The sequence below is a fragment of the Schistocerca serialis genome, chromosome 4 (genome assembly GCF_023864345.2).
Source record: "Schistocerca serialis cubense isolate TAMUIC-IGC-003099 chromosome 4, iqSchSeri2.2, whole genome shotgun sequence".
Taxonomy (NCBI): Eukaryota; Metazoa; Arthropoda; class Insecta; order Orthoptera; family Acrididae; genus Schistocerca; species Schistocerca serialis.
Window position 1 is genome coordinate 685,078,615 of NC_064641.1, and position 60,948 is coordinate 685,139,562.

The 60,948-nt window shown below is 43.1% G+C and overlaps 1 non-coding gene across 1 annotated transcript; it reads right to left on the reverse strand.

The window, feature by feature from the left end:
- Positions 1-41,328: 41,328 nt before the first annotated feature.
- On the reverse strand, positions 41,329-41,400 carry Trnat-agu (transfer RNA threonine (anticodon AGU)). The gene has a single exon. It is a non-coding gene; the product is annotated as a tRNA-Thr (tRNA).
- Between the last annotated feature and the right edge of the window lie 19,548 nt (positions 41,401-60,948).

A 60,948-nucleotide genomic window follows, 5' to 3' on the forward strand; every position in this document is an offset into this window, starting at 1 on the left:
GGCGATTGTAGTTTCGTCTTGTCATAACACTTTGACTTTTATTTTTTATTTTTGGTTCATTACACAATCTTCAATATGTTAAATCCATATTTACACACTATTCTTTGCATAATGTACTCGTTGTATTTTAATGGCCAGTAGTGTAACTAAAAACCAATATACAGGGTGAGTCACTTAACGTTACCGCTGGATATATTTCGTAAACCACATCAAATACTGACGAACCGATTCCACAGACCGAACGGGAGAGGGGCTAGTGTAATTGCTTAATACAAACCATACAAAAATGCACGGAAGTATGTTTTCTAACACAAACCTACGTTTTTTTTAAATGGAACCACGTTAGTTTTGTTAGCACATCTGAACATATAAACAAATACATAATCAGTTGCCCTTGGTACGATTTGTTATAATTAAAAATAAAGTAATATCATAACAGCTATTGAAATCTTCACGGCGTTTAAGACCTAATTCCACGTTACACGGATCTGCAGTGGCTTTATCTGCCGACACGGTAGCTCAGCGTGTTCGGTCAGAGGGTTAGTTGCCCTCTGTAATAAAAGAACTGAGTAATGGATCAACGATGAAATCGAGCGGGTATCATGGGACATCAGCCCCGAACAAATGCAACAAATAATACCGAACAAAATGAGATTGAAAAAATAAAAATAAAAATCATCGAAGTGCGGGGTTCTCCGATCGAATCTGGCTGCTGCGTCGGTCCGCATCTTATAATTTTGTTCTCCTTCGCTTTTTAAAAAGAATCTGTGACTTATTAAATTAAGGAAAGTATGTTCTGTCATATTTTGTGTTAGGAACATATAAAAGCGCTCTCTTACGGTAGTGAGATGTAATTGGCAATAATGTACAAATTAAGCATGAAACGCGCAAGCGCCAGTAAATGTTCGAAATACGTTATCATCTGTTAAACAAAATAAATACCAAAATTTGTCAAATGGTTCAAATGGCTCAGAGCACTATGGGACTTAAGTTCTGAGGTCATCAGTCCTCCTAGAACTTAGAACTACTTAAACGTAACCAACCTAAGAACATCACAAACATCTATGCCCGAGGCAGGATTCGAACCTGCGATCGTAGCGGTCGCGCGGTTCCAGGCTGTAGCGGCTAGAACCGCTCTGCAACCCCGGCCGGCAAAAAAACAAAGAAAAATAAATAAATAAATAAACACCGCTCAAAATAAAAGCATAGAAGATAAAGATAACATTTGATAAAGAATTAAAACGTAACTTTAAGCTCGGCCGTCAATAAAGTGTGAAAGAAAATTTACTAACTAGTTATTTTAGGACATTCTTTTCCAAAGAGGAACACCTTATAAGTATGCAGACATACTGTCTTCTGGTATTGGTGGCGCGGGATTAGCCGAGCGCTCTAAGGCGCTGCAGTCATGGACTGTGTGACTGGTCCCGGCGGAGGTTCGAGTCCTCCCTCGGGCATGGATGTTTGTGTTTGTCCTTAGGATAATTTAGGTTAAGCAGTGTGTAAGCTTAGGGACTGATGACCTTAGCAGTTAAGTAACATAAGATTTCACACACATTTGAAAATTTTTTTGGTACTGTTGCAGGAATATCCTTACAACAGTTTTTTTTTTCAGTTACTTTCAAACGCGCAAAGGAAGAAGTTCACTTTTCTGGCAATGAATTGTTATTTTTCCCACAAATTAGAACATGTTTCACACAACCACTACACCTTTACATCTGGGGAAGTTTGTTGTTAAGTTCTTTTCGTAATACATAATTATATTACGTAGATAACGAGTATTAAGTTGGCAAGTTCACTTTCAAGAAAATAAAAGGCAAGAATAGATTACAAAATTGCGATGATTGTTCAACCTGGAGATATTAGTTGCTGCTTTGATTCGTGAGCAAGAATGGCTACCACAGTCACAACGATACCCTGTGTTTACAATCTTTTTACTGTTTCAAAAGCTATCGGTCCTGGTAATACTGTATTTAATATTCTGGTGTGCAGAGCATTTAAAATTTTGTATGTGTAACTAATCAAAATTACGTTATGTATAGGGTTATCGTCCTCAAATGAATAAGTATATTAGTTGAAACGAAGTCAGTAAAGAGATAAAATCGAATAAGATGAAGGAAGATGTGACTTATCTACTGGTATGCAGCCGATAGATCCGTCCCAGCTTTTTAATACAGTTGAGCCTTAAACAATGACTGTGTACTTGCACACAATTTCTGAAAATAACGGAACTTTGTTACCCACACATTAGTTCAATGCTTAGAAATAATTAGGTATTGAAAACAGATGCCAGTCACATTATTTCAGATCTATATACTGCTATTACGAAAACGTCCCCTAGGTGGTGGTATGTATCAACACAATGATGATCCAACTTCGGAGTGAAATCATGAGACCAGGCTCACAGTGGTGACACCTCTCCGTAAACGCGACATGGATGTCCCTCGCTCAGACTTGATACGACCACGAAAGTCGATAGACTTCCCCGACGGTCGAGACAGCGCATGTACACGTCATAGCGACGCCACGAACAAGTGTTACCGAGGTGAATGTGGCATTCCCTGTCTTCATCACTCTGCGCACGATGTCTGGACGTCAATGCTATCCGTCGAGACACCACTTTGCCTAGCGGAGACAGTGTCGTTAAATTCTTGCTAACTGTGCCGGCTTCAGTAAGTATCTTGCGGAGGCCACAGGAGGACAATCACTTGCGCATTAGGCCCGGTTTGTAATTTGACGATAACGCAGCTGGCGCCGGTCCAGCGGGCAAATAGGACGCTTCTGGAAATTTTAAGCAGCTGTTTGAACTGTAGATAAAATCCTGTAGAGGACAAGGAGTGCTATCTCACACATTAGCCCTGCTCCTGAATTTCACCATCGCCTCCCTGGCGCCAATGCCTTGGGGTTATCAACCCGAGCTTTTGACACAGGAACTAGCGCACTCGTTGCTTGGACGACGTCTTAAAACTTAGCCGGAATGGGAAAACTGGCGCGCGGTCTCAGGCGTCTTGTAACGGTCCTCGCGGCTCCCCCCGTTGGAGGTTCTCCTTCGAGCATGGGTGTGTCTGTCGTCCTTAGCGTAAGTTAGTTTAAGTTAGATTAAATAATGTGTAAGCGTAGGGACCGATGACCTCAGCAGTTTGGTCCCTTAAGAACTTACCACAAATTTTTTTACGGGCTTGGCCAATTCCAGCAGAACAATGCGACACTCCACACGTCCAGAATTGCTACGGACTGGCTCTAGGAACACACTTCTGAATTTAAACACTTCCGCTGACCACCAAACTCCCCAGACCTGAACATTATTAAACATATCTGGGACGCCTTGCAACGTGCTGTTGAGAAGAAATGTCCACATCCTCGTACTCTTACAGATTTATGGACAGCACTGCAGGATTCGTGGTGTCAGTTCCCTCCAGCACTACTTCAGACATTAGTCAAGTCCACGCCACGTAGTGCACGCGGGGCGCTACACGGTATTAGGCAGGTGCACCTGTCTCTTCGGCTCTTCAGTGTTGGCTGCTCGTAGCGAGCGAGAGAATATGAAAACCTCGCGCGTGGTGTTTGAAGACCAGATATAGCGTCGTGGGTTGCGTAAAATAACATCATTAGGGGCAGCTGAACCATCCTGTATGTAATACACAACATCCGTATTTCACAATCACACATAGTGATCCACTAGACGTACCAAGAAGGAGAGACTTCTTGGCATGTGGAACATGGTACACATCAACATGCGGAAGCTGCTACTGTAATGTATTTTAAAAGAAGACCTTTTGGAATGAACGCCTTTCATGTTTTGCACGATTCCTCCACGCTCGGCGTAAGTCACTTGTTTTGATCACCGACATTCAGTCACACTCTTTCTGCTAGAACGAGGTATTGTTGCCAAATGGAGAAAGTGCAGGACTCTCGTAGTGAGACCTAAGGGCTTTGTCCAGCCTCGACCAATGACTACTCCAGGCGGCAGAACTTCTTTTTGTCCGCAGCTCGTGGACGTGCGGTAGCGTTCTCGCTTCCCGCGCCCGGGTTCCCGGGTTCGATTCCGGCGGGGTCAGGGATTTTCTCTGCCTCGTGATGACTGGGTGTTGTGTGATGTCCTTAGGTTAGTTAGGTTTAAGTAGTTCTAAGTTCTAGGGGACTGATGACCATAGATGTTAAGTCCCATAGTGCTCAGAGCCATTTGAACCATTTTTTTGAACTTCTTTTTGTTTCCGCCACGGTTCGCAAGAGAGAAGTTTCTTCCTACTTGTCTCTGTAAGTTCATCTTTATACAGATGGTTTTGGTATCTTGGCTGTTCAGTACAAAGTGGCGAAACAAAACACCTTCAGCATTCAAAATTTCAGGCAGTTATTTTACTTGAGCAATCAGTTTCAGCGCTACATTTAACAACACCTGCAGGCACCCTGACCGACATGTAGGAAGAGTCCCACCTCTGGTCTAGTCTGAATAGGAGCCAGAAAATCAGTGACTGGCATCTGCAGATTTCTTCTTAACACAGCAATCCCTTAAGCCATCACATGCTGACTACTTGTTCTTCGTCCAGGGCAGTACGCTGTACACTCAGTCTTACAGTGATTTTGCTGGTTTCAATAAGGAGATATTTGATCAGAAAACATTGGTATTTTGCTAAGATCCTAACCTGAGACACGCATTACAACCGCTTTCAGTTAATTGGGATTGTCTTAAAAAGTCAGGTCTAGCGTTTTCGCGAGGTTTTCTTGTGCATTTTCATATGCAGGATATTGTGACTTTGTTCACATCCTGCTTGATTCAGAATTCTCCGGACATCTCTAAACTGAAGCGACCTACAAGTAACACGCTCATTCCCAAGCTTTCAGGGTATCTCTAATGTTAGTTCTTTCGTGAATCTGTGATTTAAATTCGAGGGAGTATTAGATGTTCCTGCTCGATGTCTATTCATCGCCACCTTCGTGAAACTGTACGCTGTGGTGACCAAAGTCAGGGGATAGAGATATGCACGTATACAGATGGCGGTACTGTCGCGTACACAGGCTATAAAAGAGCAGTTCTTGGGTGGAACTGTCATTTGCACTCAGGTGATTCACGTAAAAAGGTTTCCGATGTGATTATGCCCGCTCGGCGGGAATTAACAGACTCTGAACGCTGAATTGTCACTGGAGCTAGACGCAAGTACGGTCTATTTCGGAAATCATTATGGAATTCTACATTCCGAGCTCTACACTGCCAAAAGTGTGCCGAGCATACCACATTTCAGGTATGATCTTTCACCAGTGATAACGCAGACCGAAAGCAGCAGAATTTGCGTAGAGTTGTCGGCGCTAACAGACAAGCACCACTGCGTGAAATGACCTCAGAAATCAGTGTGGGACGAACGACGAACGTGTCCGTTAGGCTTCAGTGGGCTAAGGCAGCAGACGACCGACACGGCTGCCTTTGCTAACAGCACATCGCCTGCAGCACCTCTCATCGTGCCGGCCGAAGTGGCCGCGCGGTTTTGGCGCTGCAGTCTGGAACCGCGAGACCGCTACGGTCGCAGGTTCGAATCCTGTCTCGGGCATGGATGTGTGTGACGTCCTTAGGTTAGTTAGGTTTAACTAGTTCTAAGTTCTAGGGGACTAATGACCTCAGCAGTTGAGTCCCATAGTGCTCAGAGCCATTTTAACCATTTTTGAACCTCTCATCGTCTGGTGACCTTACTGGTTGGACCACAGACAACTGGAAACAGATGGGTCCCAATTTCAGTTGGTAAGAGTTGATGGCAGGTTTCCAGTGTGGCGCAGACCCCACGAAGCCATGGACCAAAGTTGTCAATAAGGCACTATGCAAGCAGTTGGTGGCTCCATAATGGTGTCGGCTTTGTTTACAAGGAATGGAATGTGTCCTCTTTCCCAACTGAGCCGATCACTGACTGGAAATCGTTGTGATCGGCTTCCTGTAGATTATTTGCAGCCGTTCATTTTGCCATGAATTTGGGCCTGTCACCGGGCCACAATAGTTCGCGACTTGTTTGAAGAACGGTCTGGACATTTAGAGGGAATGATTTGGTCATCCAAGTCGCCCGACGTGAATCCCATGTAACATTTATGGGACATAATCGAAAGGTAGGTTCGTGCACAAAGTCCTGCACCACCAACATTTTCGCAATTTTGGACGGCTATAGAGGCAGCAAGGCTCAATATTTCTGCTGGGGACTTCCAACGACTTGTTGAGTCCTTGCCACCATGAGTTGCTCCTACGCTGGGCAAAAGGAGATCTGGCAAGATATTGGGAGATATCCCATGACTTTTGTCATCTGAGGTGTATAGCTTATAAAATGTATGTTACATCTGTTTCTCTTATATTTCAAGGATTCACTAGCTTTCACCTTTTCCTGATACTACCAATTTCAGCTGCGTGTTTTCGCAGTCATATGGAAATTTTCATGCACTTCCGTTGGGTGCTAGGCCTGTTCCTTATGTTGAAATTTACGAGGGTCACTCCAAAAGAAATGCACACTATTTTTGTAAAAATACAGTTTTCATTCTGCATGTGTGAAAGTTTTACAGTGTGTAGATACATTCTTCCCGCTTGTTTTCAAACTTAGTTCAACCTGTTCCGGTGAGTGGCGCCGTCACAGCATTTCTTCAAGATGGCTACTACACTTGACGTTCGTCAGAAGCGACGTGCTGTCATAGAATTCCTGTGCTGTGAAAACGAGACAGTGGGGAACATCCACAAGAGGTTGAAAAAATATGGAGATGCTGCTGTCGATCGCAGTACAGTTAGTCGGTGGGCAAGCAGGTTACGTGATGAAAGCGGGCACGGCAATATTGAGCCAAGCGACTAGCGCGAGGTTTGGTGTTCTCGTAAAGATAAGTTATTTTAGATTATAAAACACATAGATTAGTACTGATTACGTGGTAAATAAGTGTATTAGTGTGCCGTTTAAGTGTACCATTAAAGGTTTCATTTCTCATTACGTAATATAGCAGAAAACGCGAAAAGACCGTACAGTCGTATTTTCTGTTTACGTTCTGCTGCAGCAAATCTATAGAATTTCGTTTAGTTGTTCCTTGCTCTCTCCAGCAATTTAACTTAGCGTACCTCTTCATTATTTAACTAGCATTTCCGGAAAGTAGCGTAAAGTTTAACTTGTTGTTTCAGAAACTTTGCACTTTTGTTTTTGTTTACACACAGTTGCGTATAGGCCAAATTTGTGTAACCATATTTTCGTGTTTATCTGTAATTTAACTGACTTATTCTTAATAAATTATTACGTTTATCATGAGTGAAAAGTGCTTGACTTGCCGTAGAATTGTTAGGTCGGGGCTTTGGTGTGATGGGTGCTGTAGTTTTTTCCATGTGGGTGACTGTAGTGGCGTGGGAATAGGGGAAGTAAATGAGACTCATCAGTGGTTTTGTAGGATTTGTAGTAGAGATAGGAAGATACTGGAACAGGAGGGGAAAATTGCTGCCCTTCAGGCTGAGTTAGACAAGGCCAGGGGAGATCTTGACAGGTTAAGGAGGGAGAAGGGTAAAGAGAGGTGGGAAGTGGCAACAGGCAACAGGAGGAACAGGCCTAGAACTTTGTCTGACAGCTTTATGGTGAATGTGGAAAATAGATTTGACCTGTTGCTTCAGTTAGAAGCTGGTGAGCCTCAAGCAGTTACAGGTGTAGACAGGGCACAACAAACTTTCAGCAGCAAATTGAAAAGTAAGAATGTAGGGAAATCAGTAAAGAGAAAGAAAGTGTTGTTGTTAGGTAGTTCCCATGGAAGAGGTGTTGGCCAACTCTTGCAGGATGAACTAGGATCAGAATACCAGGTCACCAATTTTTTTAAACCTAGTGCTGGTCTGGAGCAGGTGACAGAGGATTTAGGATCACTTTGCAAAGATTTCACTAAGGAAGACACCGTGGTTATAGTGGGTGGGGCAGGTAACAGTATTGACAGAGATCCTGGGTACAGCATAGAGTGTGACCTGGCGAAGATTGCATCAGCATCGAGGCATACCAGTGTTGAGTTTGTATCTGTTCTTGGGCGCCATGACCGACCTCATTTGAACTCTTCTGTCAAGAGAGTTAATTTGGAGCTGGAACGGCTGCTCATGTCGGGTGCGGGGTCACACATTGGTGTGGTTCATGTTGATTCTGTCAGTAGGTGGGATTATACTAGGCATGGCCTTCACCTCAACAGGAAGGGGAAGGGTAAATTGGCTGGGGAAATAGCAGGAAAGTTAAAGGGGGGAGGCACTGTCATGAGTGGTAAAATACCAGTGGTTATAGGATTCAGAAAAGACCCTTTTTTAGGGTAGGGAGGACAGAAAGAAAACAAATTTTAAGAGAGGTTAGAACTGAGACAAACCTTCAGTTTGAGAAAGAAATCAAAAAACATAATTCCAGCTTATTACATCAACATAAACAGCCATTGGTTAAGAATTTTCAACTGTCAGCAGATATTTTAACTCCATCCAATTGTAAGTCAGTCAATGTGAAATGTCAGCTATCTTTATTGCATCAAAATATTCGAGGACTGAGAAATAAAATTAATGAATTAACTATCTGCATAGATGAATTAGAGTCTTCAAACCCAGCTGACATAATCTGCCTCTCTGAACATCATGTGACCACTGGTATAGAACTTTTAAGTGTTACAGGGTTTAGGTTAGCATCTCACTATTGTAGATCAGAAATGGAGAAAGGAGGAGTTGCCACATTCATCAGGAACTGTCATAAATTTAAGAACATAGACATTCATAAATTTTGCCTAGAACAGCATATGGAAGCATGTGCAACAGAATTAGATTTTCACAAAAAATCTTTCATAATATTAAGTGTATATCGAGCACCTGCAGGTAACTGTAATCTGTTTGTAAACCACCTTGAAGCTGTACTGGCCCATTTAACAACCAAAAACAAAGAAATAGTGGTTGCTGGTGATTTCAATGTAGATTTCCTTAAAGACTCTCCCAATAAGAACCTATTTGAGTTAGTAACACTATCATTCAACTTAATTCCCACAGTAAAGTTCCCCACTAGGATAACCACTTGCTCACAAACAGCCATTGATAATATCTTTATAGAAAAGTCAAATGAACAAAATTATATTACAAAACCAATAGTCAATGGCCTCTCAGACCATGACATGCAGTTCCTTCTGTTAAATGTTAATACTGAACAGGATATAAAATCTGTTAAATCTGAGCTCAAGAGGGTAATCAGTAAGCCAAAAATTGATTATTTTAGGACACTCCTCAGAGACATTCACTGGACTGATGTTTACAGTGCTCATGGCATGAATGAAAAATATAACATTTTTGCTAATAAAGTGCTTACCTTATTTGAACACTGCTTTCCCCCAAAACTTACCAAGGTTAGAGCAAAGTCTACAAAGAAGCCATGGATTACTCGAGGAATAGGGGTATCTTGTAAAACAAAAAGAAAACTGTATCTGTCAATCCGAAACACTTCCAATGTTGATGCTATAGCACATTATAAGAAATACTGCAAAATATTAAAGACTGTAATACGGATGTCAAAGCAAATATATTACAAGGAAAAGATAGTCATATCAGATAACAAAATAAAGACAATATGGGATATAGTGAAGGAGGAGACCGGTAGAACCAGACATGAAGAGGAACAAATAGCATTAAGAGTAAATGATGCATTGGTGACAGATGTGTATAGTGTTGCAGAACTTTTTAACAAACATTTTATAACTGTTACTGAAAAGATGGGGTTGTCAGGTTCGGTAGATGCTGCTATGGATTACCTTAGACCAGACATTTCAAGTAACTTCCATAATATGAATTTGACCCTCACTACCCCAACAGAAATAATGTCCATCATAAAATCTTTAAAATCAAAAACATCTAGTGGGTATGATGAAATATCAACAAAGTTAATTAAAGAATGTGATTCTGAGCTAAGTAACATATTAAGCTATCTGTGTAACCAGTCGTTTATCAGTGGAATATTTCCCGAATGGCTGAAATATGCTGAAGTTAAGCCACTGTTTAAGAAGGGAGATAAAGAAATAGCATCAAATTTCCGTCCAATTTCACTGTTGCCAGCATTCTCAAAAATTTTCGAAAAAGTAATGTACAGTCGTCTTTATAACCATCTTATCTCAAATAACATACTGTCAAAGTCACAGTTTGGATTTCTAAAAGGTTCTGATATTGAGAAGGCTATCTACACTTACAGTGAAAATGTACTTAATTCATTAGACAAAAAATTGCAGGCAACTGGTATATTTTGTGATCTGTCAAAGGCATTTGACTGTGTAAATCACAATATCCTTTTAAGTAAACTAGAATATTATAGTGTAACAGGAAATGCTGCAAAATGGTTCAAATCTTATATCTCTGGCAGGAAACAAAGGGTGTTATTAGGAAAGAGACATGTATCAAGCTATCAGGCATCATCCAACTGGGAACTAATTACATGTGGGGTCCCACAAGGTTCCATTTTGTGGCCCTTACTTTTTCTTGTGTATATCAATGACCTTTCATCAGTAACATTACCAGATGCCAAGTTTGTTTTGTTTGCTGATGATACAAACATTGCAATAAATAGCAAATCAAGTGTAGTCTTAGAAAGATCAGCCAATAAAATATTTGTAGACATTAATCACTGGTTCCTAGCCAATTCTTTGTCACTAAACTTTGAAAAAACACACTACATGCAGTTCAGAACTTGTAAGGGGTGTCCCAAGAGTATATGTCTAACATATGATGACAAGAAGATAGAAGAAGTGGACGGTGTTAAATTCTTGGGATTACAGCTTGATAATAAATTCAACTGGGAGGAGCACACCACAGAACTGCTGAAGCGTCTTAACAAATCTCTGTTTGCAATGCGAATTTTGTCAGACATAGGGGATATAAAAATGAAAAAGCTGGCATACTATGCTTACTTTCATTCCATAATGTCATATGGGATTATTTTCTGGGGTAATTCATCAAGCCAAGGTAAAGTTTTCCGTGCACAAAAACGTGCAGTAAGAATTATATGTGGTGTGAACTCAAGAACATCCTGCAGAAGCCTGTTTAGGGAACTAGGGATACTAACTACAGCTTCCCAATATATTTATTCCTTAATGAAATTTGTCATTAAAAATATATCACTTTTTCAAACCAACAGCTCAATTCATGGAATCAATACTAGAAATAAGAATAATCTTCACAAGGATTTAAAGTCACTTAGTCTTGTACAAAAAGGTGTGCATTATTCAGGAACACACATTTTCAATAACTTGCCAGCAGCCATAAAAAGCTTAACAACCAATGAAATTCAGTTTAAGAGAAGCCTAAAGGATTTATTGGTGGCCAACTCCTTCTACTCCATTGATGAATTTCTGAGGAAAACCAACTGATTTGTATATAAGTACAACATAACTTCTGCACAATTTCAGTGCAGTAATGTGTTCACTGAAAATTTGTGTGTGTGTGTGTGTGTGTGTGTGTGTGTGTGTGTGTGTGTAAGTATAATCTAACTTCTGCACCATTTCAGTGCAGTAATGTGTTCATTGTAAATAAGTATTACAGTAGTTGTATTACATGTTTCTTACCTTATAAATAAATATAAAACTTTTTTATTTTAAATTCAGTGCAATAGTATTTGTAAAATGACTCTTAGTGTTCATTAAAAAATGACGATCATTCCACTTGGGACCTGTGGAATGGTACATTAGCTTATTTGTTTTAGTTTAAATATTTGTCATGTATTGTTGTTTTTCTGACATGTTCCACATCCTGGAGGACCTCCTCACTACGGATCAATTGGAATGAAAGTAAATCTAATCTAATCTAATCTAATGTCCTCGCAGCGGCAGGCCTCGTACTGCACACATTCCAGACAATGTGCAGAGAGTTAACGAATTGGTGACTGCTGACGGACGCATCACAGTGAACGAATTGTCACGCTACGTTGGGATAGGTGAAGGAAGTGTTTGCAGAATACTGAAAGTGTTGGCGTTAATAAAGGTGTGTACCAGGTGGGTTCCCAGTATGTTGACAGTGGCTCACAAAGAAACAAGAAAAACGGTATGCAGCAAACTTTTGGAACAGTACGAGAATGGTGGACATAATTTCTTGGAAGTATTGTGACAGGTGATGAAGCATGGCTCCATCATTTTTCACCAGAGACGAAGAGGCAATCAATGGAGTTGCATCATCCAAATTCACCCAATAAAAAAATAATTCAAAACCACACCTTCTGCAGGATAAATTATGGCTACGGTGTTTTTCGATTCCGAAGAACTCTTGCTTGTGGACATCATGGTGGAACCACCATAAATTATGATTCATATGTAACGACACTGAAGAAACTTCAAGCTCGATTGAGTCGTGCTCGACCACATGGGCAAAAGCAGGATGTTTTGCTGTTGCACGACAATGCACAGCCACATTTCAGTTAAAAAACCATGGAAGCGATCACAGAACTCAGATGGACAACACTAAAACACCCGCCTTACAGTCCTGACCTGGCTCCAAGTGACTATCATCTCTCTGGGAAACTGAAAGACTCTCTTCGTGGAACAAGGTTGGAAGACGATGACTCCCTTGTGCACGCTGCCAAACAGGTTGGACCAGAATTTTACCGTGCGGGTATACAGGCACTGGTTCCAAGATGGCGTAAGGCAGTTGAGAGGGATGGAAATTATGTGCAGAAATGAAAATATTGTTCCTAAAGGATGTATCTACACACTGTAAAACTTTCAAACATGTAGAATAAAAGATAGATTTTAAAAGAAGTAGTGTGCATTTCTTTTGGAGTGACCCTCGTATATTCAGGGTTACACTGCACATGCGTTCGCCGTTGAACTTGTATTTATTTCAGCAGACAAGGCAAGTCGAATTTGATGCAGTTACTCGGTGATCTTTGGGCACTGGGCGTACATGATCATTCACCACACAGGCTAAATGTTAAACGTTTTTATGCAAAGCAAGTAACATGCGGCGAAGACGTTTGTCCTACCAGAAATCGTACCAATGACAATTGAAGGTTGTGTCGACTCTGTTTAATAGTTTCGTGTACATGTTCAGTACTCACTTGTTACATCAGAGCTATCTTACCCACCCTCGCTGCGATTAGCCTGAGTTGGTCTCCTCCTATCGTTAGTAAAACGGTCATATTGCTTTACCCTTGAGTCATGTTCACTTCTAAAGGTAAATTTTAGAGCATAAAGTGTGTTCATCAGTTCGCATGAATATTTGAATAATTTGTTAAATGGGTAGATGTCCATCAGAACGAATTCTCTGGTGTGAAAAAAAAGGTTATTTAATACTATATTCCAAAAGTTTTCTCTGAATTTTCCGTTCCAGAACATAGTACTACCATTCTTAATGAGGATGGTTGATCTGATGCATCTTATATTGAGCAGAATTATTGTATTTCCAGAACTCCGGAATTGTGCCCTATTAACAAATTTTGAAAAAATAAAAAACTCGTAAATTAACTTTATTGGCTTTTTAATGCTTCTACATTCACTTTTTAATTATGTTTGAGAAGAAAATTAAAAATATATGTACGAAATTCATATTAGTTCTATAATTCTGTATTTTCTTCCACCAAACCGTCCTCCAGAATGTCCACATAAAATTCACTGCAGCTATCTTTCACACAGAGAATGATTTTGCGAAGGTCCTCCATCTTTTACTTTCTTATGGGCACTTTACCAGAAGGATAGCATACATTTCTAGGTAGTTCAACGTGCTGGCTTAGGCCAGCATTGAAAATATGTTTGATCAGACCGTTGACGAACGGAAATCCAACAATATAGCCAGGGTAGTTGGGATCATAAATGAAGTGACGCAGTGAATGTATACTAAAATGAATTCTCTGTTTGAGTGACGTTTCTAGCGAGACGGCTGTCCGCTTGGAGACTTATTTAACTTAAGGTACAAAAATACTAAATAATAGGAAATAAGCTGCCCCTTTAAGATTAATGTAAGTAGTAATGTTTTGATTCAAGCGTCTTCGCGTCGGCGGACCTCGGTACATAAAATGAAAACACAACACATCAAAAAATGATACAGTATGAAATTTAAATACAGGAAGGAAGGGAAAAAGATTGGATGATTAGAAAATGATTCATATGGCCCTGAGCACTATGAGACTTAACATCTGAGGTCATCAGTTTCCTAGACTTAGAACTACTTAAACCTAATTAACCTAAGGACACACACATCCATGCCCGAGGCAGGATTCGAACCTGCGACCGTAGAAGCAGCGCGGTTCCGGACTAAAGCACCTAGAACCGCTCAGCCACAACGGCCGGCCGGAATACGGAGCAGAAACACGGATTAGGGAAGGATGGGGGAAGGAAAACGACTTCCCGACATCAAATCAAGGTGGCCGGCCGCGGGTTTGTAGTCCACCCGACTGTGAGTCTAGTATGCTAACCACCGTGCCATGTCGATCGGTGATCTATATACAAGTAAATTGCCCATATAATATAATTAAACATCAATACAACAGTATCAAATCGCTGAGTTAGGTTTCAATTTACTCCGAGAAGTTCACAGTATAGACACAACCGTCGACGTCTCCTGCTCCCACGCGACCGCCCGCAAATGGTCACGTCCCGCGCGCCGCATAACGCGCGACACGCGCTGGCGGTTTAATGAAGCTTGAATTAGTACGCTGTCATCAGATCACTGCAGGACATAAGTGTCACAAGATAGATTAATGATTGAAACTAAGATTTACGCAACTACGTAAAAATGCAATATATAATACACTACTGGACATTAAAATTGCTACACCAAGAAGAAATGCAGATGAAAAACGGGTATTCATTGGACAAATATATTATACTAGAATTGACATGTGATTACATTTTCACGCAATTTGGGTGCATAGATCCTGAGAAATCGGTACCCAGAACAACCACCTCTAGCCGTAATAACGGCCTTGATACGCCTGGGCATTGAGTCAAACAGAGCTTGGATGGCGAGTACAGGCACAGCTGCCCGTGCAGCTTCAACACGATACCACAGTTGATTAAGAGTAGTGATTGGCGTATTGTGACGAGCCAGTTGCTTGGCCACCATTGACCAGACGTTTTCAATTGGTGAGACATCTGGAGAATGTGCTGGCAAGGGCAGCAGTCGAACATTTTCTGTATCCAGAAAGGCCCGTACAGGACCTGCAACATGCATTCGTGCATTATCCTGCTGAAATGTAGGGTTTCGCAAGGATCGAATGAAGGGCAGAGTCATGGGTCGTAACACATCTGAAATGTAACGTCCACCGTTTAAAGTGTCGCCAGTGCGAACAAGAGGTGACCGAGACGTGTAACCAATGGCACCCCATACCATCACGCCGGGTGATAGGCCAGTATGACGATGACGAATACATGCTTCCAATGTGCGTTCACCGCGATGTCGCCAAACACGGATGCGACCATCATGATGCTGTAAACAGAACCTGGATTCATCCGAAAAAACGCCATTCGTGCACCCAGGTTCGTCGTTGAGTCCACCATCGCAGGCGCTCCTGTCTGTGATGCAGCGTCAACGGTAACCGCAGCCATGGTCTCCGAGCTGATAATCCATGCTGCTGCAAACGTCGTCGAACTGTTCGTGCAGATGGTTGTTGTCTTGCAAACGTCCCCATCTGTTGACTCAGGGATCGAGACGTGGCTGCACGATCCGTTACAGCCATGCGGATAAGATACCTGTCATCTCGACAGCTAGTGATACGACGCCGTTGGGATCCAGCACGGCGTTCCGTATTACCCCCCTTAACCCACCGATTCCGTATTCTGCTAGCAGTCATTGGATCTCGACCAACGAGAGCAGCAATGTCGCGATACGATAAACCGCAATCGCGATAGGCTACAATCCGACCTCTATCAAAGTCGGAAACGTGATAGTAAGCATTTCTCCTCCTTCCACGAGGCATCACAACGACGTTTCACCAGGCAACGCCGATCAACTCCTGTTTGTGTATGAGAAATCGGTAGGAAACTTTCCTCATGTCAGCACGTTGTAAGTGTCGCCACCGGCGCCAACCTTGTGTGAATGCTCTGATAAGCTAATCATTTGCGTATCACAGCATCTTCTTCCTGTCGGTTAAATTTCGCGTCTGTAGCACGTCATTTTCGTGGTGTAGCAATTTTAAGGGCCGGTAGTGTAGATAAGTAGATATTAACAATGTCAGCCCGTTTAAGGCCGAATTCTTTTCCATATTTTACACAGTAAGTAATCATTACTTCACTAGTTAGCTTGAGGTATGGATGCGGGACGCGCAGGACTGGAAGAGATGAAGCCAGACAGAAGAGGTTCATATCCATTAACAATGAATGTATGGTGCTCGGGAAAGGATAGCTGCTGTTAACTTTTTTCTTTTAAGCTGTTCCCCGACGCGTCGACGCTTGCATCAAAATACTATCACTTACAGTAAACTTAAAGGGGCAATACCTTTTTTTACTTTTTACTGCGTTGTTAGTCTTTTTTAAATTTTTAATTAAGTTTTAACAAAAGGCTATTCGTTTGTAATTTGTCAAGAAACGACTGCGGCTTGTAAGTTCAGTAAAACAACTTAAGAAAATGTGTATGACCATAGGGGTAATGTCAGAGAGATATACCACCTATGTACCGTGTCGGACGCCACGCCTACTGCACTGAAAATAGTACTCCTGATAGGTGAACTTGATCCAGCGCCTGCTATCGCTCTTCACGGTACATCTTTGGATTGGTGTGCTGGAGACAGCTTACGCCAGCACATCTTAAATCACACTTTAGAAGTTATGAATGAATTAACAAATTGTTGTTCCTACAAACACACATTGGTGTGTAGACCATTCCAAGACATTTCTGAATACACTGCATTCAGAAACGTTAGTCCCATCGTTGCCTTTTGTTTTTTGTCATCAGTTTTCTGACTGGTTTTTATCAGGCCTGCCACGAATTCTTCTCTTATGCCAACTGCTACATCTCAGCATAGCACTTGTACACATCGCACTCAGTTATTCATTGGATGTAATCCAAAGCCCTCTCCTACAGTTTTTACCCTCTGCAACCATGCCTACAAGTACCATGTGATGCACTCCTTGATGTCCTAACACATCGACTATATCTTGTTCCTTCTTGTCAGTGTTTTCCAGATGTTACTCTCCTCGTTGATTCTGTGGAGAACCTCCTTATTTCTTATGAGTCCACCTAACTTTCAACGTACTTCCACAGTATTTTAACTCAAACACTTTGTTCTCTTTTCTGGTTTTTATGCAATCCATGATTCACTTTCATCGAGTACTGTGCTCCAAACGTGAGCTGCTTGCTGCTGATTACTTTTGTCTTTCTTCGTCTTACACCAAATGCGAGGTGTGCGTGTACTCATTAGAAGATTCATTCCCCTCAACAGTGTCTAAAATTCTCCCTCAGTTTCATTGAGGACAGCAACGTCATAAGCGAATCTCGTCAATGGTATTCTTTCACCCTGAGTTATAATTCAACTCCTGAACCTATCGATTTTCATCACGGCTTCTTCGCTGTTTAGACTGAACGACAGAGGCCTAAGACTGCATTCCCGTTTTACTGCGTTTTTAATCCTAGCTCTTCTTTCTTGGTCTTCCATTTTTATTTATCCATCATTGTTATTGTACATATTGTATATTACCTGTATTTCCCTATAGCTTCCTCCTATTTTACTTAGAATTTCGGACATATTACACCACATTGAATTGACGAACCCCTTTTTCTAGATTGAGAAATACTATGAATTTGTCTTGGATTTTCCTTAAGTTCTGCTTCCATCATCAAGCGCAACAACTGCCTCTCTGGCGCGTTTATCTTTCCTAAGGCCAGCCTGATTGTTGGTTGGTTAGTAGATCCTCCGTGTCTTTTACGTTCTTTTGTACACTATTCTTGTCATGGACTTGGACTCTACCACCGTTGTAATATACCTTTAGGCGGCACTAAGGAAATTTTATTTTCTGTAGCTCTAATAACCGACATTAGTGTACTACGTCAAATCTATCACATACACACAACGAATACATTCACTGGCTTTTGTCTCATGGTCTGGACAATTATTCTTAAACATAAAACGTTTTCTGAGCGACAAGTTTTGCAGCCAACAAATGTTCCTTCAGAGGCATCATTTTTGTAAACACCGTATTACTGTGCCAATATTTTTTCTATCAACACCCGAACATTTTTCTGAATACACCTGCCATAGAATGATATGAAATTCATGAAAAAACCCTCTTAATATAATAAGACTAAGCCAAAAACACAACTCAAGTGCTAAATAATTGTGCATCGATGTGCATAATTAACAATGTTTACGTCTTTGGCTGTCATAAACTGAAAACTAAAAGAAACGGATATAGTATTTACCGTGTTGTTTCCAACGTGTCGATGGGACGGTAGATACGGGAATGAAATCCTTGAATGATCGTTTTAATTTGTCACATATACCAGAGTAACCACTGTTAGCAAGTACCACAGATGTAGTCAGCTATAAAACATTTAAAAAAGGAAAGAAAAGTAAGTATCCAGGAAGGAGAGTTCAATTTTATAACAAAAAGGAAAGAAAAGTAAGTATCCAGGAAGGAGAGTTCAATTTTATAACAAAGTAAGACACGTAAGAATGTACTAGTCGATAAACAGGGCCATAAAACTATTCAGCTGAACCATGAGCGACAACATCAAGCAAGAGCTTGACGTGCGTCCTGTAAGTCACACTGGAAGATCTTTACACTACTTTTCAGCGTTTTATTTTAGTATCTTTCGTCAGTCACATTATTCTTGTTGTCATCTGACATTGCTGTCATGCTCACGTCTTCCTATGGATCACTCTTTCTTTTACTAGTTTAAACACTTTGTTTGATACATTAGCTGTTCTTTTATTATGATTACATGACAGGTGAGTTTATAGCTCTGTTTACCGACCAGTATGTTCTGTGTGATAATTTACGAGACTAGATTCACTATAAACTCCGTCCTTTGCTTTGCTGCCTCCTAGTAACATGTGCTTTTAGCTTCTCATTGAACATGCTTTACCTGTTGGCATTGGTTTATATATGTCCACGTACCTTGGATGCAGCGATATACACTACTGGCCATTAAAATTGCTACACCACGAAGATGACGTGCTACAGACGCGAAATTTAACCGACAGGAAGAAGATGCTGTGATATGCAAATGATTAGATTTTCAGAGTATTCACACAAGGTTGGCGCCGGTGGCGACACCTACAACGTACTGACATTAGAAAAGTTTCCAACCGATTTCTCATACACAAACAGCAGGTGACCGGCGTTGCCTGGTGAAACGTTGTTGTGATGCCTCGTGGAAGGAGGAGAAATGCGTACCATCACGTTTCCCACTTTGATAAAGGTCGGATTGTAGCCTACCGCGACTGAGGTTTATCGTATCGCGAAATTGCTGCTCTCGTTGGTCGAGATCCAATGATTGTTAGCAGAATATGGAATCGATGCTGGAACCCACGGGCCTCGTATCACTAGCAGTCGAGATGACAGGCATCTTATCCGCATGGCTGTAACGGATCGTGCAGCCACGCCTCGATCTCTGAGTCAACAGATGGGGACGTTTGCAAGACAACAACCATCTGCACGAACAGTTCGACGACGTTTGCAGCAGCATGGACTATCAGCTCGGAGACCATGGCCGCGGTTACCCTTGACGCTGCATCACAGAGAGGAGCGCCTGCGATGGTGTACTCAAAGACTGTTGTGTACATAGTTCCACGTAGTCAGCGCGTACACAAGTTTTCCAGTAGAGCGCGCCCCGCTAAGCACAACAGCGCAGGCGCAGCGCTCGTCGTCTCCGCACTACGAGATGGCGCTGCCATAGAGACAGACCAAATTCTGCTTCCGCTGATCTGCGTATTAATATGTAACGCAGCCAATGAGATTGCTGCTAACGTAGAACCTTGTCTTCTCGCGGATCACACTTGTGCAGTGATACCTGAACGCGCGAGGTATTGTAACGAGTGTAAAGACCTCCGATTAGTCAGTCTGCATTTGTCTGCACCAGTGTGTACCAGTCTGTACCAGTCTGCATCAGTCTACACAGAAAATGTTCGACTGCTGCTCCGGCCAGTATTTTCTCCAGATCTTTCACCAATTGACAACGTCTGGTCAATGGTGGCCGAGCAACTGGCTCGTCACAATACGCCAGTCACTACTCTTGATTAACTGTGGTATCGTGTTGAAGCTGCATGGGCAGCTGTTCCTGTACACGCCATCGAAGCTGTGTTCGACTCAATGCATAGGCGTATCAAGGCCGTTATTACGGCCAGAGGTGGTTCTTCTGGGCACTGATTTCTCAGGATCTATGCACCCAAATTGCGTGAAAATGTAACCACATGTCAGTTCTAGTATAACATATTTGTCCAGTGAATACCCGTTTATGATCTGCAATTCTTCTTGGTGTAGCAATTTTAATGGCCAGTACTGTAGTTTCATTTGTCTTGCATGGTTGTGCACAAACGTCTAACGAATTACTAATACAGAAAGTTTCCATAAATATGTTTCGACATATGTTGTAAAATTCCTTCGAACGAGAGTTGCTATTGTTTATTTTTAGTGTTTCGATATCAAGATGATTATTATCGAAACCGATCATGAAGTGGATTTTTTATGATCAAAACCATTTAATAAACGTGTTATCTATTACAGGTTAGTAATGGCTCGTATCAAATTTTATAGAATAAAAAAGAAAGTGAGCTAGAAAATGGGAGGGTTGGAGAAAAAGTGGGAGGGATAAGAAGGGACAGAGGAAGAGTCGAGGGCATGTGATTCGTATGCGCCTTGATATGAAATCTAAAGCGTGCTATAATCTCTTTTCCATTGTACTCGTAGCTAAGCAATCGCCTCATTCACGTCCTGCCAGGGACTACACGGCGTTGCGCGTGAGATCACTCCGTTGTTTACCACCGATAACTCCAGGATGGTGTTCCAGAGACAAGTGCTGTCAGTCATCTGGGGCAGAGGTGCTATCAGGTAAATACACTCCTGGAAATGAAAAAAAGAACACATTGACACCGGTGTGTCAGACCTACCATACTTGCTCCGGACACTGCGAGAGGGCTGTACAAGCAATGATCACACGCACGGCACAGCGGACACACCAGGAACCGCGGTGTTGGCCGTCGAATGGCGCTAGCTGCGCAGCATTTGTGCACCGCCGCCGTCAGTGTCAGCCAGTTTGCCGTGGCATACGGAGCTCCATCGCAGTCTTTAACACTGGTAGCATGCCGCGACAGCGTGGACGTGAACCGTATGTGCAGTTGACGGACTTTGAGCGAGGGCGTATAGTGGGCATGCGGGAGGCCGGGTGGACGTACCGCCGAATTGCTCAACACGTGGGGCGTGAGGTCTCCACAGTACATCGATGTTGTCGCCAGTGGTCGGCGGAAGGTGCACGTGCCCGTCGACCTGGGACCGGACCGCAGCGACGCACGGATGCACGCCAAGACCGTAGGATCCTACGCAGTGCCGTAGGGGACTGCACCGCCACTTCCCAGCAAATTAGGGACACTGTTGCTCCTGGGGTATCGGCGAGGACCATTCGCAACCGTCTCCATGAAGCTGGGCTACGGTCCCGCACACCGTTAGGCCGTCTTCCGCTCACGCCCCAACATCGTGCAGCCCGCCTCCAGTGGTGTCGCGACAGGCGTGAATGGAGGGACGAATGGAGACGTGTCGTCTTCAGCGATGAGAGTCGCTTCTGCCTTGGTGCCAATGATGGTCGTATGCGTGTTTGGCGCCGTGCAGGTGAGCGCCACAATCAGGACTGCATACGACAGAGGCACACAGGACCAACACCCGGCATCATGGTGTGGGGAGCGATCTCCTACACTGGCCGTACACCACTGGTGATCGTCGAGGGGACACTGAATAGTGCACGGTACATCCAAACCGTCATCGAACCCATCGTTCTACCATTCCTAGACCGGCAAGGGAACTTGCTGTTCCAACAGGACAATGCACGTCCGCATGTATCCCGTGCCACCCAACGTGCTCTAGAAGGTGTACGTCAACTACCCTGGCCAGCAAGATCTCCGGATCTGTCCCCCATTGAGCATGTTTGGGACTGGATGAAGCGTCGTCCCACGCGGTCTGCACGTCCAGCACGAACGCTGGTCCAACTGAGGCGCCAGGTGGAAATGGCATGGCAAGCCGTTCCACAGGACTACATCCAGTATCTCTATGATCGTCTCCATGGGAGAATAGCAGCCTGAATTGCTGCGAAAGGTGGATATACACTGTACTAGTGCCGACATTGTGCATACTCTGTTGCCTGTGTCTATATGCCTGTGGTTCTGTCAGTGTGATCATGTGATGTATCTGACCCCAGGAATGTGTCAATAAAGTTTCCCCTTCCTGGGACAATGAATTCACGGTGTTCTTATTTCAATTTCCAGGAGTGTATCATCTCGAATACAGAAGAATGCTGAAGATTAGATGGGTAGATCACATAACTAATGAGGAAGTATTGAATAGGATTGGGGAGAAGAGAAGTTTGTGGCACAACTTGACCAGAAGAAGGGATCGGTTGGTAGGACATGTTCTGAGGCATCAAGGGATCACCAATTTAGTATTGGAGGGCAGCGTGGAGGGTAAAAATCGTAGGGGGAGACCAAGAGATGAATACACTAAGCAGATTCAGAAGGATGTAGGTTGCAGTAGGTACTGGGAGATGAAAAAGCTTGCACAGGATAGAGTAGCATGGAGAGCTGCATCAAACCAGTCTCAGGACTGAAGACCACAACAACAACAATCATCTCGAACGGGCTATGTCATTTTTAATTTTACCAGTTTACACGCGCTCTCTGATTCGGCGGAATTTGGCCTTGGAAGTTGGCCTGCTATTTGGTATCGTCAGAATTCACAGACAATGTGGATTACTGCATCGTCTGATGATTACTGAGCCGTAGTTACTGGCGCTTGTTGGATTTATTTGGTAAGCACGCCAGTGCGTAGATTCTACGAAGCTTTACCAAAAATCTATCTGCTGTGGTGTAAGGTTCTTAATACTGTGGGTTTCAGTTAACTCCGATTTTATTTAAAGAGTTTACTGAGTCCACAGTACTAAAACTGTTTATAGGTTTATGCCCTGTTGGCAATTTATGAATATTGTTAGTGCTGGTTTTCTGTAATTTGTTTTGTATGCAGGGTTAGTTGGACGTGGTTATGCAATATGGAACCAACTCCAAAAAATCTCGATTTTGAGCTAGAGATGTTTTAGCACAACTTTACATATAAAATTTAAATATGGCATAATCCCAAAAGCAATTGTCGCATTATAAACTTTTAATGCCCCGTCAGGTTAATGCTGTAGCAACATTTATTGATCCACCAAGCGCAGGGGGGCCGAAACTGGAGATGGTTCCTTATGGGTTACCTTAAAATTTAACGGCGGGATTTGGTTTTTGTGCTTTGTATTTTAAAGAAGGCAAATGAAGCAACTCTTATATAACAGAAATGTCGACACTTCATGATACATGTTCGCGCAATTTGTGATTCACCGTTCCAGTGTAAGAATAGCAAAATGAGGAAGTAAATACAAAAATAGTTGAAACATTATGTCGAATTTACTACTATTTTATTGTTTTTATACAGTTTAATGAAAGAAAATACTTCAACACTTAAGGTAACATTATTATTACTATTGTTGATCATATAAATACGTTATGTTCATATGATTCTTTTACACTATTCCAAAGGGAAATGAAGTGTACCATAAATGCTATCATTATCATCCACAACGTCAGGATCTGAACTTAAGTTTCCATAAAACTGTCTGGCATCCCCTGGAATGAGATGCTTTAACTACTGCAATTTTGGCAGTGATCCTGGTTTACCATTTGAACATAAAGGTACTAAGAATGGTGGTGGGTCTGTCGAAGACTTTGGGTAGCCTGCAGTACGTCTCTGAATATTTATTTCAACGAAATTCTCATCGATGTTGTTGTTCATGAATGCTGCATAAAAATTATTCCATTCTGTCGTTGACGTGGTCGTACAGCAACTTTCTGTTGCTGCTATTTAAAAAACAGTCGCAGATTGCACAATAATCTTTATTAACTGAAGAACAACGCGTTTCTCCTCGGTTATTCTTATTTGAGGAAGTTCCAGCCAGTTAGCTGTTACTTTGAATGTCATGCCTTCTATTGACTCAGAGTTTTTTTTACGGTGAAGTACTCCAAAAGCTTTCCCTTGCCATCCTGTGGCTGTAAAGAGGGTATTTTTTCTGGTTTTTTGCATGACAGTGGTGTAATCTTCTGGGGTATATAGCCTTTGTTGCAATTTTAACGCATTTTCTAAATCACTTTGCATGACAGTGACGTAATCTTCTGGGGTATACAGCCTTTGTTGCAATTTTAGCGCACTTTGTGTATCACCAAAGTCACTGCCACTCTAAGAATGAATGACCGGAAATAAAAAGTTTTAGGGTGATCGTTTTAAGGTTGGGATGTTCCTGGAGAGCAGTCTTCAACATCAAAAGCATTTGTATGTTACTGTTCTGTCCTCTACAAGATCCAGACCACAAAATTAGTGACTTAACTGTATTTTCTACCTAACACAAAGACATCGAGGACTTTCTCTGGATAACATCTCTATGAAAACAGTATGTCTTTTTAAACAGTAACACATAAGAAAATACTCTTTTCGTAACTACCAATTACTTACGTGCCGGCCGGGCTGGCCGAGAGGTTCTAGGCGCTACAGTCTGGAACCGCGAGACCGCTACGGTCGCAGGTTAGAATCCTGCCTCGGGCATTAATATGTGTGATGTCCTTAGGTTAGTTAGCTTTAAGTAGTTCTAAGTTCTAGGGGACTGATGACCTCAGAAGTTAAGTCCCATGGTGCTCAGAGCCATTTTTGAACCAATTACTTACGTTTCAACTACAACACGTAAACAAGCAAAACCTCTGACCTTAAGATGATTTGGTTCCATAATGCAATCACTACCACATGGATACAGGAGCTGGTAGTTGCTTCAGACCCCTCTAGAGAGCATCACGTAATGGAATGGACTTGGTTCTATTTTGCATGACATGCTACACACATTCCATCATAATTTGCAACAGAAAACCAGAAATCTAAAAAAATGAGTTTGTTTACAATCGAACAACAGCGTCCAATTTTACTACCTGATGTTTTATTTGAAGCTATGTGACCGCTTTCTAAATTTAAGCGAACTTTTAGTCATTCTTGATGTTTTCCTTTTACCACTTGATTGTGTTAACTGAAATTTTTTCTGTGTGGTCTAGTAATGCCTGAATGCAGACAGTGCTTTGTTGAAACTTACTTGAGACACAAGCGCTACGGAAAGTCATGCGGTCAAACCTCAGCTGTAAATTTCTCAGTTACAGTGTGTTGCGACAGATGACTCGTATTCGATAGGACTGCAGTTCAAATTCTCGTCTGACCATCCAAATACAGCTTTTCCGTGGTTTCTTATTGCTTAGCGTGTGGATGAAATGATCGGTTGGTATTGTTGGCCGGGAGGCCCCTTTCGTGGGAGCTCGGCCGCCGTATTGCAAGTTCCTTTTAGTTGACGCCACTTCGGCGACTTGCAAGTCAATGATGATGAAAATGATGATGGGCACACGACACCCAGTCCCCTGCCGGGAATTGAACCCGGGGCCTCCCTGCGTGGTATGCGGTAACGCTACCGCTACTTTACGAAGGCGGACATCGTGTGGATGTTCTGTGCAGACTGACTCATGCGCTGTTTCGATATGTAATATGGAATATAACTTATTTGCCTGTTGCTAAGCAACTGACTGTTTCGCGTCTCGCCAGGGGACATGCGAGCTCTCTGCCATGCCGATTTGATGGCGGCCCGTGGGAACTCTCTAGCGTTCGTTGACCACCAGTAAGTGGAGGACGGCCATCCGCGAACAAGTGCTGGCAGATATGTGGGACATGGACACTCTGCGAAGCTGCCGAAACCGATTGTCGCTTAGAAGGAGACTGTGTGGATATTCTATCAACGAATGTGCCCTAGAAGCACGTCCCTCACATTCGTTGGATGGCAGCCCTGGGCCTTGACCTGTTCTTTGTGTCTACAGAAACCGCCAGCAAAGTGGAACTACTGAGACGTGTGGGCATGTTTATTTAGCTCATTTATGTGTTGAATTTATGGGCTGCTATCCGGAGCTATCCGCTGTGTCATAGGGTTCTCTATACTACGTTTGAGTTAGCCTCAGTTCAATTTAAAGGATTTGCCGTTCCGGCTACCTTCTATTGGTAAGATTTGTTATGTCACTGATACTTCTGTATCGGGTTTGAGCCTGGTTCGTAATTTATGATTATTATTTCTCTTGGCTCTATGAAATTGATTTTGGTACTCATCACTCATTTTACTGATTGCTGTCTTAAGTGAAGCCTTGAGCGCGTTCTCGTTTAAAGTTTAGTTATACTTCTTTTTTTAAAACTAGGCTGACTAATCTCAATTTGAAATCAAATTATATACATTGCTACATGTTTTTTTTAATATTCGCATTTTAAATTGCAGTTGTTTCAAAGAAAATGCCTTTTTTGCATGCTGCAAATTTTTATTTTTATTTATGTACCCAGACGCGTTTCGCCTTTTTTACAAGGCGTCTTCAGTGGGTGTCCTGAAATATTACGTGATTTGTCCATTTTTTCACATAGGTTATGGTTTCACATCTAGGTTATAGATCTGAACACAGTTCCTTAACGAGTTTTTTTGTGAAATGGAAAGGTACTTACAGGTAACTTCTAATCCATTGAATATAAGCAAATTGTTTTTTCTCATCTGGCAACCAAGTGGACATCTTACAGTTCACTTTCAGTTCACTGTTTACGTTACACATCACTGTAACTGCCATCTTTTTAATATAGAGTTTCATTTGTTTTTCTGTTACCAACATTTTCAGTTTTCTGCATTCAACTGTTTTGTGAATGTGTGTGTGTGTGAGTGTGTATGTGTATTAGGGAGGGAGAGAGATTTTTTCCTTAGTAAAATAAAAATTATTTATTTACTAAGATGGTATCTGTTCTTTCGGACATGTCCGAAAGAACAGATACCATCGGTGACCATGCAGCTCGTTAGAATGAAATTACAATGAAATTAACACCCTTAGTTGCTTACCGGCGTTGACATACCTCAACGGGGACAGATGAAAATGTGTGCCCCGACCGGAACTCGAACCCGGGATCTCCTTCTACCATCTTAGTAAATATATAGTAATGAGTATAATGGGCGGGGGCACTACGAATATAGTGCGGAACAATACGTTGAGAATGTGGGTTTCGCGGGAGGCGTGCCAGAGATAAATCCCTGCAGTCGCGCTATTGTCCGTGTCCACGATGGCTCAGATGGATAGAGCGTCTGCCATGTAAGCAGGAGATCCCGGGTTCGAGTCCCGGTCTGGCCACATATTTTCATCTGTCCTCGTTGACGTATGTCAACGCCCGTAAGCAGCTAGGGGTTTTCATTTCATTGTAATTAAAATTATTTATTTTATTAGTATTACTATTTTTATTCATTTATTTATTCTTAAAAATAATAATAATAATAATAATATAATATAATATAATAATAATAATTATTATTATTATTATTATTATTATATTTTCCTGTATATACTTATGAGAGGAATCAGATGTGTAATCATTTGATGGGATTTCTGTCTATTATATGATCAATCAGTGTAAACAGTGAGTTGTTAGTCATATTTACTTGGTCATTTAATAGTTGTTTCTTTTCAGCCTTTGTTTTGTATATTTGATAATTTTCCTGTAATTTTAGGAGATGTCTTTTATTATTTATTCTTCTTATTTTCATGTCATTGTCTCTTGTAGTAGGTTTGTGGTTATTTTCTCTCAAATGTTCTGGAACGAGCCATATTTCCATGCTCTGACATGTTCTTTGTACCGGGTGTCAAATGTTCGCTGGTTTGTCCTATATACCTTCCATCACATGAGTTGCACTGTAGTTGGTATATTCCTGCTTTTTGGTAGATATCTGTGTTTTTTGTTATTTTTGGTTTGTGCCTTTGGATTGAATTGTCTTGTCTTTTGACAATGTTTGTTATTTTATGTGTGTGTTTGTGCTTGTATGTCATTTACCATCTTGGATTTTCTTTCTTGATTTCCTGTATTCTTTGTTGTTATTGTTCTGTCACTGTTTGTGCCTGTTTGTGTAGTGTTTTGTTGTACTATTTTTTGTGGGTGTTTGTGTGCTGTGTTCACTGACTGTATTTGTTTTTTAATTCTTTTGTTTAATTTGGAGACTATATCCCTATTGTACCCATTGTTTGTTACTATTTTTGTGATGATGTCTAGTTCTTTTTGGTAATTTTCTGTGCTGAGTGGTAATGTGTTGAGTCTACGAAGCATGTATCTGAGTGCTGATTGTTGCTGTGAGTGCGGGTGATTAGAGGTCTGATGTAGGATTGTATCAGTTGTTGTAGGTTTACGGTAGATTTAAAAGCTATGCTGATTGTTTTCTTTTTTAACGGTTATATCTAAAAAGTTTATTTGGCTGTTCTGTTCTTTTTACATTGTGAATCTTATCTTTTTGTGTATTGTGTATATATCTGTATGCGGCCTGTGGGAGGTCAGAGTTTACACTAGCACACCATTTATAATTACAGTCAAAGTTCAAATATTTGGTATTTATCCGTCATTGCTTGCATTTGTCTGAGCTACTCACTTTCACATGTTAAAATAAATTTTTAATAACAGCTTGGAGAACTTTTTCCCAAAATTTATTTATTCTGAAATGTTACGATTTCTGTGGCCTGGCACTATACCACTCCCGGCTCCTCGGTTTGCTAAAGTGTTGCTTCACTGACAATCAACATCTGAGAAAAACTGTATTCCTCCTCTACCTACTACACTTCATCGCAAAAGTCCGAACGAAGCTCACTGTATCGAGTAGTCAGTACATGTTTCAGCTGCAGGCGGTATGGTTTTATGGCTCTGAGCACTATGGGACTTAACATCTGTGGTCATCAGTCCCCTAGAACTTAGAACTACTTAAACCTAACTAACCTAAGGACATCACACACATCCATGCCCGAGGCAGGATTCGAACCTGCGACCGTAGCAGTCGCGCGGTTCCGGACTGAGCGACTAGAACCGCTCGACCACCGCGGCCGGCTGGTATGGTTTTACACGCATGCATTTGTATAGAATACGCCAGCCAGTTGACGGCGGTATCTGCTCTTCTCGCACGTATAATGAATTTCTTCGGCTTCCTGACACATGATTCCCGCACAAGTTCCACCTTGTCTGCTGACGGTCCCGGCTAGTCTGTTTTCTTCACACCACATAAGCAGCCAGTGGCCGCGCCGTACGTAGCCTTCAATATGGCGTCTCTAATGGAAATTATTTCCAAGTGGGGAGCTGCCATTGAGTTTCCTTGGTGAAAAACCGGAGCATCACAGATATTCATAGGCGCTTGTATTATGTCTAAGGAGGCCTGGTGGTGAAAAAAACCACGGTGAGTTTTTGGAAGAGGCGTCTGTCAACATCGCAACAAGGTTGCACAAACCTGTCCAATCTTCCACATGCCTGTTGGTCGCTCGCAGTGATGTCTCCTACAATGTTGGAACGTGCGGACATTCTCAGTCAAGTTGATCAACAGATCACAATGAAACACTTCGTTGCTCAACCGAACATCTCTGTTTGTAGTGATAAAAGTCTTGAGATACATCCGAATATTGTGTCGGACCTCCTTTTGCACGGCGTAGTGCAGCATTTCGACGTGGCACGGTGTAAACAAAATGGTTCAAATGGCTCCGAGCACTATGGGACGTAACATCTGAGGTCATCAGTCCCCTAGACTTAGAACTACTTAAACCTAATTAACCTAAGGACATCACACACATCCATGCAGGATTCGAACCTGCGACCGCAGCAGCAGCGCGGTTCCGGACTGAAGCGTCTCGAACCGGCCGGTCACAGTGGCCGGCACGGAGTCGACAAGTCGTTGGAAGTCCAATGCAGAATTATTAGGCCACGGAGCCTCTACACCCGTCCAAAACTGCGCAAGAGCTGCCGGTGCAGTATTTTGTGCGCGATCTGGCCTCTCGATTATATCACATAAATGTTTAATGGGATTCATGTCGGCCATCTGGGTGGCCAAATCATTGCTCGAATTGTCCAGAATGTTCTTCAAACCAGTCACGAACAATTGTGGGGCGGTGGCATGGCGCATTGTCATCCATAAAAATTCCATCGTTCTTCGGGAACAAAGTCCACGAGTAGTTGAAAATGCTCTCTAAATAGCCGGACGTAACTATTGCTAGTCCATGATCGGTTCAGTCGGACGATAAAGGCCAAGCCATTGCATGTACAGACAGCCCACGCCATTATGAAGCAACCAACAGCATGCACAGTGCTTTATTGACAACTTGGTCCATGGCTTCTTGGGATCTGCACCACTCTCGAACCCTACCATTAGCTCTTACCAATTGAAATAGGGACTCATCTGAGCAGGATACGGTTTTCCAGTCGCCTAGCATGGTCATGGACATGGTCATGAGCCCAAGAGAGCCGCTGCAGGCGATGTCGTGCTTTTAGCAAAAGCACTCGCGTCGGTCGTCTGCTGCCATAGCTGGTTAACGCCAAATTCACCGCACTGTCCTAACGGATACGTTTTTCGTACATTCCACATCAATTTCCGTGGTTATGTCACGCAGTGTTGCTTGTCTCTTAGCACTGATACCTTTAAACAGATGCCGCTGCTCTCGGTCGTTAAGTGAAGGCCTTCGGCCACTGCTTTGTCCGTGGTGATAGGTAGTGCCTGAACTCTGCTATTCTTGGTACTCTCTTGACACAGTGGATCTCTGAATATTGAATTCCCTAGCGGTTTTCGAAATGAAACGTCCCACGCGTCTAGCACCAACTACCATTCCGCGTTCAAAGTGTATTAATTGTCGTCGTGTGGCCATAATCACGGCGGAAACCTTTTCATCTGAGTACAAATGACAGCTCCACCAATTCGCAGCCCTTTTTTACCTTGTGTACTCGATACTACCGCCATTTGTATATGTCCATATCGCTATCCTGTAAGCCGCCCGGCTGGTCCCGGCGGGGGTTCGAGTCCTCCCTCGGGCATGGATGTGTATGTGTTTGTCCTTAGGATAATTTAGGTTAAGTAGTTTGTAAGCTTAGGGACTGATGACCTTAGCAGTTAAGTCCCATAAGATTTCACACACATTTGAACATTTGTAAGCCCCCCTTCTTTCATCTGTTCTTCGAATCATTAGAATACACGATGTTTTCGACATACATTTGTGATTTTCATTGGCCGTAATACATAATCCTGCATTATTTCAACGATTATTGGAGTCAACAGGTTACGCGATGTTTGTCACATACTTCTGTGGCTTTAGTTGGCTATACTACACAATCCGTTCACACCACGTGTGTATAATTAAGGTGATGAACTATTGGCACCTCACTGTATAGCAGTTCTCTAGCACTGGAATGAGGTATTTGCTGTCACCGTTTTTTCTGATGATTTTTCCAATCTTGTTCAACATTTGTATAGTTATGGGTGCGCTTTTTTCATTGAAAAGATTGATTTCAAACTCCCAATGAAATCATAACTATTGAGGATCGAAGTTTCAACGTCGTTTCAAATGTGAAAGTTGGAAGCTAATCCACCATTAAACGTGAAAAATCAATTACGCGTGTTGCCGAGCATTCTTGAAGCTGACGCACGTTGACGATGATGTGCTACGCTTTCCCGGTCTCTAAATTGTTCGATTAGTGCTTCTGGCAAACGCAGCTGTCCTTGGAATACCTCAACGCTATTCGCCGCTGGTCTGACCGTCTGTAGACTATTAGTTCCTGATGTTGTCGAGCGAGTACTTAATCGCAGCTTTCAGCGACCTCGGGAGACTGGCAACGCATATCGCAGAGTCCTGTTAGTAAGTGCTTGGTCACTACTGCTGATCAGGCACTATTATTTTATTGTCAACTAGCATAATACTAACATGAATCATTTCGTGAGGTACAACGGAGATAATTAAAATAGCGTTCGGTCATCAATCCGTTATTATCAACTTACATATATCGCACAGCGAGGAATTTTATAGTAGTTGTCAGTTACATAAGCTTACAGTTTCAGTATTCAAAAATGTTCCTTCAGTAGTGACTGCTCTTCATTTCTCCAGAGTAAGGAAAGAGCTGTCTTTGCAAGCACAGTAGCCACCAATTATTTTTCGAGTTGTTTATATTTCAAACCAGAAACCAGAAAATTTGAATCTTTGACAATGTTTACCCAGTTGTGAAGTACTTGAAGCATATCAGCTCAAGCTGACGTTTTTTTCTTAATTCCACATATTGTGGAGAGGGATATTTTACAAGACAGCCCACTCCGTTATTTTGGGACAAAGAGTTTCCCACTTGAGAAGGTGGTTTTAGCTCCCGCAGTTTCTTACAACTAAGTAAAACCTCCAAAATATCTTGGAACCATGCGGAGAGAAGTCAGGAGACAGTTTTCGGTGCTATAGTTTTGATATAGAGCTATGAAAATTGTGTCGGAGTCAGTAAATGTTAGGCCTAATACATGTGCGCACATCTAACTGTGCATCTGGAAAATGGCAGTCAAAGACTTGCGACACATTTATTCGAGTACGCCTGCCCATGGGTGTAAAACTGAAATCAGAAGACTGCAAGGGAAGGAAGTGAAACACACATAGAACGCTATAGGTCGCGAAAGAGTTCAGCAACTGCGTTGATATTTGAAAATTTACGTAGTGTTTATTTCACTTTCTCAGTTGCAATTTTTTTTATTTTTAAATATAACTAGTTTCGATCATATGTGATCATCTGCAGAGCTGATGTAGCTGCATAAGCAGAAACTGTACATCGGAGTATGTGATGGAAACTAGCCATACTCTAAAAAAAAGTAAAAATGAGACGGAAAAACAAACAAAATATCAATTTTTATACACAAAACAATTGAAAAATGACAGCTAACGAAAGATACAAATTTCTTGATCTTTCTTGCTGTGTAGAGGGTTTTTATTCCGCAGCACTTACAAATTCAAACAAAATCAAGAGAGTACCCGTATGACTACATTTCATCAAAATATTTTACTTATATCTTGGAAAGTTCTTGAAAAAGACTAAACTCACTATGCTTCAAAAGTAGAGAAAGATGAAAATAATAATCGTTCAGCTTTCAGTAAAATAAACCGTGATTCTTAAGAATGGTGTTATTAACCAAGATATCTCATTTGTATTCATAGAGCAACAGAAGCCCACAAGTGGATAGCTACTTCAAGAAAATTGCGGAAGATATGTTTGAAATTCACCTGGGTTACTGAAAGTCATTTGCAAAAGAAAATTTCCCGAAACGTGAAGTTTATATCCAACTTGGGCTGCCATTTTCTAATCTTGGCAGTAATATATGAAACTTAAAGTACAATCAATTAAAATATTAAATGTTGCAAAGAAACACGTCGAGAAGCACGATAAGAAATAAGACGAATAAAAAGACAAGACCAAAGAAAACTACACCCATGAACAATCGAATTGGAGGCAGCTGCTGGCTTGAAGAAGGGAGTGCTCCTCTCACTACGGGAAATGGACTACTTAAGGCATATCGCGTGGTTGGAATGCCGCCAAACTTTGTAGTGCTCCTGGACTTGACAGACGGGCGCACGATGGGCCAGGCGCGTGGTATCAACGCATTTTGTACTGACTGGTCGAAGATCACGGTACAAATTGTTCCGTTACAAGCAGTGTCGTGTATGACGTCAGACTGTTGCGCCATATGATTCTACTTCAGACACTATATACATTACACTGGGTTAACCCGAACTTAACCGACAAAATTCCGGCTGCTTTTCAGGGATATCTGAGTACTTTGGTATAAGAGACCCAATACCTCTCATGGCTAGTCGTACAGTAATAATTATGATTTATTCAGTTTGCTATCCCAGCTGGATTTGTTTTTGTGAAAATACACGTCCTGACAAAAAAGTTATAGCACCATTTCTTCTAATGGCCATATCAATGTATCTGCACTATGTGATCAAAAGTATCCGGACACCTGGTTGAAAATGACTTACAAGTTCGTGGCGTCCTCCATCGGTGATGCTGGAATTCAATATGGTGTTGGCCCACCCTTAGCCTGATGGCAGGTTCCACTCTCGCAGGCATACGTTCAATCTGCTGCTGGAAGGTTTCTGGGGGAATGGCAGCCCATTCTTCACGGAGTGCTACACTGAGAAGAGGTATCGATGGCGGTCGGTGAGGCCTAGTACGAAGTCGCCGTTCCAAAACATCCCAAAGGTGTTCTATAGGATTCAGATCAGGAATCTGTGCAGACCAGTCTATTACAAGGATGTTATTGCCGTGTAGCCACTCCGCCACAGGCCGTGCATTATGAACAGGTGCTCGATCGTGTTGAAAGATGCAGTCGCCATCCCCAAATTGCTCTTCAACAGTGGGAAGCAAGAAAGTGCTTAAAACACTAATGTAGACCTGTGCTGTGATAGTGCCACGGAAAACAACAAAGGGTTCAAGCCCCCTCCATTAAAAACACGACCACACCATAACACCACCGCCTCCGAATTTTACTGTTGGCGCTACACACGCTGGCAGATGACGTTCACCGGACATTCGCCGTACCCACACCCTGCCATCGGATCGCCACATGGTGTACCGCGATTCGTCACTCCACACAACGTTTTTGCACTATTCAATCGTTCAATGTTTACGCTCCTTACACCAAGCGATGCGTCGTTTGGCATTTACCGGCCTGATGTGTGGCTTATGAACGGCCTCTCGACCATGAAATCCGAGTTTTCTTACCTCCCGCCCAACTGTCACAGTACTGGCAGTGGATCCTGATGGAGTTTGGAATTCCTGTGTGATGGTCTGGATAGATGTCTGCCTATTCCATATTACGACCCTCTTCAACTGTCGGCGGTCTCTGTCAGTCAACAGACGAGAACGAACTGTATGCTTTTGTGCTGTACGTGTCCCTTCATGTTTCCACTTCACTATCACATCGGTAACAGTGGACCTAGGGGTGTTTAGGAGTGCGGAAATGTCGCGTACAGACGTATGACACAAGTGACACCCAATCACCTGACCACGTTCGAAGTCCGTGAGTTCCGCGGGCCCGCATCTCTTGGTCGTGCGGTAGCGTTCTCGCTTCCCACGCCCGGGTTCCCGGGTTCGATTCCCGGCGGGGTCAGGGATTTTCTCTGCCTCGTGATGGCTGGGTGTTGTGTGCTGTCCTTAGGTTAGTTAGGTTTAAGTAGTTCTAGGGGACTGATGTCCATAGATGTTAAGTCCCATAGTGCTCAGAGCCATTTGAACCGTTTTTTTTAGTTCCGCGGAGCGTCCCCTTCTGCTCTCTCACGATGCCCGATGACTACGACGTCGATGATATGGAGTACCTGGCAGTAGGTGGCAGCACAATGCACCTAATATGAAAAATAAATTTTTTGGGAGTTTCCGGATACTTTTGTCACTTAATGTATGTACACGTACACCACATCAGCGAATATATAACTAATCAGAGGTGTAATGCTCTGCGAGAAGTAGAGCGGTCACCTGAATGCATTGTTATTGTTAATTTTTTGTGTTGTTGTAAGGCCTAGTAGAATGTATGAGGTACGTCCACAGCGTCACATGTCTATTGATCACTGAGAAGAACACAGAGATGCCGAAAACTCGTGTGAGACAGCTTTACCACCACCTGGCAAAATTGTGGGTCTTTATTTGGTCAATTACTAGAATCATGTAATATCCAGATTCACCAGGCGTTGTAATGTGAGGCTGCCCCATGTTGGACTGCATGGGAATGTTAGTACAGGCATACTTGTCAAGGTTCCAGTCGATCGTGTCTGACCACCACAAGGGAGTATCGCAGTAGTGTGCAGCATGCACTTGGGAACCCCTGTGTTTGAGCTTCTGCCATCCTAGAAAAAGTTTTGAAATCTCGGCAACATTTTGAGTCGCTCAGCATCACTGATCAAAGACTAGCAGCAGCCCCGGTTCGGAGTCACCATGCCGTGCGTGGGCTGCCGTTAGCACAGAAGGCTGCGTTTGGAGCGATGCAACGACCGGGAAACATGCACTGTTGATAAATGGCACCATATTGTGTTCAGCGGCGAATGGCAGTTCCTCCCTACCCCGCGTCACCAACGTCGGCGATTAGGGCGGTAACTTGAGAAAAGTCCCATTCTTCCGCTATGTTGGTTAGGCACAGGTGCGTTTGCCCTGGCGTAATTGTGTGGAGACCAATCACGCATGACTTCAGGTCACGGTTGGTAGTGGCTGAGTGAACTCCGAAAGCACAGCGGTACATCACGAACATCATGCTTACTTCTCATGCGACAGTTTCGTGGTACAATTCTGCAACTGGACAATGTCGTCGACACGTGGTAAGTGCCTCTAGGAGCTTTCTGCCTGACGTTTCTGACCGGCCCCACCCTCCTGTTTCCCAGTTTTAAACGATGTTTGGTGTAAGTTAGTAATTTGGACGGCTGGTCACAATTTCATAGCACTTGCCACACTGAGATAGTGACACACTGCAGTGAGAGACAGGGACAGTCGAATTTTAATAACCGGTTCTGTTAACAATAAAAATACTCATATTTTTTGTTTAACTTTCTTGTTGTTTGTTGATGGCTCGTAGTTGCCTTCCTGTCTGTGGTTCATCTTTCTATAACTATTTAGAGGATGATCGGGTTACTACTTCAATAACAGTGTCAAACCTGGTGGACTTTCTGTAGAAGTACACATATATTTTCAGTCCTTTCACTTAACAGTAGCCGTGTGGAGTGACCGCGCAGTTTGAGGCACCCTGTCACCGATTGCGCGGGCACTTCCACTGGAGGTTCGAGTCTTCCCTCAGGCATGGGTGTATGTGTTGTTCTTAGCATAAGTTAGTTTAAGCAGTGTGTAAGTCTAGGGACCGATGACCTCAGCAGTTTGGTCACTTAGGCTGGTTCAAATGGCTCTGAGCACTATGGGACTTAACATCTATGCTCATCAGTCCTCTAGAACTTAGAACTACTTAAACTTAACTAACCTAAAGACATCACACAACACCCAGTCATCACGAGGCAGAGAAAATCCCTGACCCCGCCGGGAATCGAACCTGGGAACCCGGGAGTGGGAAGCGTGAACGCTACCGCATGACCACGAGCTGCGGACATTTATTTAATAGATAAAGTACTATTAATTGTCTATCTTGTTTGACAAGTCCATAATCATCGTAATTATGTTAAGTATTTATAAACATTGATATTCAAACATTTTCGCATAGCTTCGTGTAAGCAGATTTTTGGTTTTTAACGTCTTCACCGCGGTATCGTTCATTTCACATGATCCAAGATCGGGTATTACATTTATATCATTATAACCAGTTTTGTTACACGTTGAGATACTGCCGTGGCCAACAAGATCGCCAATCCGTCCCCGCGCCAGATATCCAGAATATCGAGGACCAGTTACAGCAGATGCGGGTGGGTCCCTCCAGGAGAGGATACGATAGCTTTAACGTTTCCAACTGGATCAGTGCATGCATCTCGATGCGCAAGTCGCCGAAGTGGCGTCAGATCGAAAGACTTGCACCCGGCGAACGGTCTACCCGAGGGGGGACCCTAGTCACACGACATTTTTTTTTTTTTTTTTAGTGCATGCATCCAGGCCAGAGATAATGTAAAGCCTCACTGATCTGCCTTAAGTCCTGTTGCCAAGCTCTTCGCACATTTGACTGGATTTTGTAATCACTGTAATTACATAATACACACGCTCAACTCATGAAAGTTCATGTCGTTTCATCCTTCCCATCTGTGTGCTTCACCTTTTTTTCAGGCAGTGTGCCTTCACAACAGTGAATGTTTTGTGATACACAATCACCAAAACACACTACGCGAAACACATAAACTTCCAGTCTTTTCTCTTACTGTACCGCTCAGCATACAGCAAATACTTACAGCTACCGCTCAAAATGACCAACGTGATCACGGCAAAGTGTACGGCGATTCACCAGAAACTCTCATACACTTAAAGACTCTCTTGCCTTTGGCGCAATACCTGCGCACCTGTTATAGTTCTCGCAGTCATGTCCATGTGAGTATCGACCGAAGTCTCATAAATTAGGCTCTTCACATGACACTAGAAGAATAAGTTGTCATCCCACACATGGCTGCGCTACTGTTGGAATACACCCTCTCTTATAAATACGGCCACGTCTGTAAACAACACGGAAACAGGGAAAGTGTGGTTTACTGCACATTGCTATAAAAATCGGTATACAAACTCGACTCAGGAAGTTAGTTGTCTGCAAGGAGTGCCTCTTCTGTGGATGATAAGAGAACAGTTGTCGTTATGTAAAATTCTAAAGACAGTTGTTCAGCTTGTATTCAGACGTACTGCAACACTCCGACTACTGGTAACACGATATCACCCGTCGTGTGTTATTCCAGATTGAATGTCGGAAGCATCCGGTTGACGCCTGTGTATAGAAGCAAAGCTTTTCTGATGTTCATGCAGCCAATCTGTACACGAAGTGTGTATCGGCCAACTCTTCATCACTTAACCTATCCACAACACGCTGTATCAAAACGTGAGACTCATACTGGCGGAAAAACAAAACCGAGACAGAACCTAACAGTAATGAATGCAATCTTGAGGACGAAGAGTAAAGTGAGCATTACTGTTAGGAATAGCAAGTACCGTGAGCGGGATGGAACAAGTTTTTTTGTCTAACAAGACACACAACACAAATCATGGATATTTGAACTGTCACGCAGATATGTTCAGTGCGATACAGATACAAACATAAATGGCATAAATGGAGATAAGAGCTCAAACGAAATGCGGTTAGTATATAACGAGCTACAGGAATAAACCGGTAACTTTGAAAGATGACTGTGTTGCTTCCATGTTCGATAGCACAAATTAATCACACAAACTTTTATCTACCTTCAGCATATGAAATACCTGCTGTCTCTTTTTCGATATTCCTGTAGCAGGAAACGCTTTCGGCATCAGAATACTGCGTCTTTGGTAGGTTCGCCAGAGACTGTACCGATGACTTTCGAATACTTGAAGACTTTGGTGGATAGTGATACTTTGCGAGCAACTGTGAGACATGAAGGACCTTCTCCTAATGAACTCCTTTGTAAATTGTGGGTAACAAAATCTTCATCATTCTTATATTCATTTTTCGATATTGGCGTTTGATGATTCCCTTTGCAATCTGTTAATATTGAAGACACATTCTTGACATATTATTTTCGCCTAATTTAGATTAGTTAGTTTCTTCGCGAGTCGTAGTGTGTGTACAACGACCAATCGATATTTCGACAAGTGTTCTAGCCCAGAAAGTAATGCAACGCATTATATTTCTTTAACAATTCTTGATCGAACATAATGAGAATTACACACGCGAAAGAATGGTGTTTTATTTACACACCTTATTTTTGTACGTAGTCTCCAACCCGTTCTATGGCCCCCATCCAGCGCGAAACAAGTGCGTGTATGCACTGTTGGTACCAATAGTTCTCCCGGTGGGGGAGCCAGTGATTCACTGTGCGAAACACCTCCTCATCGTCCTCAAAATGTCTTCTGCGAATGCTTCGTAATGCGCTCGCTGCAACATGTCAGGTGGGACAGCAGTGGATAGTCTCCGAGACTGCTGCAAATCGTGGAGCTCCGCAGAACTGCCTTTTGATGACCTCACTCTCCGTGCGCAGCGACTAACTGTACTTCAGTAGACAGCAGATGCTCTATAGAATTTGTACAGGCTTTTGTGAATATTCCCTACAGTACCTATCTCTGCAGTGAGAAATTCAATGAAAGCACTTTGAAACTGTCTTCCAGCTATGCTATCTGTATGAAGTGACGGAAACTTGGCGCGTTCACTCAGGAGATTCCAATAATACGTAACGTTTTGCATTCGTAGCATTGTTTTCGGCTGAGAAAAAAAAAAGCTGTGCACTACTTTCTGGGGAACCCTGGCATATCCATTTTCAGTGTATTTATCAAAGCCCTCAAGTGTATTCATTGTATAAGTTTGCGAGACTTTCATTGTTACTAACGCTTGTGTGCCTTTAGTATTAGGCATTGTGTATGCTTACTGTTAGTGGAACGTCCATTGCTTTTATGCTCGTCCCAGTATAGATTTATTCGAAAACGCTCTTACGGGTTTCACACATCCTCCATATAATCTTTCGTAGTCCTCGGCCCATCTTTCCCGTTGTCACGATTTCGTCTTTTTGTAATATAATTGACTCGTAGTCGTCCTGCAAACTCCAAGTACATACCAGCTGATCAAAAAGTCAGCATAAATTTGAAAACTGAATAAATCACGGAATAATGTAGATAGAGAGGTACAAATTGACACACATGCTTGGAACGACATGGGGTTTTATTAGAATCAAAAAAATCAAAAGTCCACAAAATGTCCGACAGATAGCGCTTCATCTGATCAGAATAGCAATAATTGGCATAACAAAGTAAGACAAAGCAAAGATGATGTTTTTTACAGGAAATGCTCAATATGTCCATCATTCCTCAACAATAGCTGTAGTCGATGAATAATGTTGTGAACAGCACTGTAAAGCATGTCCGGAGTTATGGTGAGACATTGGCGTCGGATGTTGTATTTCAGCATCCCTAGAGATGTCGGTCGATCACGATACACTTGCGACTTCAGGTAACCCCAAATCCAATAATCGCACGGACTGAGGTCTGGAGACCTGGGAGGCCAGGCATGACGAAAGTGGCGGCTGAGCATACGATCATCATCAAACGACGCGCACAAGAGATCTTTCACGAGTCTAGCAATTTTTTGTTTTGTTTTAATAAATCCCCATGTCATTCCAATTTTTACCTCTCTACCTACATTATTCCGTGGTTTATTAAGTTTTCAAATTTATACTGACTTTTTGACCACCCGGTAAATGTACTGACAAGGAGCGAGAGTTATCTCCGATCCCAGTTGGTTAAAATCTTTCTGCAACCACTATTACTGCACCTTGTTAGTGGCTGCTCCTGGTACGCCTTTTCTTGTAGGCACGTTGGACACGCCTTGCTGATACATCAACAAATCGGGCAATTTCTTCACTGTCTGGTCATAGGCACGACGATAGCTCCTTCCTGCCATTGACACTTCTCATAATCTAGCGCAGTGTTTTCCAGCCTGGAGGTAATTACCTATTCAGCAGTGAATTAAAATTTATGAGGAATAAAATCAAAGCGAGGGACCACTATAGAGACTACTTTAAACTGAATTATTAATAGTAATCTCTATTAGGCTGCCCAAATGTCGGTAGACTATAACATACAACACGTCATCATCAGCTGATATTCTATGATCCATACATGCAGACTGAAGTGATGAATGAAAATTTGTACGAAGGTTGGGATTCGAACCCAAGTCTCCTGCTCACTAGGCAGATGCGTTAACCACTACGCCACCATGGCACAGCGACTTTGTACAACTTCACGGACTACCCTAGTATGTCTCTTTCCTCAATACAAATTCTCATTCACGCCTCCGCCCACTTAGTATTCCCAATGCACTCGAAGGAGCATGGGAATTTGAATTGAGGAGGGAGGCAGATTGGTGTAGACCATGCAGTTGCACAAAGTCACCTTGCCCGCGTGGCTTAGTGGTTAACGCATCTGTCTAGTGAGCAGGAGGCCCGGGTTCGAATCCCGGCATTGGTAAAAATCTTCATTCGTCGCTTTAGTCTGCGTATATAAATCACAGATGTTTCAGACTTAAAAAGGGCTCTGAAACCACGTAGTTTCATTTCATCTGGTCTCCCCTGCTGGAGAAAGGTCTCCTATAGATATTTCCATGCAATGTGATCTTCAGCGATACAAATCAGTGTCAGTTCTGCGTATTTTGGAATGTCATATAATCAAACTTACCCTCATAATTTAGTCTTTGCAGCGTTTTATTATTTTTTGCAATCCAGAAAAGAATTTTCTTCTGCTAACCACCACCCATACTCCTTGGTAGTGTCCAGCCCGCTTCCACCTTTTCTTCAGCACTATCACAGTACATCTCCCATCCTAATCTCTTCCCTAAACCATTTATTTTCTTTCCTGTCTCTTCCAGTAATTTGGAAAGTACATCTCTCCAATAGCTGAAGAGCTACCATCAAATTTTGAATGGTTTACGTGTTAGATGGTCACCTGTCACTTTCGTGAGTCAAACCTGTTAAACGAACTGTTTAACATTCAGTCTCATATAAATAAAGAAACTTAATTCTGGAAATTTATATAGGATATTGCCAGCACCCCAAGGACAGCTTTACTATTTCTTGTTTTTGCTGTCCATTCAGTGGTAGTAATCACTTGCCAGCAAAAATAAATTGTAATAGGAACTCTTTTTTACGATTGGAAAAACTAACCCGGGTTCCAAGTTCAGTTTCAGTGGATGAAGGAATATTTTCAATTAGTGAAATTTGAGCCAAAGCACAATTTCCTGGAACTTGCAAAGGCAACATTGTGTAAACAGATCTTAATACAATAGCATTGGCACTGTTTTAGCGAAAGGTCTTCCGTTAATACCTATTAATAGTGGAAGAAATTTTCCTTTCGCCACAACTTGCAAATGTGAAAGTAATCTTAAAGTGACGGTAGCAATGAAAACAAATGTGAAGAACTGACTAAACTTGGTAAATGACTTCTCATTCAGGGGAAATGGTCTCACAAAGATTGGCAACCACTGGTCTTCTAGCGAATGCCGGTGGAATAGCTCAGGTCATTCTGTTAGGCGGATGGCCACTCAGTTACCAAACCAAATACAAAAATTGGATTGTTAGAAAAAAGTAGAAACAAACACCACGGTGGCTCATTAGTTTTGGTTTAGTGAGAAAAGTAGATAGGGAATGACAATTAGTTCTTTGAACGTTAACTAATTATTGTAAATAATTTGTCACTTTAAAAATAAAAGTGTTAATTTTTTTCTTGTCTAATGTTTAATTCTTTCCCAAACTTTGTTTGTGGTATTAGATGACATCTGATCTCATTCAGGGGAAATGGTCTCACAAAGATTGGCAACCACTGGTCTTCTAGCGAATGCCGGTGGAATAGCTCAGGTCATTCTGTTAGGCGGATGGCCACTCTCTATAATTTAAAAAAAAAAAAAGAGTCATATTTTCATTACTAAGCTGCCCGCAGACGGTCCTTAATATTGCAATATTGTACAATATTGCACTCTTAATACGAATAATAGTGTAATATTATTGATGTTCTCTTTAAAGTGCGTAATAAAATTGTCAGTTATATCGTCAATAATATTCTGTGCTTCGAAATGCTGGACGGTAAAGACGCTGCTGCTGTGATAACTTATCTGCTTTGTTACTAGTAGAAAAAAATTGGATGAAAAATTGGTTCATGGAACGTTAAAACTCGCGAAAACTTGTTGAGGGAATTGAGGTTTGGAAAAAAAAAACAAAAAAAAACATAACATTTTGTATGTTAACAGTCCAACCTTTCATACCTTACTGGAAATGGTTCTCCTAGTAGATTGGCGTCCTCATGCATACATGCTTACGTACTTGCCCCCCTCCCTCCAACACTTCCACCCCTCCCTCCTACTACTGGATGAATTTCTTCTGCGGACGCCCATATCCCCATCATCAAAGAAACAAAATTATACAATGAGAGATGCAGATCCACCAAGTCAAGGCTTATTATTATTCTATGATTTCTTGTTACTGGCAATTGTTTGGAAGACTTCAAATTTACAACTGCACTTGCATCGTACAGCTATTTGACATATAGTTATGGAAACGTGTCATGCAATAATGCGTGCACAAAATAATTATATTCGGGTAACTGATGAATACACACTGGTAAATGTCTACATCTACATCTTCATGACTACTCTGCAATTCACATTTAAGTGCTTGGCAGAGGGTTCATCGAACCACAATCATACTACACTCCTGGAAATTGAAATAAGAACACCGTGAATTCATTGTCCCAGGAAGGGGAAACTTTATTGACACATTCCTGGGGTCAGATACATCACATGATCACACTGACAGACCCACAGGCACATAGACACAGGCAACAGAGCATGCACAATGTCGGCACTAGTACAGTGTATATCCACCTTTCGCAGCAATTCAGGCTGCTATTCTCCCATGGAGACGATCGTAGAGATGCTGGATGTAGTCCTGTGGAACGGCTTGCCATGCCATTTCCACCTGCGCCTCAGTTGGACCAGCGTTCGTGCTGGACGTGCAGACCGCGTGAGACGACGCTTCATCCAGTCCCAAACATGCTCAATGGGGGACAGATCCGGAGATCTTACTGGCCAGGGTAGTTGACTTACACCATCTAGAGCTCGTTGGGTGGCACGGGATACATGCGGACGTGCATTGTCCTGTTGGAACAGCAAGTTCCCTTGCCGGTCTAGGAATGGTAGAACGATGGGTTTGATGACGGTTTGGATGTACCGTGCACTATTCAGTGTCCCCTCGACGATCACTAGTGGTGTACGGCCAGTGTAGGAGATCGCTCCCCACACCACGATGCCGGGTGTTGGCCCTGTGTGCCTCGGTCGTATGCAGTCCTGATTGTGGCGCTCGCCTGCACGGCGCCAAACACGCATACGACCATCATTGGCACCAAGGCAGAAGCGACTCTCATCGCTGAAGACGACACGTCTCCATTCGTCCCTCCATTCACGCCTGTCGCGACACCACTGGAGGCGGGCTGCACGATGTTGGGGCGTGAGCGGAAGACGGCCTAACTGTGTGCGGGACCGTAGCCCAGCTTCATGGAGACGGTTGCGAATGGTCCTCGCCGATACCCCAGGAGCATCAGTGTCCCTAATTTGCTGGGAAGTGGCGGTGCGGTCCCCTACGGCACTGCGTAGGATCCTACGGTCTTGGCGTGCATCCGTGCGTCGCTGCGGTCCGGTCCCAGGTCGACGGGCACGTGCACCTTCCGCCGACCACTGGCGACAACAGCGATGTACTGTGGAGACCTCACGCCCCACGTGTTGAGCAATTCGGCGGTACGTCCACCCGGCCTCCCGCATGCCCACTATACGCCCTCGCTCAAAGTCCGTCAACTGCACATACGGTTCACGTCCACGCTGTCGCGGCATGCTACCAGTGTTAAAGACTGCGATGGAGCTCCGTATGCCACGGCAAACTGGCTGACACTGACGGCGGCGGTGCACAAATGCTGCGCAGCTAGCGCCATTCGACGGCCAACACCGCGGTTCCTGGTGTGTCCGCTGTGCCGTGCGTGTGATCATTGCTTGTACAGCTCTCTCGCAGTGTCCGGAGCAAGTATGGTGGGTCTGACACACCGGTGTCAATGTGTTCTTTTTTCCATTTCCAGGAGTGTATCTCTCTACCATTCCACTCCCGAACAGCGCGCGGGAAAAACGAACACTTAAACCTTTCTGTTCGATCTCTGATTTCTCTTATTTTATTTTGATGATCATTCCTACCTATGTAGGTTGGGCTCAACAAAATATTTTCGCATTCGGAAGAGAAAGTTGGAGACTGAAATTTCGTAAATAGATCTCGCCGCGACGAAAAACGTCTTTGCTTTAATGATTTCCATCCCAACTCGGGTATCATATCTGCCACACTCTCTCCCCTATTACGCGATAATACAAAACGAGCTGCCCTTTTTTGCACCCTTTCGATGTCCTCCGTCAGTCCCACCTGGTAAGGATCCCACACCGCGCAGCAATATTCTAACAGAGGACGAACGAGTGTAGTGTAAGCTGTCTCTTTAGTGGACTTGTTGCATCTTCTAAGTGTCCTGCCAATGAAAAGCAACCTTTGGCTCGCCTTCCCCACAATATTATCTATGTGGTCTTTCCAACTGAAGTTGTTCGTAATTTTAACACCCAGGTACTTAGTTAAATTGACAGCCTTGAGAATTGTACTATTTATCGAGTAGTCGAATTCCAACGGATTTCTTTTGGAACTCATGTGAATCACCTCACACTTTTCGTTATTTATCATCAACTGCCACCTGCCACACCAAACAGCAATCTTTTCTAAAGCGCTTTGCAACTGATACTGGTCTTCGTATGACCTTACTAGACGGTAAATTACAGCATAATCTGCTAACAACCTAAGAGAACTGCTCAGATTGTCACCCAGGTAATTTATATAGATCAGGAACAGCAGAGATCCCAGGGCGCTTCCCTGAGGAACACCTGATATCACTTCAGTTTTACTCTATTACTACGAACTACGACCTTCCTGACATACACTTTGTTTCATAAGTTTGCATTAATTATTTTTTTTAACTCTTTACTTCGTGGTCGTTCCCTACATTTTCTGAGCAACAAATCATACGAGTCATCATTCTTAACATTTCTGTTATTAAACTCAGTTGCTCTAAAATCCCACAATGCCTGCAATGATTTACACGTTTAGATGCACTCTTGTTTTGAACAGTATTATTGCACCGGACGACCGAACAAAAGCGGAGCTCTCGGCGAATAACGTCTAATGATCAATTCATTTTACCTCCACGTCGACCCATATTACTGCCCTGTTTCCTTGCATTCGCCTGGCAGTACACACCACTCCACGATCAGGGCTCACGTCAGCGATGGGGATCACGCGACTGCCTGGTACAAGCGCTCCAAAGTGACGAGAGTGGGTCTGTTACGGGCGTATCTTACGTTTCGTGTGTTCAGGTAATTTTCGTCGTAAGGAAAATAAAGAAGATATTTTAAGCTGAAAGATTACCGTCAAACCTCCTTGCCTAGGGATGCCAAATGAAAGTTGATGTCGTCAAACACTGAATGAAAATTGCGCAGCGGGTAACGGGGGAGAGGAGCTTGAGAGCGCTACCTAGAGAGCGTGCCCTTTCTGTACGATACTAGGCAAGGGGCTGGAGGGCTCTCACGCTGATGTGTGGGTCCCTGCATTCTATAGCTTTTATTTTAAATGAGTTCCTTTAACTTGACTTCTTTGTGACTTTTAAGGTATGTTAAAGATTGATGACAATTGATTACCTGTTTATTTTAAGCATTATCACTCGACTTTACAGCGATTGCAGCCATTGTTCCAGTTTACAGATATTACCATTGTACAACTTATAGCTCGGGTGTATTATATACTAATCTGCATGCACATTTCTACGGGCAAGACGGAATCGCGTTGGCCGAATTTATACGATCAAAGTCTCCCAATATTTTACATAGGACATCCACTATGTGAGGAGGATAACGGACAAACTGGGGACCAGATACATTAACATAGGGGGCCAAATTTCCGAAATTAAACGAGAACATTCCTTTCCTTACACAATCCCAAGCTGGAAATAAAAGAATTAGTACAAATATTCAAATACTTCTCTTCCATGCGTGAACATTGAGACAGACACACTGAGGGCACGTCTGCTCACTTACCCGTCTTCTGTAACACTCCCCGAATATAGCGGGCACCCGGAGGTTTTCCTGGGGCCCGGTGGAGGGGATGGTCGAATCACTTGGCCGTGACCAACCTCTCCACCCCAAATCTTGTGACACTGAAACGTCTTTGACTTTTACCTGCGTGTGCTGTCTCTCTGATTCCCCCCCCCCTACCCAGGAGTGAGGTTGGCACTACTATACGACAGAAGTACTTCCCGACTAAGATTTGGCCACGCTTTACGGAAAGGTGCGAGGAGGATTAGGGAAGTTCATGTGCAGATTCACATTCACGTACAAGAAATGCATAAAAGCACGACACATATAAATACATATTATGAAGCCTGACACATTTCTTCCCACCCGTCCACGTGGGTTCTGTTGCACCCGCTGGCGGCCGCGTCGTTCAATAAAATTGGCAGCGGAGCCACCTCTGTTTGTATTTCCCGGTGCGAGCGAGCAGCGAAACCTGCTGCTTATAGAGCCGAAACTACTGTACCGTTTCATAGTGTATGTGAGTGTATGTTACGAACCGAATTCTATTCCCGAACTCCGACAATCGTACTTGCTGTAGAATGTGTCCACCAGGATAAACTTTACAGCCAATAAAGCCTGCAGGATGCAGCTGTGTTTGAGGTATGTATGCGAGATGCTCTCCTTGCACTAATTCCCGGGCGACCTTCGTGGTCTGGCGTTGGCCTTGCGAGACAGCCACAGGGCTTTCCCAGCAGGCGACAGGGGAAAGCGGTCCACGTCACGGGCTGTGGAAACGCAACGTTCTGTACGTCTCCGCTGACGTCTGAAGACGGTGCTCAAACACACATCAGTGAGCGACGGCCATCACGTGCTCATTCCTAGTCGATCCAGTTTTCTGTTTGAGAGTGACCTTGCGGGACCTCAGCGCACGAGGCGTTCCGGCACGTGCATGTGCTGGGGACTGCAGGAAGACACCTCCTGGCGTGTCCCATCTCACGACTGGTATAGTCACGACAAATTGGTATGGCTGCTTCTTGTAACGATTTTGTTCAGACTTTCAGATACACTGACGGAAAAACGAATCGCAACACCAAGGGGTTGTGCGACATAAACGATTCGTAGGTGTATTTCTACATCTGAAAGCCTATGTCTATTCAGATTTCGTGCCAGTCGTGTAAGAGTGTCACTAACAGCACCATTGTGAGCATGTAAATAAGATTTACTTTAAATGCACCCTCTAACGGTCGTGAGCGTTAGTTCATGAGCCCGCACGAATTGTAAATGGTTGCGAAAACACACAAATAATCCTGATCTAATAGAGAGCGTAATGACGGATACAGGGATTAGTGAACACAAGGTACTTGTAGCGAGACTCAAAACCATATCAACCAAAACCATTAAAAATAAACGCAAAATATATCTATTTAAAACAACAGTTAAATATTCGCTGCCGGCCGATGGTGGCCGAGCGGTTCTAGGCGCTTGAGTCTGGAACCGCGCGACCGCTACGGTCGCAGGTTCGAATCCTGCCTCGGGCATGGATGTGTGTGATGTCCTTAGGTTAGTTAGGTTTAAGTAGTTCTAAGTTCTAGGGGACTGATGACGTCAGATGTTAAGTCCCATGTTGCTCAGAGCCATTTGAACCATACCGCATAAGTTCTTATTAGCTTGACGGGACTGATCCACCATAATAGACAAAACACGTCAGAACGCTGTTGCAGAAGCAACGAAAAAAAGCAAGCCAGATTCAGAAGAACACAAAATCCTTAAGACTGGCTAAGTTTCACGGAATCTCGAAATTTAGTGCGGACGTCAATGCGAGATGTTTTTAATAGTTTCCACAACGAAACATTTGTCTCAAAATATGGCAGAAAACCCAAAGAGATTCTGGTCGTATGTAAAGTACACCAATGGCAAAAAAACAGTCAATACTGCGCGATAGCGAACGAAACCTTACAGATGATGGTGCCGCTAAAGCGGAGTTACTAAACACAGTTTTCCGTAATTCCTTCGCGAAAGAAGACGAAGTAAATATTCCGGAACTGGAAACCAGAACAGCTGTTAGCATGAGTGACATAAAAGTAGATACCTTAAGTGTTGCGAAACAACTCAAATCACTTAAGAAAGGCAACTCTTCCGGTCCAGATGGTATACCAATCAGCTTCCTTTCAGAGATATGCAGACAGAACTGCTCACTTGAGGAAAGGTCTGTTCCTAAAGACTGGCAAGTAGCACACGTCACACCAATATTCAAGAAAGGGGATAGGAATAACCCACTGAATTACAGACCCATATCACTGACCTCAGTTTGCAGTAGGATTTTGGAGCATATTCTGTACTCGAACATTATGAATCACCTTGAAGAAAATGACTTATTGATACATAACCAACACGGATTCAGAAAATATCGTTCTTGTATAACACAGGTAGCTCTTTATTCCCAGGAAGTAATGAGTGCTGTCGACAAGGGATCTCAGTCGACTCCATATTCCTAGATTTCCAGAAGGCTTTTGATACCATTCCTCAGAAGCGACTATTAATCAAATTACATGCATATGGAGTATCGTCTCAGTTGTGTGACTGGATTCGTGATTTCCTCATAGAGAGGTCACAGTTCGTAGTGATAGACGGTAAATCATCGAGAAGAACAGAAGTGATATCTGGCATTCCGCAAGGTAGTGTCATAGGCCCTCTGCTGTTCCTGATTTATATAAATGATCTAGGTGATAATCTGAGCAACTCCCTTAGATTGTTTGCAGATGACGCTGTAATTTACCGTCTAGTAAATTCAAATGGTTCAAATGGCTCTGAGCACTATGGGACTTAACCTATGTGGTCATCAGTCCCCTAGAACTTAGAACTACTTAAACCTAACTAACCTAAGGACATCACACACATCCATGCCCGAGGCAGGATTCGAACCTGCGACCGTAGCAGTCGCGCGGTTCCGGACTGAGCGCCTTAACCGCGAGACCACCGCGGCCGGCCTTGTAAAATCAACAGACGACCAATTCCAATTACAAAATGATCTAGAGAAAATTTCTGTATGGTGTGAAAAGTGTCCATTGGCACTAAACAAAGAAAAATGCGAGGTCATCCACATGGGTATTAAAAGAAATCCCATAAATTTTGCGTATACGATAAATCACACAAAGCTAAGGGCTGTCAATTCGAGTAAATACCTAGAAATTACAATTACGAGCAAATTTAATTGGAAAGACCACATAGATAATAATGCAGGGAAGGAGAAACAAAGACTGCGCTTTGTTGGCAGAACACTTAGAAGATGCTGCAAACCCACTACAGAGACTGCCTACATTACACTTGTCCGTCCTCTGCTGGAATATTGCTGCGTGGTACGGGATCCTTACCAGGTAGGATTGACGGAGGACATCGAAAAAGTGCAAAGAAGGGCAGCTCGTTTCTTGTTATCGCGCAGTAGGGGTGAGAGTGTCACTGATATGATACGCGAGTTGTGGTGGCAGTCACTGAAACAAAGACGGTTTTCTATGCGGTGAGATCTATTTACGAAATTTCAATCACCAACTTTCCCATCCGAATGCGAACATATTTTGTTGACACACATCTACGTAGGGAGGAATGATCATAATAATAAAATAAGAGAAATCAGAGCACGAACGGAAAGAATAGGTGTTCCTTTTTCGCACGCGCCATTCGAGAGTGGAATGGTAGAGAAGTATTATGAAAATGGTTCGATGAACCCTCTGCCAGGAACTTAAGTGTGAATTGCAGAGAAACTACGTAGATGCCTTTGAGACTGGACGTAGTGAGTTGACGTTAGTTAAGAATGCCCTCAGGGCGACAAAGAAGCCATTATCAACACCTCACTGAGTTTGAAAGAATTCGTGTAATAGAGCTGTGAAAAGCTGGATGATATTCTGCGATATTGCAGGAATGCGGGCTCTTTACATGGTTGCTGACAGCGATGGGCACGAGAATGTACTGCCCCAAGAAGACCAGGCTACGGACGACCACTTGGCACTACTGAGAGAGAAAACCCTCGAGGTCGGTGTGGCTCTGGCCCATCGTACTGCATCTGCAGCATCAATTTGAGCAGCAGTTGACACCACAGTGACACAACGAACTGTTGAGCTTGATGTCCTGCAATTGTGGTGTGCGTACTGGAAGACCTTCGGTACACACACCATCAGATTATTTGACTTGTCGCTCTAGCGAAGTAGGCGAGTGTCAGCAACATGTCTCGTGGTCTTATCGTGGCGTGTTTATCTTCTGCCGTTAGGTCAGACGATAGAAATGCCACTTGCACGCTTAGAGTAGCAGGTTGACGGTGACCAACTTTAAACAGAACTTGATTAATTTTCACACACATTTATTAAAATAATAACAATCATAAACCTTACTTAACTTGATTCTGGATGCTATTTACAATTGACAATCTGACGTTCCTTTGGTCTTGGTACGTTAATCTTATTCTCACATATCTATGATACTTGACAAAGAGTCTATACATTTATCTTCGTGGCTATGTACAGGAATATGATAATCTTATTAGGCACAGACTGAAACTTCACTATAGACTGGTGCAGACTAATGCAGACTGACTAATCGGAGGTCTGTACACTCGTTATAATACCTCGCGTGTTCAGGTATCACTGCGCGAGTGTGATCTGCGAGGAGAAAAGGTTCTACGTTAGCAGCAATCTCATTGGCTGCGTTACATATTAATACGCGGATAGGCGGAAGCAGAATTTGGTCCGTCTCTAAGGCAGGGCCATCTCGTAGTGCGGAGACAGACGAGCGCTGTGCCTGCGCTGTTGTACTTAGTGGGGCGCGCTCTATTGGGAAAGTTGTGTACACGCTGACTACGCTGAACTATGTACACAACAGCAATATATGTTAATGACATAGACTCAGTCACTAGAAAATGGCACAAGAGGCCGAAACCTGGGTCGTAATTAAATAAACAACAATACAGTCAAATGGCGGTGTGTTCATTTAAAAAATGTTACAAATTGGTTACTTCAAGGACAGCTCCGAGATAGGCGCCCTACAGTGCATTCCATTGACCCCAAATCATCGCCATTTGCCACTTCAGTGGTGTCAAGCGTGAGCTCATCGGAGGGTAGGGTGGAGGTGTACTGTGTTTTCTGATGAACGCTGGTTCTGTCTCGGTGCCAACAACAGTCATGTGTTGGTTAGGAGGAGGTCAGTTGAGGGCCTGCAAACCAAAAACCAACCTGTGTGCGTGAGACACTCTGGACCTAGTTATGGTCTGGGGTGCGATTTCGTATGACAACAGGTGCACTCTCGTGGTTATCCCATACACCGTGACCGCAACTTTGTACGTCAGCCTGCTTATTCGACTTCCTGTGCTGCCATTCATGAACAGCATTCCAGAGGGTGTCTTCCAACAGAATAATGATCGTCCACATACCGCTGTTGTAACTTAATATGCCCTTCAGAGTGTAGACATGTTGCCTTGGCCTGCTCGATCACTAGATCTGTTTCTAATTAAGCAGATATGTGACGTCGTCGGACGACAACTCTAGCGCCATCTGCAGACAGCGTTAACCGTCCCTGTAACGACCAACCAAGTGCAGCAGGCATGGAACTCCATCCCACAAACTGACATCCAGATAGCATTCAACATTCTGGCGAGTTATTAATGTACCAGTATTTTAGATTTGGAGTGGCTTATCTTCCGCTTACATTAATCTGTGATCCTGCTTAGTTAATCACCGGTATACCGGGTGATCAAAAAGTCAGTATAAATTTGAAAACTGAATAAATCATGGAATAATGTAGATAGATACAAATTGACACACATGCTTGGAATGACATGGGGTTTTATTAGAACCAAAAAAATACAAAAGTTCAAAAAATGTCCGACAGATGACGCTTCATCTGATTAGAATAGCAATAATTAGCATAACAAAGTAAGACAAAGCAAAGATGATGTTCTTCACAGGAAATACTCAATATGTCCACCATCATTCCTCAACAATAGCTGCAGTCGACGAATAATGTTGTGAACAGCACTGTAAAGCATGTCCGGAGTTATGATGAGGCATTGGCGTCGGATGTTGTCTTTCAGCATCCCTAGAGATGGTCGATCACGATACACTTGCGACTTCAGGTAACCCCAAATCCAATAATCGCACGGACTGAGGTCTGGAGACCTGGGAGGCCAGGCATGACGAAAGTGGCGGCTGAGCATACGATCATCATCAAACGACGCGCTGAAGACATCTTTCACGCGTCTAGCAATATGGGGTGGAGCGCCATCCTGCATAAACATCGTACGTTCCAGCAGGTGTTTATCAGCCAGGCTGGGGATGATGCAATTCTGTAGCATATCAGCGTACCTCTCACCCGTCACGGTAGCAGTTACAAAACCAGAATCATGCATTTCCTCGAAGAAAAAAGGCCCGATTACGGTAGATGTGGTAAATCCGACCCATACCGTGACTTTCTCGTCGTGCAATGGAGTTTCCACGACAGTTCTAGGATTTTCGGTAGTCCAAATTCTGCAGTTGTGGGAGTCGACAGACCCTCGGAGCGTGAAATGAGCTTCGTCGGTCCACAACACGTTACTCAACCAATCGTCATCTTCCGCCATATTTTGAAACGCCCACACCGCAAATGCCCTCCGCTTCATTAAGTCGCCAGGTAGCAGTTCATGATGCCGATGGATTTTGTACGGGTAGCATCGGAGGGTACGCCTAAGTGCCAACCCAACAGTAGTGTATGGAATGCCGGTGCGACGTGCGACTGCACGAGCGCAGACTTTCCCGTGCATAGACGAACCCTCTACAGTCTCTATTTCTTCCTGAACGGTCTCAGCAGCATTACGCCTTGTGCTCGGTCGGCCACTACGGGGTCTTAACAACCCGTGGCTTCGAACTTCGAAATGATTCTCGCCACAGCTGCATTTGTCAACGGACCTTTACCCGTTCGAATCCCCTTCCTATGGTGATAGGATCGTAGCGCTGAACTAGCGCATTCCCCATTCTGATAATACAGCTTCACTAAAAGCGCCCTTTCCGGTAACGTCAATATGCTGCGACTGCTGACGCATCTGATTCTCTCTCTAATTACAGCTCCTTTTATACACGATTGTCATACGCAGTCACTGACGTTTAGCTGTCCAGCGCCATCTATCGGACATTTTGTGAACTTTTTTTTTGGTTCTGATAAAACCCCATGTCATTCCAAGCATGTGTGTCAATTTTTACCTCTCTATCTACATTATTCCGTGGTTTATTAAGTTTTCAAATTTATACTGACTTTTTGATCACCCGGTATATTCCCTGGACACATTTATTTCCGAAATTTCATTACTCTACATTAATTATTTTTTGGTATTGCTATTTATTTTCCGTCAGTTTAGATACAACCAGCATTTGGTTTCTGGCGGCGTTCGTCAGATGTCAGTGTCATGCACACAAAGATGCATGAAGGCATGCCTTAAGCAATGAAACGGCTAAAAAACGAGGTTTCTAAGTTACATCAGGGCTATGAGTGTTTATGAAGAAGTTTCGAAAACTCAAGAGCTTTATAATTAGACAAATGAATGTAACCGTCATTATAACAGCACTTTAGATCTGTCCCAAGAGGAAGCCAGACTGATGCTTGCTCTGAAGAAACAGTCAACGGAAGTCGCGTTTTAATGACAATACACCGTCGCAGTAAGGACTGTAGACGGCAAGGATGATAGGTAGGCACTGTTGTTGAACGGATACGTAGTATCCTGAACGAACTTCTGCATATCACGAACTGAATGAGTGATGCATGACTCTTACGTTTAGAACAAGGCTAAAGACGTAAACAATCGTGTTTCTATGAGCTGATACATAATTCTAAGAGGCAGTTCTGAGAGTGCGCTGTGGCTGTAGGTGACATGCGGATCGACCATGCCATCCTGGAGACTTTTAGTCAGCGTACAGACTGTTACAAAATTTAGGGTCAAAATCATATGGATGGTACAGGATACCAAACTGAGTACTTGAGATAAAGGGACTATTTCCCGTGAGATCACCGAAGTTAAGCGCTGTCGGGCGTGGCCGGCACTTGGATGGGTGACCATCCAACCGCCATGCGCTGTTGCCATTTTTCGGGGTGCACTCAGCCTCGGATGCCAATTGAGGAGCCACTCGACTGAATAGTAGCGGCTCCGGTCAAAGAAAATCATCATAACGACCGGGAGAGCGGTGTGCTGACCACACGCCCCTCCTATCCGCATCCTCCACTGAGGATGGGCCACTTGTGGCCTGAAGACGGAGTGCTTTTTTTTTTAGTTTTTGTAATCACAGTTTTCATAATATTTATGTAATTTGAACGTCATGCACTATTTTGATTTCCAAAACCAATAAAACGTAATTCTAGAAAACGCTCGAAAAAATCGCTTTGAGAATTCGATTGTCAAGTGCTGTAAGATACAATACAGTTGTAATAAATTGGGAAAAAAGTGTAGTAAACAACTCTTGTACTCGTGCACCCGTGGTCCGGTTCTCACTATGAGAAATTTTATTACTGTTATCAAAAATTGTTTATTTGTTATGACATGAAAATGTTAGATAACAAATACTGAGTCCCTAGTTTTGAATGAAAGTAACATTCTTTTACATTTATCTCCGAACCGTAAAAATAAACTCTGTTACAGACATGCGGAGCACCCAACTATTAAACCAAAAACATTTGCACATAAACAGTGTTCATCATCGTATACGCTGTTCGCACGTCCACTCTTTCTCTCTCAACATTGAACTATTCACGACAATCAATAATGGCACTAATTTTTTTTTTTTTTTTTTTTTGTGATATGTTGCAATACAGCATCACCGGTCTATTGCGGTCTAACTGTGTTGGTGAGGTAGTAAATTTCCACAGGGCAGTGACTGGCGTCACTGCAATTCACTTTGGAGGTGTGGCGGTGGGACTTGTAGTCCCGTACCACCCTCTGACGGTGACAGTGCTACATGAGTCAGGCAGAAAAATTTAGCCTAACATGGGCGGGTATGATTGGAAAGTATTGGACGTAGAATGGGGGCTAGTCCCGCCAAAGGATGCGTCCGTGGTGGGCGTGCCAGACCTATCGTTAGCCATGGTCGGAATCCGTTTCCTCTAGGATGGTTAGGGGAACCGGATGTCGATGCCAGCGGCGTGGAAGTGTGGTCCCAACGTGGCGTAACCCATGGACAGTGTCCCGCAAGGCATCCACTTTCTCATAGAGCCGCCGCGCGTTGTTGCGTGTGGTCGTCTTTAGGGGGACGATATCCGCTTCCTCGTGGAGAGTGACAATTCTCGTGAGTGGCGGGGCGTGCAGGCTCCACCTGAGCACCTTGTTCTGCAGGCGCTGCAACGTCCGCATCCTGGTGACACTAATCGTGGCCCATGCAGCAGAGCCATACGTGAGGGCAGGCAGGATAACTGTTCGGTAAATGCGGAGCTTGGTATGCAGGTTAAGTTCCCTACTGCGAAAGAGCGGGTACAAAGCCCTGGTTAGCTTTTGCCCCTTGTTGGTGACATACTCCGCATGACAGTGGAAGAGCAACTTGTGGTCCATCTGGACCCCGAGATAGGTGGTTGTCGGGGACCAGGGCACCTGCACACCTGCAATCGAGATATTGCGGCGGAGGACTGGGCGCCGTTTCGTGAAGTAAACTGCCGTAGTTTTGGCGGCATTGAGAGCTATTTTGTTTGTCCGGCACCAGGTGATAGTGGCGTCCACCTGTCGCTGGAGGCGGGCGACGACGGCGTCAGTAATGCGGCCAGTGGTGTATAGCCTAACTAACCTAACTAACCTAAGGACATCACGCACATCCGTACCCGAGGCAGGATTCGAACCTGCGACCGTAGCGGTCGCGCGGTTCCAGACTGTAGCGCCTAGAACCTCTCGGCCACCACGGCCGGCTTATCCTAGATTAGAACGTAAGTTATATATAATTCCCATACATATTTAGCAGTGGTGGAGCACTGCCAGATTTATTAGTTTAAAAAATGCTTTTACTTTTATTAAAAAATAAGATGCAGTATTGATTAACATTTCAATAGATAATAAACGCAGAATAGATATACAAAAGTAGAAGACAATTGCTTCTAGCGAAAGTCGAAACAACGACCTCACGAATTCAAGACTTGCGCACTACGCATTCCAAGTTAGTATGAAGAGAAGCCGGCCGGGGTGCCCGAACGGTTCTAGGCGCTACAGTCTTTAACCGCGCGAGCGCTGCGGTCGCAGGTTCGAATCCTGCCTCGGGTATGGATGTGTGTGATGTCCTTAGGTTAGTTAGGTTAGTTCTAGGGGACTGATGAACTTAGAAGTTAAGTCTCATAGTGCTCAGAGCCATTTGAACCATTTTTATGAAGAAAACTGCCAAAGAAAGAGAAGTGCTTGAGATGCCCTAGTTAGCTCTAAGGACGACACAGATTCCTACAAAGGCTGCTCAGTTCCAGTAAATATTTTCCTTTTATTTTATCCCAGCAGAACATCCATTGTTGAACTGATGTCCTTCTGGGAATACATTTTGGTTGTTGTGCCCGACTGTAAGAAATCAATTAGTAGGCCCTATGCTCTATTACGAAAGGAGTGCACAACATGAGATTGTCAAGTGTTGGTAATTTCATTTTGTAGACCGTTCTTCTAGCAGTTCAGTTCTTTATTTTTGTTCTGTTCATAATGCTATAGACATCGGGATCATTTTTATGTTATTTATGTACAGTGTGTGCCACACAGGGGTTTACTCTGTTAGAAATTTCAGAGCAGGTATTAAAGATAACCTGATCCAGTTAAGATTATTTTGTTGTCTCATGTGTGTAATCATTGGTTTTTTTTTTAATCATCAGTTGCCAGTAACCACACATAAATAACAAAATGGTTCGAAACTTGTCCTTAGAACAAAGAAATTGGATTGTGAAGCCTACAGAAAAAGTGAAAACATGAAAGAAGTTCGAAACTGCGCCACCGTCACTTGCAATAATAACTAAATTACATGACAAATTTGAGAGGGAATGATGTGTATGAGATCTGAAGAAGGGACGAAGTGGCAGGAAGAAATCGGTAGTGGACGAAACAGGGTGGACGCAGTAGTACAAGTTTCGCAAGATCCCCAAGAAGTTGATACGGCAAGTTGTGCTTGAATAAGGTCAAAGCAAACTGGAAACCCTACATTCTAAGGCTGCTTCAGGCGATGAATGTGGACAATCTGGATAGGCGCCTCGAATTTTGTGAATGAATTTGCGATAATGAACAGCTGACTGATGTCTGATAAGGCGCCGTATAAATGAATGGAACTATCAATCACTATGCCTGTGTACTGGGCAGGAGATAATCTCCATGTTGCCCGGGAGAAAGAGCTGTTAATCTCCCCGGGTTAACATGTGACAGGAGCGAGTTCTATCAGCCGCTCACCAATTGCATCGAGATGAAAACGTTTTTTTTTTTTTTTTTCAGCAAGACGATGCACAGTAACATTACCATCGTGAGGTGCGGTAAGCCCTGAAAGAAAATGCACATCTTAAAAGTTATGAACATTTGTTCATTAGAAGATTTATGTTTCAAAGTAGCAAAGATGAAAAAGTGCTCATAGCTTGAAAAGTATGCATTTTAAAGCACATGTTTACTGGACTTTTTTTTCTTGTTTTGGTCCATACTGCCACTTCCCAAAATATGGAAAGCAAAGAGCAGTAGAAGAGATTTGTTTCACAGTATCAAAGATCAAGAATTGCTAATAGCTCTTTAGGTATGTGTTTTAGATCCCATGTTTACTCGACTTTTCTGTTTCGAATGGTCATTCCTGTCATATCCCTGAGTATTGACCATCACTTCTGAAACACCCTGTACATGCGCAGGAAGGTTTTATCTGACAAAACTTTGTTTCTACGACTTTCACAGTATCCTTCAAAAATTCCTACACTCTCCGTTTGCGATCTGAAGGGCATCTGACTTGGCAAAGATTACTGAACTGCCTTGCACAGTACCATTTGTGGTTTTGACCTCCGATAAAAACTGAGCCTAGATGATATGCAAATATACGATCAAAATGGAAACAATCACAAACAGTTTAAGAAAACTACTCAGATATGTTGTCTACCTAGATTCTCATATCAAATTTTGTGTTCATATCTTTAGTCTGGAGCTGATAACGTACTCACAGTAATATTTGCGAACTAATTCCTCACAGTAGCATGAAACACCGTCTCCTGGGGCTTTTAGATATCCTGATCACAATCCCTTAATCAAAATGATGGGTCGTCACAAAATGCAGTTTCAGTATCGGCGGCGGAACTCAGAACAAATGGTCAAATACATCTCGTAGCCTCACAGCTGGTTGTATAGTATCTTAAATACCAGATGACAAATGAAAAGCCGGCCGGAGTGGCCAAGCTGTTCTAGGCGCTACAGTCTGGAACCGCGCGACCGCTACGGTCGCAGGTTCGAATCCTGCCTCGGGCATGGATGTGTGTGATGTCCTTAGGTTAGTTAGGTTTAAGTAGTTCTAAGTTCTAGGGGACTTATGACCTCAGCAGTTGAGTCCCATAGTGCTCAAAGCCATTTGAACCATTTTGAACAAATGAAAAACGAAAAGCAGAGTAAAAGGAAGGAGGAAAAGGAAAAAAAAAACAACACTGACATAATAACTGTAGCTCATTTCAACATCTTGTGTTCATCTAGAACTAATTTCACTTTTAATTTGGTTACGTGGAATACTCAGCTAATTTTAAATTACATCCTGACAGGAAAGTCGACTGAGGTTAACATAGACTAAGGCACCGTCCACGTGTTTCCTAATACTGGGATTCAGTATCCGTCTGGTTATTCAAATTTAGATTTCCGTGATTTCCCTGAGTATCTTAAAATGAAATTTGAAAAAAAAAATATTGAGCGATGACTGCCATTCAGAAAAAATTACACGACTCCAAAGGTTTCCATGAAAACCCCAAGAAGAGCCACTTCAACAGAAGAAAAAAACATCGAGGAATGATGAGAGAAATGTGGAAGAAAAGTGAGGAGAACCTGTTGAAATAACCGTAGTCCATAGCGGCTCATACGTAAAAGAGATCTGGTTGCACACATTACATTGAAATCACTGTTCCTGTCACAGAACAAGCGCCAGGCAGTACCGTCCCTAGAGATACTAATACTGCTGCACATCAGTTACCAGTGCATGAAAGGCTATAATTCTAACATTCACTGCCAACGGCTTTGCGACGTAGGATACACCGGTACTCGTTGGGTCTGGTTAGCACCTGCATAAGTGACCACCTTGGTTCGCAGGTTGCCGTTGGTTCAAGGATGCGCAAGCAGGTGAAATAACTTCTGACAGACTTGCATCAGGCTGTTGAGCAATATGGAATTATCTAATGTTCCCACTTGCGGGAAGTCAGCTCCCGGAAGCCGGCCGAAGTGGCCGTACGGTTAAAGGCGCTGCAGTCTGGAACCGCAAGACCGCTACGGTCGCAGGTTCGAATCCTGCCTCGGGCATGGATGTTTGTGATGTCCTTAGGTTAGTTAGGTTTAACTAGTTCTAAGTTCTAGGGGACTAATGACCTCAGCAGTTGAGTCCCATAGTGCTCAGAGCCATTTGAACCATTTTTTGAATCAGCTCTCGGAAGAAGCTGTGTCATTAACCTTGTTTGGAAAATTTCGGAAAAGAGGT